Below are 65,854 nucleotides of genomic sequence, written 5' to 3'. Positions count from 1 at the left end.
TGTTTGTGCAGAGTCACTTTCTTGCCAGTCCCCAGCACTTTCCCTGAGGTCTGTCAGTTACCTGGAGACTCTGGCTCAGAATTTAGTATTAACAGGGCCCAGGGCTGCCTTAGGGGGCTAGGACCAGCAGGAGAAAGTCATCCCCTGGGCCGGGCAGAGAAGCAGCTTTAATTAAGGTCACTTCCCAGCACAGAACCCCGCTGGGGGAGCAGCAGCTGCTAAGCCTGGTCTCCCAGATCACAATGGAGGCTGCAGCGTCTGACCCAGGAAGCTGAACCCCAGTATCCTGAGCAGAGAGGGACAGAGCGTTTGAGCAGCTTCCCTCCTTTAGCTCTCTGGGGAGAGCAGCTAATGAGAGCCCCTCCTCAGAGGGAGAATTGCTAATCTCATTTGCCCCACTGTCCATCCGGAGTCACTCCTTGTCTTTCCATACAGTGACTCTGGATTAACAATGGTCTCAATGAAACCAGAGTTCAGAAAAAATGAGTCCAGAACGCTGTGGAAGAGACCATTGTGCGGCAGTGCTGACCCCCTTCCCACCTCCCTCACCCCCAGATCCAGGACAAGGACTGGACAATCTAGGAGAATGGAACTGGAAGTTCCTGCAGTTTTCAAGAGGGGAGAAAAGCAAAAATCTGTGATTTCACCTCACAGTGTTTGATAAGTGGCTAGAAAGTTATCACAGTGACTGGGCCTGGCCGGGGAATGTCGGGCAGTGCTGGGAGCCAGGATTCTGGCATAAGCTAATTAGGGAGAAGAAGCGAGGTCAGGAGCAGCCCCCAGAGCCCCAGCCAGCCCCCCACCCAGATACTCCCTGGGACCCAGCCCCCAGAGTCCCTGGCCAGGGAGCTCAGATACCCCTCAGAGCCCCACCGGCCAGAGAACCCCCACCAGACCGTCACTGCCAGGTTGGGAATCCCAAAGGGTTCCACCCACCAAGACACCGCAACAGCCAGAGACCCCCCAAAAGGGACCCCCACTGGGAACTCAGTCCCTCACTGCCTGCCTAGGATCCCCCCCCCGCCCTCCAGCAGGATCTGCCCTGCCCTTTGCCTGGCACCCCCTCCTCCCCCCTGCGGGATCCCCTGATGCTTTACAGGGGCACCCCCTGGCCTAGCACCGGGGATTCTCCCACACACACTCTGTGCACTGGGCAGGGCAGCGATCCCAGGAGTCTGCGGGGGAAGCCCAGACAGAGCCCCTGGCACAGCACCAGGCTCCCTCTAACCCCCTGTCCCGCCTCCCCAAGAGACGCCCACCCCGGCTGTTCTGCAGCCACCAGGCCCCCAGCGATACCCACCTCCAGGACCCACAGCCTCAGGGCTGGGCACATCACAACCACCCCCTGAAACCCCAAATCTCTAGAACCCACCAACCTCACTAGGGTACCCCCTGCCCAGCCACCCAGAGGCCTCCCCCACCACAATCCCCCTTCAGCTGCTATCTCCCCACAGCCCCACCCCACCCAGCAACACTGTTACCTCACAGAGCCTGAGAAGTGGATAGAAAGTGACCACCGCCCCTGCTGGCCAGTCACACAGGCAGAGGAGCCCTGGGGATGTCTCTGGAACTGGAGTATGGAAGGCCTGTAGGGACAAAATAGGTAAGAAATGTCCATGCCTGTCACTAGCAAATAATGGCCACCATGGATCCACCCCAGAGGTGGCTACATCTTAGCACTGTGGGAAGCAACCCCTCACAGAGGCCATTTGTCATGGGGTTTGGGATACTTCTGGACCCACACTGCACTCAGAGTGACCTCCTCATCCCCTGCCAGCTGAAGAAAAGAAAAGGGTCCAGCCAACTCTCCCATTAATAGCTGGGAAGCACTGATCCCTCAAACAGGGGGAGGCCTCTGGCTTTGATGGGTATTAAATATGTGGCTGGTCTCTTTCTTCGGCAAACATTTTAACAGAGGTAAAGGAGGGAACAAATGATTCATAAAGGAGACGGGAAAGATGATCTCTGGCAATTTAACCCCCTACAACATCCAGGATGGAGAAGAACTCAAGGCAACAGGTTCCCTCGAAGGAAGAAGTTGCTGGGATTTAGAAACATAGGGAACAGCCTCAAACCCCAGAGGATTTTTAACTGACATTTGATAATGACATAGAAAGAGGCAAAACCTGAGCTTTGAGAGCAATGTTCAGAAATGAAAGAGTTCCCAATCTGAGAGATTTTGGATCCACTTTGCAAATTATAGAGAGGAAAGTGGAAAATCAGAGGATTTTATATCAGTTGTTGATAGGAGGTAACATCTGAGTGTTTCACATGAATATCTGATAAATGAATAAAGAGGAAATGGGCACCATTTGCAAACATTTTATATCCAGGTTCAAGAATCTGAGCAAAGGTGTAAACCTGAGATTTTCTTGGTATTTTATAATTAGAGAGACAGGGGAAAATCTCAGGGCATATTCAATTAGAAATAGACAACTAGAGAGCAGTGGGACAAATGTTTAGGGTATTTTATATGAACCTTTGAGATTTGCACAGAAAATGTGTCACAAACTGCGTATTTGATAACATGAGAGAAAAACACCAAGATCTGAGGGGATTTTATATTGCTGTTAACGAACTAGTGGTAGAAGATGACAGAACAAGGAGTAATGGTCTCAAGTTGCAGAGGGGGAGGTTTAGGTTGGACATTAGGAAAAACTTTTTCACTAGTAGGGTGGTGAAGCACTGGAATGGGTTACCTAGGGAGGTGGTGGAATCTCCTTCCTTAGAGATTTTTAAGGTCAGGCTTGACAAAGCCCTGGCTGGGATGATTTAGTTGGGTTTGGTCCTGCTTTAGGCAGGGGGTTGGACTAGATGACATCCTGAGGTCCCTTCCAACCCTGAGATTCTATGATTCTATGATTTTATGAAAATGGGGACTGTTGGACTGGATTTTATACGACTGTCCAATACATAAACACAAAGTGATGGTTCCCCCACCCCCACCATTGCCATGGGCAGCAGGGAGCCCTTTGAGGAGCTGATTAAAAGGGCAAGGGAGGGGGAGCTGGAAGGTCCCTGGATAAAGGAAGGGGGCAGCAGTGGGGGACGGGTGGGTGACTGGCAACTGATGGTTGGGGGTTACTGTGTTGGTAGTTAGGGGGAAGCAACTGGGAGTGGGAAATGGGGGTCTGGGCAGTCCCCATGGGGGACACGTGCGCCTCCCTTCCCTGCCCTGGCAGAGACCCGGCATCTCCTAGAATATCAGGGTTGGAAGGGACCTCAGGAGGTGTCTAGTCCAACCCCCTGCTCAAAGCAGGACCAACCCCAACTAAATCCCCAAATGGCCCCCGCAAGGAGTCAGCTCCCAGCCCTGGGTTTAGCAGGCCAGTGCTCCAACCACTGAGCCATCCGACCCCCACTCCAGGGGCAGCCATGTGCTGGGGAATGACTCAGGGCAACAATTTCCCACCTAAACAAGGACAAATTGCTGCAGATCAAATGGGTGGGAAAATGCCCCTCACTAGAGAAGATTTTAAACTGATGTTTGAGACTCATGGGGAGAACGGGGGTAATCAGGGGGGATGGGAGAGCTGATCATTGGAGGGGAAAGGGGGAATCGCCCCAGATTTTATAGCCCCGTGTGAGACACTGAGCGAGAAAAGGGGCAGAACTGGAGAGAATTTGTATCGGGGATGAGAGGCAAGTGGCACAAACAGGGACAGGATCCAATTAACCCCCCTCCCCCCTTCGCCCACCCGCCACTCCCCGCCCCCGGGAATTTCCTGGCTGCCCAGAGACAGTTCAACCCCCTCCCGCGTCCACTGACCTTCCCCTACAACTCCAGCTTCTCCCCTCCTGCCAGACACCCCCATCTCCCCCACATCACAGGATCCCCGCCAGGCCCCAGTCTCTGCCCCCAAATCCCACTGGGGCTGAGGCAGCTCTGAGGCTTCTCCCAGGTTCCTGGGGCAGAGTCACTTTCCTGCCCAGCCCCAGTGCCCCCGGGGTCTCTCACTCCCGCGGGGCTCCGTGGGAGGCTGGACACCAGGGATGCAGGACGGCAGGAATGGGGGTGACAGGCCTCCTGTTCCTCAGTCTCACAGCGGGACCCAGGGGGCTCGTCGCTCTCCGGCTCGGGAGCACTGGGAAGACCCGACCGTGGACGGGCCGTCGCTGGGGGGGGGGCGGCCCCGCGCAGGCGCTGAGCACGTCCTTATATCACTTCTGTGGCGGGAAAAGTGCTGAGGAGATGGAACGCTGAGGGCTGGTTTTGGCGGGAAAAACCAGTTTGGACTGGTTTGAGCCTGTCCCCTGATGGTAAACAAGTCCCCTCTCAGAGATGGAGTCTAGGGGTCAATAGTTCATATGCTCCAGATTGGATCTTATTTTAAAGCCAGTGATTTACTTCATAAACATCTTATTAACCAACTAATGGAACATATTGAAGAGTTTATACTTCTCACACTTAACAATGAGATAAAAAAAACAACACAGACAAACCTTATCGGTAACAGCTAATGTCCTAACTGGGAAATCAGCAGCGGTTTGTAGCGGGGGGAGCGCACAGTCTGAATGTGTATGACCCGACCCCAGCCCCCAGCCCCACATAGCAATGGGGCTTGGCACTCTCTGTGCATTGGTGTGGTGGCTGAGTGGTTCACCAAGCAGTGACAATCCAAGGAGGTTCCCTGAGTCAGTCTCACTCCTGAGGAGATTCTGCACCAAAAAAATTCTGTGCACAATAATTTAAAATTCTGCAAATTTTATTTGTCAATAAATAAGTGTGGAGGCTCCAGCATTGCAGGGGGGAGCACAGGCTGCTGGATGCACAGAGGTGGGAGCAGCAAAGAATCCTGTGGCACCTTATAGACTAACTGACGTTTTGCAGCATGAGCTTTCGTGGGTGAATACCCACTTCGTCGGATGCAAGAGGTGGGAGATCACCCTGCAGCCCCCTCTCCCATCCAGTGAAACAGACTTGGTGGTGAGGCTGCACCTCTCTGCTGCCTACTTTAGGAGCCCCAAAAAGACTCCCCAGAACTGATCATGAGGGCACATGTGACTTCCCTTGCTTCCCCATCAGGAAGTCAGAAAGCCTGAGCAGCTGGCCCCGGGCGATTTGAAAGGGCCCGGGGGCTCCTGCCACCACTACCGGCAGCACAGCGGGATTAAAGTGGATTCCTGCCCACCCTGGCTCCGCATGGCGCACCACTCCCAGAAGCATCTGGCACATCCCTGCAGCCCCCGTGGGGTGTGTCTCTCGCACGCTGTCCCCACCCCAAGTGCCAACTCTGCCATTGGAACTGCGGCAATGGGAGCTGCAGGGGTGGTGCCAGCAGGCAGTGGTGCCAGGATACCCACGCCCCCCGGGCCTCCTCCATGTAGGAGTTGCTGCCAGATGGGGGTGTGGGTCACTTTCGGGAGCTGCCCAAGATAGGTGCCACACCCCAACCCTCTGCCACAGCCCAGATCCCACACCCCGCCCACACCCAAACTCCCTCCCAGAGCCCACCACTGCCCCCCAACTCCCTGCCCCAGCCCAGAGCCCACATCCAAACTCCCTCCCAGGGTCCACCCCCCGCCTCCCCTGCACCCCAACCCCCTCCCCTCCCAGAGCCTGCACCTCATGTACCCACACTCCCTCCCACAGCGCTTTGGGGGCAGAGGACAGGCAGGACTTGGACCAATTCTGGGCATCACCAAAGTTATATAAACCTGGTGACGCTGAGCTGGAGCCCTAGTCACTGCACATCTCTCTTACAGGGGGGACTCTGTGGGGCAGGGCGCTGCTGGGGGTTTATTCCTTCCTTTAATGGCTGTGGAAGGGGGAACAGGGAAAGAATTTGCTCCTCTGTTCTCTGCGGAACACGTGCAGGCAGCGGGATTATTTCCAGGGCTGTAACAAAACACAAGCTAGCAGAGGGGGGGGGGGAGGGATTTCCTGCAGGATCTATTCCCAGTGCAGCTCCCAAGCTGTGCCCTGGCAAGCTGTGCCCAGGGGATTTAGATGCTTTATGTAAGGGGACTGTTGCCCCCTTACTAACATTCAGTGGGGGTGTTTGGTTGCTAGCTCCCAGCACTAAAAAGGGAGGGGTCAATGGGAAATCAGGAGCCTGAGACTGACAGTCCCCAGGAACAATGTGGAGAGGCCAATGCTCCAGAGCAGCCTGATTGACAGGGCGGGCAGGCTATTCAAGGGGTCAGGAGGCCAGGGGGGTCCCGTCCTCCCTGTGAGCTGGAATTGTCTGAGTCACATGGAGTGGGGCCGAGCTAAGGAGAGAGCAGGGGACCCAAGCTGAGCTGATGGTAGCAGAGCTGCAGCCCCAAAGCCAGAGCACAGCCCAGAGAGAGCACCCCTGCCCTGGGAGCAGAGCTGTAACAACTGGAGCCAGAGAGGCCAGACAAGCAGCCCAGGGAGCTGAAGGCAGAGCAGTAGCAGCAGCCGTGCTGAGGCAGAGCGGAGCTGGAGCAGGCCGGAGCTGGGTGCGGTGAGCAGCTGGGGAGAGCGAGGGGGACCCTGGGCAGTGGGTCCAGCACAGGGAGATGCCTCAGCCAAGAGGCCCTGCAGGCCAGACTTGGAGGGGGATCGTAACCCTGACAGGGTGGGGGTGATGCTAGGCAGAAGGGTCCTGCCACCCAGAGCCTGAGAGTGTGTGGCCACCGCCAGAGCAAGTGTCCAACCTGCAGCCTCCCTGCAGCACAGCCAGGGCCTGAGGAGGCGGCCTGGGACCTACAAGGAACAGACTGTGAAGTGCCCTGATGTCCAGAGACACTTTTGTGATGGTCCCTGCCACAGAGCGGGGTGATGTGTTTTCCTTTAACCTTTCCCATTTTTCTTATTTTTAAATTTTATTGTTAATTAAATAATTTGTATTTGCTTTAAATTGAATGATTTGATCAGTGGGTCAGGGAGGTGCGCAGTGCAAAGAGAGGGACACCCTAGCCCCTGTCCTGGGTGATCACAGCAGGGTTGGGGGTCGAGTCCCCCAGGAATCCTGGGCCCAGCCTTGTTGGGGTTACGAGGACTCTGCCAGACAGGAGAGTGGAAGGGGAGTCCTCAAGGGCAGGGAGACCTCTGGGTAAAGGAAGTGGGAGCGAGGACTCAGATCCTTTGGCCAGCCCACTTCACCGGGGTAGTGCAGAAGCCAGGAAAGTTCCCCACAATAGCAGGACCATTCCCCCACTTACATCTAGATACAGTACCAGGCACGTAGGAGGATTTCCCCTTCTGAGTCATGGAAGCAGAAATTGACTTTTCCTTTCCAGATTTAGCTAATGTTCAGAAAGAGAATCTAGCACCTGCCTTCCAGATCTGAACACCTCAAAATTCAGGAATGCTCCAGCTCAATTTGGGCAGCTGTTACTTCATTTCTCCCAAATGAAATATACTGATCCACTGTCATTTGCTGTACAAAAAGTAGGATAAAATTGAGCAAGAAATGCTTCCCAGGAGTTATTAGGACTGGAATTGCTATTTTCAACAGCCATTGCCATTTTTTTCTAGTTTTGTTTGTTTGAAAGGAAGACAGTGATATTGCAGTGGCAAATTCCCCATAGAAACAAAGAATAATAAAGGCACCTCAACTTTTCCTCATTTATGGAGGACAATCGTATAATATGCATCCATGTATCCTCCAATCACACAAGCTGAAAATTGTTCCATTTTACTGCAGTTCTGTAACCATATGGGAACCAGTCCTGTCTGTGTTCTGTGCACATCCAAAATTCCTGCTGAATGATCCGTCCTGGGAGCGAGTTACCAGTGACCCAGGGCTGGGGTGGAAGGAGGGTGCAGGTGGGGGGGAGCACCCAGGCCTGGGGCGGCAGGGGCTGTGTGGGTTGGGGAGCATTGGTGGGGGGGAAGGGGAGAGCCCAGATCTGGGGCAGCATAGGATGTAGTGGGGGAGCCCAGGGCTGGAATGGCAGGGGGTGTGGGTTGCGGGGAAGAGCCCAGGGGTGGGGTGGCAGGGGATGCAGGTGGGGAGGCCCAGCGCTGCGGCGTCAGCGGGTGCAGGTTGGGGGGAGCCCAGGGCTCGGGCAGCAGGAGGGTGTGAGGGGGAGCCCAGGGCTGGGATAGGGGCAGCGAAAATATTTTTTGCTTGGAACGGCAAAAAACCTAGAGCCGGCCCTGCCTCCACGCACCGTGAGGTAGGTATGAGCGGATCATTATTATCCCTACTTGAAAGAGGGAGAAGCTGAGGCTGAGAAAGGAGAATTGACTTGTCTTAGGTCACACACCCAGCCAGTGGCAGAGTTGGGAATAGGACCCAAGAGCCCTGATTTTCAAACTAACCATCGGATCTTGAATTTCAGACACTGACTGACCTGAATAAAGTGCTCTCAGATGAGCTCCAGACCAACAACAGTGCACAGTAATTATTCAGCAAGTATTTGAGGAGAACTGCAATGTTAGAGAGAATCATGAACTGCTCAGAGACCATTAATGCAGAGAAGCAGCAAAATTCATCAAACATAGAACCGGTTCTGACTTATTTCCTTGGTCTTAAAAGAGAACAACAAGGACCTGAGTCTCCTCCCTGTCAATAACCCCCTGCTCAGCCAATCAGGGTAGAGACTGAGAACGGGAGGCTGAGGGTTCTCACCAGAGAGCCCAAAGGATGGCCCAGGTCATTGGTGGGGATCACTGCCTGAGCACTATTTCAGCCCCACATTTTTGGGTGGACCTCCCACAGTGAGAGCTGAAGAGCACTCCCCCGCAACACACACAAACACACACACACACACACACACCCCTCTCCTGCTGTTGGGAGGGGAGCAGGAGAAAGGACAAAAGAAGCAAAAGACAAAGAGAAAAGAGGGAGGGATGGAGGAAAAGATGAAACAAAAACGATAAACCCCAATGTCCCCAGTGATTCTAAGGGACAAAATCCCAGGTGCGCAATAAAATTCTGCCTCCTTAAGCTCGAGTTTTCCATGCTCAGAATTCAACTGTCACCAGATGGATCAGACTGAACAGGTTTCAAACCTCGAGGAGGCTCTTACCTTCTAAACAGGGACGGCTGTTTTCTAGTGAAATTACTACAAGGGAAGGAGAAAACTTGAAAGAGGTTCCTCCTGGCGCTCACGTCCGTGAACCCGAATACTCTCTCAGTCCTCAGAGAGAGACCTGGAGAAGGAGACTTGCTGGAGCAAAGCCACAGGGGTCTCTGAGGTTCCCCTGGCCCCTCGCTCCTGTCCTGCCTGGCTGATGTCAGCATCTCTCTGTGAGGTCACCACCTCCCCACCACCTCTGACCAATAGGCTGAGGTCCTGCCAAAGGCCTTTGTGATGTCACTGCCACACCCCTCCCTTGCTGTGCCAATGTCCTGCCCCTGGCCAGGCACTTTGGAGGTTTGAGTTACTCCCTGTGGATCACCCCACTCAAGGAGCGTTCGTTCTAGGCAGCAAGCCGGCTAGACAGGAAAACATCAGACGCTGCTCCCAATGCTACACTCGGTTTTTCAGAAATTAGTCGACTTTATGGCCAGAAGAGACCATTAGAGCATCTAATCTGACCCTCTGCATATCACAGGCCTCCTGTAGGACACAATAGCTACTTTTGAGGCAAACACATTCCAGAAAGGCATCTAGTCTTCATTAAATGACATCAGGAGATGGAGAATCCACCGCTTTCCTTGGTAGCTTGTTCTTGTGGTGAATCATCCTCGCTGTTTGAATTTTTGTGCCTTAGTTGTAATATGAATTTGTCTTTCTTCACCTTCCAGACATTGGGTCTTCTTATGCCTTTCTTTGCTAGATTAAAGAGCCCTTAAATACCCAATCTTTTCTCTCCATTAAGGCATTTCAATTAAGTCACCTTTCAATCTTCTTTTGATAAGCTAATCAGGTTGAGCTCTTTCAATAGCTCACTAGAAGGCATTTTTTCCAGTCCTCAGAACATTAGGTGGCTCTTTGCTGCCCCAGCTCCAATTTCACAACATCTTTTTCAAATGAGGACACCAAAACTGGAGGCAGTATTCCAGTATCAGTCTCACTGATGCCGTGTCACCTCCTGTGACGTTATTGACATAATCTGTAACTGTATAGATCACCGTTGTGACCACTGTTCTATATTTGCAGCCAATATTACAGAGAAATGGTAATGTAAGGGGTCTATGGAGAGGTTCTGACTGGCTGATTATAATGATGCTACCTCTAGATGTGTATCGTTTTTTTGTAGTTGACATTATGAATATTGGCTTTATGCTGCCTGTATTTCAAACTTGTGCTCTGCTTCAGGGAATGATACCTTTGTTTAATTGATGAAAACATAAACTAGACACTTAGAGGATTGGAACTGATTTCAGCTGATGGACAGGTTTGCTAGGTTTTTATGCATTTGGACAGCAGAATGTTGAGTGTTCACATTCATTTCAAACATCCTCGTATGGTGGAGCTCCTGAACATAATGGAGAATGGAAATGAATTTTTTTTCTTTTTTTTTAAGAGGGCACCTGGGTTTGAACAAAGGACCACTTGATCTGCAATCAAACACTCTATCACTGAGCTATACCCCCATGTTAACAAGAGCAGGGAATTGTGACCTCCAGGACTTTGAAGGACAGACCCTGCTTCATTGAGCTCCTTTGCCATTCCCAGACCACAGGTGGTTTTAAAAATGGGGTTTGATTAAACTTCTTAAATGTGGTAAACACCACAGCTTGCACACCCACCGATATAGCTTCTCCCCATGACAGAGCTGCCACCTCCTGGGGAAGTGGATTGACTACACCAACAGGAAAACTCTCCCCCCTCAGCATGGAGCAGTGGTTCTCAAGCTGTGGGTCAGGACCAAAAGTGGGTCGTGACCCTGTTTTAATGGGGTCACCAGGGCTGGTATTAGACTTGTTGGGTCCTGGGGCTGAAGCCAAAAGTCTGAGCCCCCCCACCCAGGGCTGAATCCCTCAGGCTTTGGTTTTGCCCTCCCCGCACTGGGGCTCAGTCTTTGGCACTCTCCCCTGCCCAAGTGGGGGGGCTTGGTGCTTGGTCCCTCTTTCCAGGGCTATGTATTAAGTTATTTTGGCAGAAGGAGGTTGCAGTGAAAGGACATTTGAGAAACCCTGGCATAGAGCATCTCCATTACTGAGCTGCAGCAGCATAGACTCACTGTTTTGTCAAAGAAAAACTAAGTTCTCGCTTTTTGTTTGGGTACAGCAAAATCAAATACTTTATTACTTTCTCTAGTGATCACAAGAGGGAGTGTCATAGGAAGCTGGGTTGCCCCTTGTCCCGGACGAATCTCTCTCAATTAGTAAACAATCATAACAATCATTTATACCTTTGTTACAGACAATGGCTAACAATCCTGGAGACATTGAAGGAAAACATTTGCATTTGTTTATACATAAGCCTATTCGCTATCTTATTTGTCTTCAATACTAGAACAGAAAACAAGACTGCATTTTACAAGGTCGTAATGACTTTTCACACAATTCACTCTGTACCACATTATCTTACAGCATATCACAGCCTAACTCCTGCTAAATTAGCTAACATACATTAAGATCCCTTCAAACCTTTATTAATTAATTCTTGGCCTCCACACTCCCCCCTTTTGTACTTATAGTACAACAAATACTTCAAATCTCAATTTGCATTAAACCATGGATTTCAGAGTCTACAGCAGACATGTCAACCTTAGGTGTGGTTATGGGATGTAATGACAATGCATGATTAGCATGAACATGAAAAGTATTATTACCATCATTACGTCTTTTACAACAACAACAACAACAGAATCCCACACCAACTAACAACACTACAAACAATAACATCCCCATAGGAATAAAATAATGGGGTTGTCGTACAGTTTTGGTAACAAAGCACAATACATCATACTTAGTACATAAAGTAGACACTCTATAAGCTGTATGAAAGGCATTCTTTTCAGCATGATATATATTCTGAAGCATGTGAATTTGTCCTTGCAAGTCAGAGATTCTGTGAACCTCTGGTAACAATGAAAGCAAATTCTGAAACCGATCAGGCACTACTTTAGTCCAATTAAAATATACCTGAAATCTAAGAGCTACATGCAACATTCTATCTGCAGGCCAGTAAATGATATGATTGCCTGCAGCAGTGGTAAGATTAATATGTATATCTTGTAATGTGGTGGTATTAACGTACACACAGCTATCATTAGCCTGAAAAAGTGGGTGTCCTGTAAGGGTAGTTCCTTGACCTCTACCCTCCCAGCAAATATTGTCATAAACAGTGACAACTTCCCCTGGCTTCAGCTTCCGTATACACTGAAGCTGTGGTGGTTCTAACAGCTAAAATGTCCATAGATTTCCCAACCCCATCCAAATATCAGCTGTAATCCCAGGAGCACTAACTAAAAATCGATTAGGAGAATCAGGCGGTCTCACTTCCCAGATATCTCGGTGAATCACCCAATCCCACATGCATCCTCCCCACAGACCCGGCAGGATTCGGTATGTGGGAGCCCACACCCCCTTAACCGGTCCATATGCTTGGAAGGAGCACTGTGAACGTCCACACTTCCATCCAGAAAGTCTCCAAGTATGTCTCCATGGCCACAGATCAGATGGTACTCCTGACGTGTCTGTAAGGGCAGTGGGCCAAGCTTGGTGCACTAGATCATTCCGAATGGCCATCAGCTGGTCATTCAGGAAATCCTGAATTTCCGAACATGCTAGATCCCACTGCAATGCCTTCCCAGCCTCAGTGATATGCAGTACCATCTCTCTCAATAAATTCTGGGTCATAGAACTAAGGGCGGAAATGACATGTAACTCACCCACTCCGGTTTGCACTTGGGTTAGCTGTGCCCCAGAAATTAGGCCAGTGGCCTTCTCTAATTGGCCCAATTTCTCATCATGTTCCTGGGTCTTAAAAATATTCCAAACAGCAGCTGCAGAATTGGCCCCATCCCACAAGGATCCAGCCAGATCCCTCTTCTTTCTAGAGGAAATAACCCAGGCCCTCTGTTGTGCTAATCTAATGGCAGCCCCTTGTGAACAATTTGGATATGTAGAGGTGATCTGAAAACTAGATAAAGGCAATGTAAACTTCACAGTCCCTAGTGTAGTGTTAAGTACAGTCCACCGATATTCTGCCACATTTCCCCTCAGCGTAGGTCTATACCACATCTGTTGGTTGTAGACCTCCATATATTTCCGAGAGGCATTAATATTAACAGCATAAGAGGGAGTGTATTGCAACAAAGTACAGGTCACATTATCAGTCACTGGAATGGTCTCAATACAGGTAAAATTTCCAGTAGCAGAACAAACTCTTTGGGTAGTCGTATGATTATTCACTAATTGGGTAACCAAATAACAACAAGGGCCTCTGTTAGGTAACATAGCACAAATTCCAGGAAGAACCATCATATCTACATCACTATGGAACCCATCAATTTCATTTACAAATTCTCGGGGCTGATTTGCAGTAATATTATGGATCTCTATTTTCACTGATCCATTTGTTTTCCACTCAATGGTTCTCTCATATGAATTCTGTTGAACTTTAAAAAATAGTTTTTCTTCGACAATTTGGAAGTTTGAAAACAGTTTGAAACATTGACCTGGCCTTAGCCTCTGAATATGTCTAGGCTTGGCTCCCTGTGGCACTGTTGTGATCAGACCCTGGAAGTGCAGCCATGGAGACACCACACACCAGCCTTGCCTAGCTGGCAAGGATCAAACCTTCACAGAAAGACCCCCATGGTTTTCTAGCCCAGCTACCTAAGGCCTCAGCCACAACCAGCTTAACAGAGGAGCCTTTCTGCACTCTGGTTCTGTTCTCACTGAAAGGTCATTACAAATTGTTTGTTCAGACCAGCTTCCCCAGCACACTCACTGATGTGCAGCTCTGTACGTGTGGCCATGGCTGAACAGCAAGAATTCCTGCCCATTTCCCCAGTGGCTGGAGCATGGCTAGAGTGTGTTTGTGGTTAATGATGTTGCTGTAGATTGTTCATTCCCTGCCTTGGCAATTCAGACAGTCCCTTTTCCCGTTGTATTGCCAGCACCTCTGGGAGTCCAATAACAGAGGCAGGTTTTCTCTGGGCACTGAGATTTTTGAGGGCGTTGGTGGCTCCTTCCTTTCCTCACCCTGGAGTAAACTCAGCTTTTTATTCCATCCCTGATGACTCATGGAATAACAACAGCAGCATGAAGAGGAGAGTGAATATCTCACTCCCGGGGGGAAGGTGGACGCATTCCCTCTGTCTGACCATTGCCATTGCAGGAGAGAAGGTTTCATTGGAATCGAATGCCCTGGCTCAGACAATAGACACAGGGAGGTTTTTCTGTTCATGGATCTGTGCAAAGGAAATTGTGTGTCTGTGTGAAAATGAGGAGGGATATGAAATGCCCACTTGGTGGTGCCTAAGGCAAAAGGGAACCCTAGAGGATTAGGACAGGATAAGTTCTCAAGCAACACGTTTCTTACTTTGCCCATGTGTTAGTTTTGATGATTATCGATGGAAAGATTTTGCCATTGGGTCGTGTGTTTACACAGAAATTGACATTTACCAACAAATACATAATTCTTCCAAGCCTGCCTAGTCTGCTGGTGGTGAGTTTAGAGGGATACACTCACTCTTCCCACCCCACATGCCAGGCCTGTTATCCAGAATGTCAACTTCCCACAGATTTGGGATCCTTCCCTCATCTCTCCCCAGACCACTGCCCCACCCCCACTTCTGGGGTCCCCTTCCAACACTGTCCAACTCCCCTGCTGGCAGGATCCCTTCCCATTCCTTTCATTTCCTGCCTCCCCTCTGAGCAAAAGCTCTACATTGTTTCCACAATGGGAATTGAACCCAGGCCACCTGGGTGAAAACCACGAATCCAAATCATGAGACCATATGGGACTTATATAGTCAATAACACATTTACACATTCACACCCAAGAATTCAAAGTAGCCATTCAAAAAAACTTCAAAAACAGACTTCAAAGAGAAATTGCAGAGTTGCAATTGATTTGCAAACTTAACACCATTAATTTGAGCTTGAATAAGGACTGGGAGTAGCTGGCTCACGACAAAAGCAATTTTCCCTCTCTTGGTATTGACACCTCCCCATCAATTATGGGGAGAGGACCACATCCACCCTGACTGAATTAGCCTTCAACACTGGTTCTCCTCTTGTATGGTAACTCCCGTCACTTCATGTTCCAATCTATATTTATGCCTCTCTCTGCAATTTTCACTCCATGCATCTGAAGAAGTGGGCTTTTTACCCACGAAGGCTTATGCCCAAATAAATCTGTTAGTCCTTAAGATGCCACCGGACTCCTTATTGCTTTTAATTCTAAGCTGATCTTAACCCTTTCAGTACCCTTACAAACGTAGATGCTTCTCACCACAGGCTGGCTGGTGGCTTTTCAGCCAGGCTCTCCCCTTTCATCAGCGCTTCAGTTGCTTGGTGTGGGGGTGTCTGTAGATGTAGTTGACAGAGAGAGATAAAGCATGGCAAATGTCTCTCCTTTTATCATGTCCTTTCCTCCCTCATGGCTTTGCTCCCCCCCCCCTTCAGAGTCAGGTGAGCATCACTGCATCTCTCCAAGCAAGTCTGAGCAATTCCTCATGCAGTGTCCTCATGCAGGTGAGTTGTTGCATTGTAGCTCCCTTGCTGGACAATGGCTGTCGATGGGTTGTTTGACACCCTGTCCGGGTGTTGGTTACTTTCCTTGCTGTTGCCACTGGGGAGCTAATATTTGGCTGACTCCCCCACCTTACAGCACAGTGACAACCACACTGCACAATTCTCATAACTTCATATGCATGAATGGTATACATCTATGGGTAGAGAAATGACTTTCAGCAGATCATATCCTTTCCCTGATATCTTACAAGTCATGCTCTATATGTAAGATCACAATGATATGAAAATGAGGATTATGGGGGTTACAGCCGCTCCCCCAAAGGTATAGAATGTCACACTGTGATTCTATGTTCATTTGTTCTGTAACAGCATTACAGAGATCCAATGACTGACCAATGGCATTTCCAAGTGCTAAAATAGCAAGCAATGTCGGTCTCTCATTGGCCATCAGCGACTGAAGATGTGGTTTAATGAGCTGGAGCTTCAAGGCAAGGGTGGCTCTGTCCACTGCCTTCCGTTGCGCTGCTGGGTCCCGAGTCCCTGGTGGCCAATATGTGATGCTGGGAGAAGACAGTGTGGTGGCAAGTGGCGGCAGGACTTTTGCCACCAGGGTCTAGCTGCCCAACTTCCTCCTGGTACTGCTGGCCCCTCGTCGCCTTCAGGTAATCCAGGAACTGAGGCAGGAATAGGGCGAGGAAGCGAGTAAAGACGAGGAAGGAAGGCAAAAGTGAATCTTGTCTTCATGGGCCGCTCGCAATGACGTCCTTTTTCTGTGCCACAGGTGACAACAACATCCCAGACAGAAAAGCAGGAAGCCAAAAAGAAACCGAGCAGCTGCTGAAGTAGTTCAGTTGGGAGCGTGCTAGACTAACAGGCTCTTCTATCCCCCTTTGTGCCGGGTGGGATGTTTTCTGAAAGTGCAGCAGTTCCTTCAACTGCCACGAGTCCCTCATTTCAGGCTATGCAGCAGGAAAAGGCAGCATGGGCTTCTGCACCGAGCTGGCCCACCTGACCTTTCATTCTTCTCTTGCTCTTTGTCAGCAAGGGGAAGAAAAAGAAGCTCTCCCTCAAGCTGGGGTCACAAGGGCGACGTAAGGACAACTTCCTGAGTGCCCGCTCCACTCCTCTGCTCTGCCAGCTGACCCATCGAAGGGCTGTCACCACTTTCTCCAGGTTTGTCCATCGGTCTGTGCCAGGGTGAGCAACAGCCAAGCAGATGGAGTTTCTGTAGTGTAGTGGTTATCGCATTTGCCTAACACGCAAAAGGTCCCTGGTGCAGAAACATGCTGGCTTCCTTTTCCCACATCCCCTTGCTGTTCAGGAAGGCCTCCTCCTTCTCCTATTGGCCTGTCCCTGGGATAACTCCAACCCCTGCCTGACAGAGGGTGCTGACAGCAGTGGAGAAAGCACCTTGGTGTCAGGCTGGAGAACCTAGAGGAGTGCGGCGTGTTACCTTTTGGAGGCTTGTGGCTTGGCCGCCTCTGCCCTGGGAGGTTGGCCGGTGGAGGCCGGCTCTTCCTGCTGGCCTCCTCTGCGTGACTTGCCAAAGGAGGAAGTGAGGCAGGAATGGGGCAAAAGAGGAAAGTCGAGCTGAGGAAGGCAGGACAGAAGCTAAGTGCCTTAGTGCGGCTAAGTGGGGTTAGTAGAGCGTCACCATTCGTTCTGCAAACCCATGGAGGTGCGGTTGGCTGCTGGGAGGCAGAATCCTGTGCCTGCCTGTTGGCATCCCAGGGATGGCTCCTTGCAGCCCAGGAGAAGCGGGGTTCTGGGGGGAAGGAAAAGCAGCAATGGCGAGGCTGAGTGGGCTCCTTTCTGGCCGAGATGGTGGGTCTGGGAGTTGCCTGTAAGCCATAAGTGGACTTGGTGGAGTGAAAACCGCTGCTCCATTCTGCCTGACCTGGGGGCGCCATTGATGACATGGGAGTTGGGGCAGGGCGCTGGCTGTGAGCAAATGGGATCCAGGGAGCCCCAGCCTGCCCCTCCAGGGGCCCAGTCTTCTTCTTCTCTCCTGCCATAGGGAGCCTGGCCTAGAGCCTGCCCAGCATGTGCTGCAGCTCGAGCATTAAGCCTTCCTGTGTGGCCTGTGCTGGAGCTGACCCTGGACCCCTGTGGGGCACTGTTGGGGGAAATCTCGACTGCAAATAATTCTGGCCACAAGATCAACCCATTGGGTCGAATGGGGCAAGCTGGAGACCTGGTGCCTTAGTCTGTGGGGCCAGCAGGTCAAGCCATTTTCCTGCATGTGGGGGAGGCAGCCGCTGTGGTTCGCCCTTCCTGCTCCCTGCACTGCTGCACCCTAAAATCCCTGTCGTCCGGCAAGATGGGCTGGGAGCCTGGAGAGAGGAGGCAAAGGGGTGACCCGAGCCCCCTCGGCCACTGCTCCTGCCCCAGGCAGCCCACAGAGACCTGATACCTCCCCAAGTGACACACGGAGATGTGCCAGCAGCGCTAAGGCGGCTCCCTGCCCACTCTGCCCCCTCCCTCCCTGCCACACTGCTCCTGGAAGTGGCCGGCATATCCCTGCAGCCCTGAGTGCAAACGCCACAGCTGACCCGCCCCCGTATCCCACTGCCTAGGAGCCACTGCCGGAGGGGAGTGTGTGCCAGTCACTTTGGGAGCTGTGCTGCCCGAGGTAAGCACCTCCACCCCCGACCACCTCCTGCACCCCTACCCCTGCCCCAGCACAGAGGCTCTCTGTGTCTTGAACAAGCACTTTCAAGGATTGGCCAAGAACTTCTGCTCTGTTTCTGTGAAAGAGACACAAAAAAGGGAGCCCAACGGACAAGTTTAGTTTGCAAGCACAAACTGGCAGGGCCAAGCCTGGATCTCTCAGTTACTCAGAAGGCTCTTCAGCCAGCTCTTCCCAAAGGCCAGTCTCTAGCAGCTTTTGTGACATGATGTACTTCAAAATAGCTCCCTGTAGCTCACGTAGTCATCATTCATATATGGCTGTGATATGTCCTACCAACCATTCCATGCAAGTTATCATATGAAAAGTCATGATCCGCTGAAATCGGTTATTCTGTCCAAATATGTATAGCATGAGGGTGTGTGAAGTTATGCATTTTGCTGTCTGGTTGTTACTGAAATAGGCTAAAATTTTGCTAGTGACCCCTGCCGAGGAGGGTGTTCAACAGCCATGAATCAGCAGAGGAATTGTAATTAAGGGATTTCCAATTCAGTGACAGATGCCCAAACACAACACTGTGGGGACCGCTCAAGTCTATAACTCAGTTGCACAAGACCACACCAGGAGGATTCCCCAACCTAGTGACTCAGCAGAGCCCACCCGGACACGTCTGGGCAAGTGTCTTCTAGACACTTGAACGAAGGATATAAAATAGGAGACTGTGGCATCATGTTTTTGCCTTTCTCCTCCCCCACCTATGCTGGAAGCAGCAGGAATCCTGAGAAAATGAAGCTCATCTGAGGACAGTAATCCAGGTTTTAGGGGGAATTCTATGTATTAAGGAGGGTAACATCCAGTAGGATGAGAAAATTGCTTGACCTAACTACTGCCTAGTGTAATAAGGTGTAAAGTTTAGATTTTGCTGTGGTCGTACAGTGCTTAGTGCTCTGCGTTCTGGCCTCAAGAGCCATGGATGCAAGTGGAGTTACGATGACCTTTTCCTTGTCTCCACATTTCTTATGTGCCTCCTTCTGACACTTGTCAGAAAAAACAACTGGTTTCTTTTGCAAGCATTTGCATTGCAAGGCAGAGGCAGTCTTCTCTGTTTCCGCAAAAGATTCACCAAAAGGTGGGAAGAGCAGACACATTTGTTAAGGCACCACTGGGAGCTGCATCCCTAACTCCACTTTCCCTGGCAGGTGAGTCACCCAGCTTAGCCACGGTGCGACTCTCTGGGACTTTTCTCCCAACCGCTCCATTTTTCATCAATGACAATCAAAAGGAAGGTGACATGACATCTGTGTGTGAACATCTCCAGGGAATCACAAGGATGTGTGGCGCAGGCTCTCGTGTTGCAGCAATTGCAGTTGAAGCAACCGCCATGCCAATGCCAGTCATAGCAGCGTTTTCATCAACTCCAGGTTTATGATTTGATTGTTTCCAATGCTTTTCTCCAAATAAGCCTTTTCCTTAGCAAGCAATGACTTGGATACCAAGGGAGGCCTCTTCTGTTTCCTAGGAAGACACAGGAAAATGTGAGCAGAGGAGACAAAAGCCATACACCAAGACACCACTGGGAGTTGAACCCAGGATCTCCTCTTTACTAGACAGGTGCTTTAGCCAGCTAAGCCATGGTGCCTGCCTGAAGAAAGTATTTGCAACTGTTTCATTTGATGGTTCAAGTCAACACCCGCAAATTCTAAAGTACAGACGTTCCCCATTTCCCTCAAGACTTGCAGACCTTGAGGTGTCTGGCTCTCTGTGCACAGAAAGCCACAGCTGAGTAGACAGAGGGTTTCTAACATGTGCCTCTTCCACCAGTCACTGTGATCATATAATGGTTAGTGATCTGTGTTTCAGTCGCAGCAACCTCGGCTCAGTTCTGAGTCATGGTAACCTTTTCTTCAGCTCCAGACTTCTCATTTGCCACTTTCCATGTGTGGTGGGCTGTCTGCCCCAAACAAGCAGGAGAAAGATTAAGGCAGCCTTGAAGAGGCTGTGCAGAACCCAGCCTATCAAGAAAGGGCTTATTGGGAGAGCCAATCAGGAGAAGGCTTGCTGGAGCAGCCCATATATAAAGAGCTGCTCAGCACAGCAAGAGTTAGTCACTCCTTGGAGTTTGAGGAGGGAGGATTGGCTGCCGTGAAGGAAGGAAGGAAGGAAGGAGCAGGGAGGGCACCATGATCAGAGTAGTGCTGGGGTAAGGGGTGCATGAGTGACCTCCTGGCTGACTACTGCCAGACTAAGGCCCTGATACAAAGGTGGAGGAAGGTTCTAGGTCTGTTGGGAAATGGTCCAGGGAAACAGATGGCAGGGTTGGAGGTTCACACCTTTTGCCTCAGTAGCCACTGGCACAGGTGGCTACACCCTGGACTGCAGCCGGCCACTGAGGCAAGTGTCTGGGTAGAGGACACCCCCCCCCAGCAGGGGGGAGAGAACTGAGTGGGGCACAGCCAGAGGGCTGTGTCCATAAGAGGACACTGAAGTCCTGAGAGCAACATGGATCCTAATGATAGAATAGATGGTGGCCAGACGCTACTAGATGAAGGCGCACCGGTGAACCAGAGCTAATTGCTAGGATGGTCAGCAGGAGGTGCTGCAGTGAGGCATGCACCAAGACTTAGCCGCAAGGAAGGCTCTCTCTGTCTTGAACAAGCACTTAGAAGGATTCTGCTGACAGATCTTTTCTTTTTCTGAAAAGAGATAAAAAAAAGGAGCCAACAGACACACTAGGTTCGGCAAGGAAGAACTGTCGGGCCAAGCCAGGCTCTCCTGGTTAGTAGGAAGGTTCTTCAGCCAGCTCTTCACAAAGATCACTGTCTAGAGACCTTTTAATAGCCACTGCAGATGTTCACCACAAAAGAGATGCCAAAATGGAGTTCTCCACTGCCTGCAGCCATCACGCTACCAGGAGTTCTGTGCACAGAGAGGCCCCTGCTGGTGGCAAAAGGCTTTGGTAGAGACTCTTCTGACACCAGCCATTCTCATATAGTGTTTAGTGCTCTGTGGTGTGGCTTCAGCATCCACAGATGCCAGTTCAATTGGGGGGCATTTTTCCTGTCTCCACATTTGTCTAATGGCTCCTTTCAACACTTGTCACCAAAAAGTCCTGTTTCTTTTGCAAGCGATGTACAGCTAGGCAAAGGCAGTCTTCTCCATTTCCTCAAAAGATCACCAAGCTGTGGGGAGAGGAGACACATTCAGTCAAGCTGGATGCTGAATCTCCTCTTTATTCAGCAGGTGTCTGTGAAGGACACAAATCTACACCGTGTAGAGGTCAAGAATAGGACTTTATTACACACAGTGCTGGCGGAGTGGGCTTATTAGGCTCAGAGACTCTTTAATTAATTAATTATAATAGAATATGTAGATTTTCCATGGGCGGGGGAAAGTGACGGGGTAGGCAGTTCCACACCCCAGGACAGGTTTTGCAGCAAGACAAGATAGCACATTAGCCAATGATTAACAGATTAGATAATGTCTCCACCCATGGTCTCAAGTTAGCAAGTTAACATTTCATTAATAGAATCATAGAATCATAGAATTCAAGATCAGAAGGGACCATTATGATCATCTAGTCTGACCTCCTGCAAGATGCAGGCCACATAAGCCGATCCACCCACTCCTTAGCAAGCGACCCCTGCCCCATGCTTCAGAGAAAGGCGAAAAACCTCCAGGGCCATTGCCAATCTTCCCTGGAGGAAAATTCCTTCCCGACCCCAAATATGGCGGTCAGCTGAACCCCGAGCATGCGGGCAAGACTCTCCAGCCAAACCCTCTGGAAAAGGTTATATCATACCATTGACCCATTGTACTATTTACCAGTGTGGCACTTAATTGACCTATTGACTAAGCCTGTTATCCTATCATACCATCTCCTCCATAAACTTATCTAGCTTAATCTTAAAGTCATGGAGGTCCTTCGCCCCCACTGTTTCCTCGGTAGGCTGTTCCAGTATTGCACTCCCTGATGGTTAGAAACCTTCGTCTAATTTCAAGCCTGAATTTCCTGACTGACAATTTATATCCATTTGTCCTCGTGTCCACATTAGCACTGAGCTGAAATAATTCCTCTCCTTCCCTGGTATTTATCCCTCTGATATATTTAAAGAGTGTAATCATATCTCCTCTTATCCTTCTTTTGGTTAAGGAAAACAAACCGAGCTCCTCAAGTTTCCTTTCATACGAAAGGCCTTCCATTCCTCGGATCATTCTAGTGGCCCTTCTTTGTACCCGTTCTAGTTTGAATTCATCCTTCTTAAACATGGGAGACCAAAACTGCACACAATACTCCAAATGAGGTCTCACCAACGCCTTATATAACGGGACTAGCACCTCCTTATCCCTACTAGAAATACCTCGCCTAATGCAACCCAAGACCGCATTAGCTTTTAACGCCACATCACATTGCCTACTCATAGTCATCCTACGATCAACCAGGACTCCTAGGTCCTTCTCCTCCTCCGTTACTTCCAACTGGTGCGTCCCCAGCTTATAACTAAAGTTCTTGTTAGACATCCCTAAATGCATAACCTTACACTTCTCACTATTGAATTTCATCCTGTTACTAATACTCCAGTTTACAAGGTCATCTAAATCTCCCTGGAGAATATCCCGATCCTCTTCCGAATTGGCAATACCCCCCAACTTGGTGTCATCCATGAAACTTTATCAGCCCACTCCTACTCTTGGTTCCCAGGTCAGCAATAAATAGATTGAATAAAATCGGACCCAAAACCGAGCCTTGAGGAACTCCACTGGTAACCCCCCTCCAACCGGACAGTTCCCCCTTCAATACTACCCTCTGCAGTCTCCCCTTTAACCAGCTCCTTATCCACCTCTGGATTTTCATTTCGATCCCCATCTTTTCCAATTTAACCAGTAATTCTTCATGCGGTACCGTATCAAACGCCTTACTGAAATCAAGATATATTAGATCCACCGCATTTCCCTTGTCTAAAAAATCTGTTACTTTCTCAAAGAAGGAGATCAGGTTGGTTTGGCACGATCTACCTTTCGTAAATCCATGCTGTAATCTATCCCAGTTGCCATCGGCCTCATGCTCCGGAACCACTCTCTCTTTTAAGATTTTTTCCATGACTTTGCATACTACAGATGTTAGACTAACAGGCCTATAGTTCCCCGGGTCACTTTTTTTCCCCTTCTTGAATATAGGAACTACATTAGCTAATCTCCAGTCAGTCGGTACAATCCCCGAATTTAGGGATTTATTAAAGATTATCGCTAACAGGCTAGCAATATCCCTCACCAATTCCCTTAATATTCTAGGATGAAGATTATCCGGGCCCCCCGATTTACTTCCGTTAAGCTGTTCAAGTTTGGCTTCTACCTCAGATACCGTAATGTCTACCCCCATATCTTCATTCCCATCGGTCCCTCTATCACTATTCCTTAGCCCTTCATTAGCCTCATTAAAGACTGAGGCAAAGTATTCGTTCAGATATTGTGCCATTCCAAGATTATCCCTAATCTCCACTCCGTTTAAAGTTTTAAGTGGTCCCACTTCTTCTTTCTTGGTTTTCTTCCTATTTATATGGCTAAAAAACCGTTTGCTATTGGTTTTAATCCCTGTCGCTAGGTCCATCTCCACTCGTCGCTTTGCCTTTCTCACAGCTTCCCTGCACCCTCTGACCTCAATAAGGTAGGTTTCCTTGCTGATCCCTCCCATTTTCCACTCCTGGTACGCTTTCTGTTTTTTCTTAATGACCCCTCTAAGACGCTTGCTCATCCAGCTCGGTCTAAAACTGCTACCTATGAGCCGTTTCCCCCTTCTCGGGATACATGCCTCTGACAACTCCTGCAACTTCAACCTGAAGTAACCCCAGGCGTCATCTGCCCTTAGATCCCTAAATATGTTAGTCCAGTCCACTTCCCTAACTAGTCGCCTTAATTTAGTAAAGTTAGCCCTTTTGAAATCGTACACCCTAGTCTCAGATGCACTATTGATTATCCTCCCATTTATTTGGAAACGAATTAGCTCATGATCACTCGAGCCAAGGTTGTCCCCTACAACAATTTCCTCAACAAGGTCCTCGTTACTCACCAAAATCAAATCTAAAATGGCATCCCCCCTCGTCGGTTCAGCAACCACTTGATGAAGGAATTCATTAGCTATCACGTCTAGGAAAAGCTGAGCCCTATTATTATTACTAGCATTTGTTTCCCAATCTATATCCGGGATAATACTTTGATAAAATGTTATTAGTATAAAATATATATGTTGAATTCTGATTTGGGATCCATAGGAATGGAGCAACTCCTTTGATTGTCCAACAGGTACATTCCTAGGGGTTAAAGCAAAGAAAGAGTGAAAGTATATGGCAATAAAGATTGTTTTCTGTGTGTCTTAAGGCAGGCATTGGTCCCGTGGAAGGGAGGTGGAAGGATGCCATATCTTATACTGACGTGCCAACTTTTCATAAACTCAAGGTTGGATCTGTGGGGAGAAGGTCTCCCTAGAGAAGAAACAAACACAATAGGAATAGGGATTCTTTGTTCAGTCTGCAATTCTGAATAAGACACAATCATTTAGTTCTTAGCTCCAACACCTGGCAATTTGCTGACCGGGCCTATCTTAGCAAGCAAGGCTTTCTGTTTACCCCAGCTTTCTCTTAGCTGATCACGATTTCCTAGGCCTCTGGTCCTTGACCATACTCTGGACTTTGGGTCTGGAAAAGAGCTGGCACAATCCATAGACCAGGTTGTTATATAAAATGCACGTGGATTTGAACCCTTCACATACAGTAATGGCAAAGTTCTTGGTTCAGGCTTGTAACAGTGATGGAATAAACTGCAGGTTCAAATCAAGTCTCTGGAGTCTATTCAAAGCTGGGATGGGTCATTCAGTCCTTTGTACAGAGCTTCAGTTGGAGCAAAGTCCCTCCAGAGGTATGAAGCAGGATTGAAGACAAGATGGAGACGAGGCATCAGCCTTTTATAGTCTCTTGCCATATGGTCTTTGCTTTCTTTGTCCCAAGGACACTCTATCCAGCACGTGGCACAGAAAAACCTTAGAGTTCTCTCCATAGGCAGGTCCCTGCTACCTTGCTGAGTCACAAGGCGTATCTGCCTTCTCTCAATGGGGCGATTGTATAGCTGATGGTCCTTAATGGGCCATCAAGCAGGCTAGACAGAACTGACACCGGAAGCAGAGCACAAGATTGAAATACGGGCAGCATAGAGCTAATATTCATAACGTCAACTACAATAATGATACACATCTAGAGATAGCATCATTATAATCAACCAATCAGAACCTCTCCATAGACCCCTTGCACGACACCTTTCTACAATATTGGCTGCAAATATAGAACAGCGGTCACAACAGTGATCTATACAGTTACAGATTATGTCAATAATGTCACAGGAGGTGACATGGCATCAGTGAGACTGATACTGGAATACTGCCTTCAGCTTTGGTGTCCTCATTTGAAAAAGATGTTGTGAAATTGGAGCTGGGGCAGAAAGAGCCAACAAATGTTGTGAGGTCTGGAGGAAAATGCCTTCTAGTGAGCTATTGAAAGAGCTCAACCTGTTTAGCTGATCAAAAGAAGATTGAAAGGTGACTTCACTGAAGTGTTGAACTGCCTTAATGGAGAGAAAAGATTGGATATTAAAGGACTCTTTAAAATAGCAGAGAAAGGCATAAGAAGACCCAGTGGCTGGAAGGTGAAAAGAGACAAATTCATATTACAACTAAGGCACAAATATTCAGCACCGAGGATGATTCACCACAGGAACAAGTTACCAAGGAAAGTGATGGATTCTCCATCTCTTGATGTCATTTCATGAAGACTAGATGCCTTTCTGGAATGTGTTTGCCCCAAAAATAGCTATGGTGTCCTACAGGAGGCCTGTGATATGCAGGGGGTCAGATTAGATGCTCTAATGGTCTCTTCTGGCCATAAAGTCGACTCATTTCTGAAAAACTGAGTGTAGCTTTGGGAGCAGCATCTGTTTCCCTGTCTAGCCGGCTTGCTGCCTAGAACGAACGCTCCTTGAGTGGGGTGATCCACAGGGAGTAGCTCAAACCTCCAAAGTGCCTGGCCGGGGCAGGACATTAGCACAGCAAGGGAGGGGTGTGGCAGTGACATCACAAAGGCCTTTTGCAGGACCTCAGCCTATTGGTCCAAGGTGGTGGGGAGGTGGTGACCTCACAGAGAGATGCTGACATCAGCCAGGCAGGACAGGGGCGAGGGGCCAGGGAAACCTCAGAGACCCCTGTGGCTTTGCTCCAGCAAGTCTCCTTCTCCAGGTCTCTCTTTGAGGATTGAGGGAGTATTCAGGTTCACGGACGTGAGCGCCAGGAGGAACCTCTTTCGAGTTTTCTCCTTCCCTTTCAGTGATTTTACTGGAAAACAGCCGTCCCTGTTTAGAAGGTAAGAGCCTCCTGGAGGTTTGAAACCTGTTCAGTCTGATCCATCTGGTGAGAGTTGAAGTCTAGGCATGGAAAACATGAGCTTAAGGAGGCAGAATTTTATTGCACACCTGGATTTTGTCCCTTAGAATCACTGGGGACATTGGGGGTTGTCCTTTTTGTTTCACCTCTTGCTCCATCCACTGTCTGATCCGTCTTTTCTCTTCGTCTCTTGCTTCCTTTGTCCTTTCTCCTGTTCCCCTCCCAACACCAGGTTTTTTTCTCCTGCTGATAACCGCTCACGTTAACTGATCACTCTTGTTATAGTGTGTATGGCAACACCCATTTTTTTCATGTTCTCTGTGTGTATATATATTTCCTACTGTATTTTTAACTGCATGCATCCGATGAAGTGGGTTTTAGCCCACAAAAGCTTATGCTCAAATACATTTGTTAGTCTTTATGGTGCCACATGTTCTCCTTGTTCTTTTTGCAGATAAATTAATGGAGGTTAAGTGCATTAATGGCTATTAGCCAGGATGGGTAAGGAATGGTGTCCCTAGCCTCTGTTTGTCAGAGGGTAGAGATGGATGGCAGGGGAGAGATCACTTGATCATTACCTGTTAGGTTCAGTCCCTCTGGGGTACCTGGCATTGGCCACTATTGGCAGATAGGATATGGGGATGGATGGACCTTTGGTCTCACCCAATATGGCCGTTCTTATGTTCTTATGAAGGGAGGGGCAGAGCCTTGCAACAGAGTTTCTGTAGTGTAGTGGTTATCACGTTTGCCTAACACGCAAAAGGTCCCTGGTTCAAAACCAGGCAGAAACATGAGGGCTTAATTTTTCCCAGCTCCTAGTGGCCTGTCCCTGCTGTTGTAGGAGCAGCAGTGATTTCTATGCTCAATAGGTCTGTTATACTTCCCCCATTCCCATTTTTGTCTCCTCTCCCTCTCTGAATGCCTGTGAAGTGGCTTTCCCCCTCCCCCTCCCGCTCCCTCCTGCAATGCTTGTGGGATGAAGGGGCTGGTTGAACAGTTGAAAGAGCAGAAGAGCTCCTAGATAGAGAAGGTGTCTGGGACTTTCATTAGGCAGCACTCACACACCCAGAGCAGGGACACTGCATGGACACTGCCCAAGGTGGAGTGTGACCCACCAGATGCAGCCAAGTCATCTCCAGTCGCAGGCCATGAGGAGCAGGTCCTTAAAAGGGGAAGGGGCCCTGTGCTCAGGAGTCACTCACAAGCTTGTACCTCCAGTGAATGCCCTTCGCCCTGACCGCCTGGCCAGTGGTTCGCTGCATTGCAGTTCATTCTGCCTCGGGAAGACTTACCTTCATCGCACTGTCCATTGCGGTGCTGTGGGACACTTACTTGGCAGAATCCTGTGCCTGCCTCTTGGCTTCCCAGGGATGGCTACTTGCAGCCCAGGAGAAGAAGGATGGTTCTGGTGAAAGAAAGACAAGCAAAGCACTGGGAGGAAATTTGGGTGTGGGCTCTGCGCTGGGGGTGGGTGCAGGAGGGGTGGTGCAGCTCCCAAAGTGACCGGTACACACAACCCTCCGGCAGCAGCTCCTAGATGAGTTGGGCCAGGGGATCTCCATGTGCTGCTGTCTGCAGGCGCTGCCCCCAGAGCTGCCATTGGCTACAGTTCCTGGCCAATGGGAGCTGCAGAGTTGGTGCTCGGGGCAGGGGCAGCACGTGGAGACACTCCCCCCACCTCGGGATGCTGGGACATGCCAGCCACTTCTGGGAGCGGCACGGAGGGACGGATGTAGAGTGGGCAGGGAGCCACCTTAGTGCTGCTGGCACATCTCTGCACACCCGTTGGGGGAGGGGAGCAGAGGGCCTCCATGTGCTGCCTGGGGTAGGGGCAGTGCACAGAGCTGCCTCCCCTCCCGGGTCTATTACAGGAGTGGGTGGGTGGGGTCTTTTGGCCTGCAGGGTGCAGCAGGTCAGACTAGATGATCACACTGGTCCCTTCTGATCTTAAAGGCTCTGAGTCTAAAAGGGAGAGGGAAGTAAAGGAAATTAAAAAAATAAAATAAACCAAGCACTGTAATACCAGGATGACTCCAACTGCTCATTATATAGTCCCACCACTTTCTTCCTCCACTGGGTGTTTTATGACCTGTTGGGATTTGGGACACTGATTCTCTCATTCCATTGATAAACTGATACAACATGACTGAAATTAAACCAATTCCTAGTGTAGGAATCATCACATCAGCTGGGAATCAAACCCAGGTCAACTGCATGGAAGGCAGCTATGCTCACCACTATACCACCAATGCATCTGGTGAAAGTCTTTGATTTTTCACACTTGGTGATTGGTCACCTTACTTCTCAGCATGAGGCAAATGTCTCTGTGGTCTCTGCCATTCATCGTGGGGAGTTTCCCCACTGATAACAGTTCTTGCTGGGTTGGGGAGGGGAGAGAGAAGAGGCGTTTATTTTGTTTCATTCCTCTCCATTTTCTGTTCCTCCCCGTCCCTTCCAGGGTCCTCCCTTCCATTTCAGACTGTGCAGTGACACCCTCCCCGCACCCAGGACTCTCGAGCCTCTGGAGCAGCACGATCCCATGAGATCCTCAGTGACCAAGGGTCTTTTCCAACTTCCAGGAGACCCAGCTTGAGTCTAAAGGAAGCTCTGTTCCTTCCTGGGGATCCTCTCTCCCTTCCTGGAGATCAGGATCATGAAGCCTCTGCCTTGCCTCCTGGGTCTGAATTAATGTCCCATTTCCCACTATCTGCTCTAAAGAAACAAATGTTTCTAACCCAGGTGAGTGGAGTTAATTCAGCTGGAATCCTTCACCCACATTCCTTAGGAGATACAGACTCTCTGTGACACAGACTGACTGGGGTTCATCTCTGCATGTCCCCAATGGGGAAGGAAAGACACTGAGGGCGAAGGAAGAAGATGGACAGAAGGAGTCAAATGGGGCTAGACCAGAATAGGACATTTTCTGCCTGTTAAAATGTACTAGACTCTAATTGCTTAAAACAAAACAAAAACCCACCAGCTTCTGTTTGAACCATAAGCTTTTCACAGAGCAGCCAAAGTGGCAAAGCACAGACACACATAACCACCTACAGCCCAAGTTTGTCTAAGAAGCACCTATAGTGGCTCATGCAGGGGGAAATACAGCTGTGGGTGTGAGTTCAGGCCTCACCCAGAGCGTTGGTTTTCATTAGCCACAGAGCTTCCCCCACTTGCTTTGCCCAATTCACATGGAAAGTGCCATAGGAGGGTGATGAGAGTAAATTCTAAACTCTGAAATGCGGAGGTTGGCCCAGAGATTGGGATAAGGGGTTTGAAGAGAAAAAGCTCTAAGAGTATAAAACCAGACAGTCTCCAGGGGCAGGTCCGGTACAACGCCTCAACAGGGAGCCATTCGGGGGAGGGGGTTTCACTCCCTCTGTTAAATGTCCTGAGAGGTATTTGAAGATGAAGATAACGCCATGGCTAACAGGTGACTGGCATGTCCTGGGTTAAAGAAAGGGACCTGGGTTAATAGTCTGAAGATTTGCGTTACCGTCACTGTCTGACCGCCCTTCAGTGCGGAGCAGGTGTGTACGTTGCTGGGTGGAACGCACAGACTCCTGGAGAGCAGGGGCAGCTGTTTCCATGGCAGAGAGCCTGGCACTTAGGAGAGTTTCTACACTTGCTGTTTTGAAGCAATTCAGTAAAATAACAGAGGGGCTACAATGTCTGGTCCAAAATTTCAGCTGCCCCTGGTGCAAAAACGCTATTTTAGGAGCTACATCGGAGGCTCCTGGCACTAGGACACCTGACCAGAGATCTCAGTGGGGGCGTAACAGCTGCTGACTCTGAGGGTGCCGGGCTAAATCCACTTGCAGGGGGAAGTGTTTTGATTTATTTGATGGATAATGAGCACCAGCTACCAGGGGAGAAGCCCTGAGAGTCGCTGCCACTCCAGCTGCTGCTAGGGCAGGGGGGAGCCCCAGGGGGCCAGCTGCTGCTCTGGCCACCCCAGAAGTGCTGCCAGAGGCCACCAAGCTGTGGCTGCTCCTGCTGCCCCCGGGACCACTGGTCAAGTGGTCCCCAGGGCCAGCCGCATTGGCCGCTGCTTGGGCGGTCCCTGGAGCCAGTTGATTGAGTGGCCCTGGAGTCAGCCACTGTGGCCACTGCAGAAGTCACGGAGGTTGCAGGAAATCACAGAATCCGTCACTTCCACCACCTCCGTGATAGACACGGAGACAAACCCCTCCCTGCTGTGACTGCAGTTCCTGGAAGGAAAGAGAAGAACAGAAAGTGACGAGAGAAGAAAAAAGAGAGATTCCCTGTCACCTCTCTCCCTGCTGCCTCCCCCCTTGTATTCTGTAACCCCATCTCACTGGGTTCCCTGTGCTGGTGCCATGGGGGTGACACTAGAGTTCTGGGGATTTGGGGGGAGGGGAAGGGGGCTCTTCACTTCTCAGCATTTCACACAAATTTGTCTTTGGGCTGAAATTTCTCCTGTTAGGCCTCTGTCAGAGCTGTACCCCACCCTGTTTGCGGGGGGGGGGGGAGAGGGGAGATGTAAATTGCAGAGCAGGCAGAGAAGTCGCCCATAAAGGGTCATATTGATCTGGTGACTGGTTCTGACCGGGGTCACACGTCCTCTGACACAGGCTCATGTGCAGAACATGGGAGCTCTGGCTTGTCCTAAATGCTGTAGAGTGTGAGTTCCTGGGAAAGGGCAGGGGAGAGGGAGCAAGAGGAGAAAGGCAGAGACATTGGAGACGAGGAATTGGGGGGAGAAGAAGGAGAGAACAGAGAGACAATAAATGATTGAAGCAGAACAGGTGTCCCAACTCCATCTTGCTCATCATAGGTGTTCAGCGAGACAGGTAGTTGCGGGTTTTCCAGTGTCAAGTATGAACTTTGATTCTAACAACGTGCATTGAAATATCAAGGGGATCGCCCCATACCTGATCTCTTCCCTCTCCCCTTTTTTAGTATTAATTTTTATTTTGATGTGTTTGGCTTAACCGTGATCGTCTCTTTCCCCACCTGTATTGCAATTTGGGGTTTATGTTTATTTTGCCTCCCTGTTGTTCATGTCATAATTATAACAGCAAAGGAATCTGCAGGAGCAAAAACTGACTCAAAACTTCATTTCCCCATCATGCCGGAACATCCTACAAACAGCTCACACAGCTGGAATCATAACACGCAAAGCCAGGGGATGGGAGATGCAGGTTTCCAAGGGTTCTGTCTTTCTCAGATTACATATTCCAGCCCCTTGTGTGCCTCCATCCTGTATGACCTGCTGGACTTTGACACATTTATTGTCTCATTCTATAGATAATGTGATTGTAACACAATGTGACTGAAATTAAACCACTTCCAGATGAGGAAACAACAGAAGAGAAAAGCCATTATTGCATTGGCTGGGAATCAAACCCAGATCAACTGCTTGGAAAGCACCTATGCACACCACTATACCACCAATGCATCTGGCAGGAGTAGCTTTCCTGCAGGCTCTGTGTGCTGGCAATGGGGTGACACATGACCATGGAAGTAGTGAGCAGGGTGGATGGGCTGGAAGCTGCCTGACAGCTGGGAGCAGAGTTAGGATCCCAGAGTGACTGAAAGGGGACAAAGGTGAAAACAGATCTCACTGGAGCTGGCCCCACACCTGCCCCGCCCCTAGGAGAGGGGAACTGAAGCTCAACTTCAATCACAGAAAAATCTTCCCTGAGAAGGAAGGGGACAGCTTGTTTTAAAGTCCAGGTTTGTGTTTGTTCCTGCTATGTACGGAGGGGCTGGGTAGTGCTGATTCCAGCCCCCAGACTCTGGGAGGATAAGGAACAAATTCAGGCTGCCAGTGACTTGCAGGGGGGAGATGATCTTTTGACAGTGACGGACGCCTCATCCTAAAGGCCTTTGTCTGCCCCCTTCCAGTGACTGTTTGGTACTGGAATGCAGCCCCCCACTCCTGGGTCTCTCCTGGGGAAATAATGTTTCTGTGCAAAACACCAAAGCTTTTAACAGAAAGGAAGAAAAGGAAATGGCCACACGATGGGACTAGCACATAAGGAATGAAACACAAGATGCTTCTCCCATGTGCATTGACTTTTAACCTTGTTTGTGGTGGTGGTGTATCCATGCTGGTCCCAGGGGTCCTCTGGGGCGCTGGGCATTGGCCACTTTTGGGAGAGTGGGCTAGATGAACTGGTCTGACTCAGTGTGGCTGTTCTTATGTTCTAACTGCTGGTTATGGAAGAGACGAACTTCCAGGCTACACAGAACTGAAGAAGTGTGTGGGGTTAGCTCCACAGCTTGTCTCTTTCACCAACAGAGGTTGGTCCTCTGCAAGCTCTTACCCTCACCCGCCTTGTCTCTCTTGGACTGTGAAAAGTGCTTTCTCCCCACTCCCCTTGAGAGACGTTAAGTTTCTCTTTGGGCAACTATCAGGCTGAAGAAATTGTATTGACTGTGACACTAGAACTGAAAATTTAATATTATAAATAAATGAGTCTAAACCTGAGGTTCTGGTTTTCACATTGGTTTTTCTAACTCAGTTCCCAATTCTCTTCTAGAAAGGCCTCCAGGACGCCTGCCCAGCCCAGCAAAAGTGGCCAGGAGAAAGCCCACACTGCTGCTCTTTCAGCTACTTGAAGGCTGCTATCAAATCCCCCCTCACTCCCTCAGTCCCCAGTCTGTGGCAGTGTCTGGGATTCTTCCGTCCTAAGTGCAGGACTCTGCACTTCTCCTTGTTGAACCTCCTCAGATTCCTTTTGGCCCAATCCTCCAATTTGTCTAGGGCACTCTGGACCCAAACCCTGTCTTCCAGCGCTTGGATTCTTTACATGCTTTCACAGAGCAAAGAGCACATGTTCCATGATTTCATAGGGCAGAGTTTTGTGCTATCGGGAGCTTTCCCTGTGTGAATTTGACAGGTGGATCAACATAGAGACACACTGTGACCCTTCTCAGGGTGCTGAGGACTGTGAGTCTCCTTGTTGCCACCTGCCACAAGGAAGAGGGAGTTTTGCATTTGGCAGCTGGATGTTAGTGACCAAACTCACCAGCCTGCTGGAACTCAAGGACCCGCCTCTGAGCTACAGCAGCCACCTTAACCCTTGAGTTCCTTCAATGTGTCCCGCTCTGGGGTCCAGCCCGGATCACCAGATACCCGGTGAAATCCCAGATCCTCTCTTCCCCAAGTATCCCAGGTTACTAGTTTTACTGTGGACCATTGCTACTGTATCTCACACACCACCTGAGTACAGTTATCAAACAAGCAAAAAATTTATTTAACAATGGATAGAGATTTAAACAAACAAACGTGAGTGATGGAAACCAACTGTTACCAACTAAACAAAGGCAGAAAATGATAGAATAGAAGGCCAGCACAAAAAACAGAGAGAGGAACAATACGATACTAAAAGGACAATGGTTGGAACTCTCCATTTCTCTCAGTCTTTGGATTGATGGGTACTAGAGCTGTAGCAACAGTTGAGGAACCAAGGTAAATTAAATCTAAGGTTTGAGCTGCTAGTGAAGCATTTCCCACACTCACTGCATTCATAGGGCCTCTCTCCTCGTGGATTGTTTGATGCCTAATAAGGTGCGAACTGCGATTGAAGGTTTTCCCGCACTCAGTGCATTCAAAGGGCCTCTCCCCCGTGTGGATTCTCTGATGTTGAGAAAGGTTTGAGCTGCTAGTGAAGCATTTCCCACACTCACGGCATTCAAAGGTCCTCTCCCCTGTGTGGATTCTCTGATGTTGAGAAAGGTCTGAGCTGCTAGTGAAGCTTTTCCCACACTCACTGCAGTCAAAGGGCCTCTCCCCTGTGTGGATTCTCTGATGCTGAGAAAGGTTTGAGCTGCTAGTGAAGCGTTTCCCGCACTCACGGCATTCAAAGGGCCTCTCCCCTGTGTGGATTCTCTGATGAACAGAAAGGGCCGAGCTGCTAGTGAAGCATTTCCGACACTCACGGCATTCATAGGGCCTCTCTCCTCTGTGGATTGTTTGATGCCTAATAAGGTGTGAAATGCGATTGAAGGTTTTCCTACACTCACGGCATTCATAGGGCCTTACCCCTGTGTGGATTCTCTGATGTTTAGAAAGGTCTGAGCTGCTAGTGAAGCTTTTCCCACACTCACTGCATTCAAAGGGCCTCTCCCCTGTGTGGATTCTCTGATGTTGAGAAAGGTTTGAGCTGCTAGTGAAGCATTTCCCACACTCACGGCATTCAAAGGGCCTCTCCCCTGTGTGGATTCTCTGATGTTGAGAAAGGTTTGAGCTGCTAGTGAAGCATTTCCCACACTCATGGCATTCATAGGGCCTCTCTCCTCTGTGGATTGTTTGATGACTAATAAGGTGCGAACTGCGATTGAAGGTTTTCCCACACTCAGTGCATTCATAGGGCCTGTCCCCTGTGTGGATTCTCTGATGTACAGAAAGGGCTGAGCTGTGAGAGAAGGTTTTTCCACACTCCCTGCATGTATTTTTTCTCTTTCGCCTGAGGATATCCTGCTGTGTTGTGATTTCCATGAGGACCTTCTGAGTTCCCCAACAGGAAATAAATTTATCCACTTTCTTCCCTGGCTGGTTTCCTTCATCTGTTTTTGGTCTGTGCTGAATCTCCCAGGATTTTCCCTGCTCATGACTCCTGGACACATTCCTTTTCGATCTTTGAGATAATGCTCTGTTTTTACCCACTGGCTCAACATTATCAGGCTGAAAATTCTGCTCCTCTTTCTCACATGCCATTGCATCACCTGCTGTGACAGAGACAGAAACCTCAAACAGGGATGGAAAGGAGAAGACCAAACAAAAACAAGTGCTGAGGACAGGTCAAATAAAAATCAGGAGCTGAACTCCCCCAAACTCTTCCCCCAAATAGGTGAGAGGAGGGAGATGAATTCAGCCTTCACATCCCATCCAAATACGCAGGGGGAAGGGAGGAAGCTACTGCCTGGTGTCTGCTAGGATCTATAGGAAGCCATGAACTATATTTACCCTGAGGATACGACTCCTGCTACGGACAATAATGAACTGAGAGACCTCCCGAAGGGCTTTGTTGGGCATTCCAGATGTTTCCTTCAGGCACTTACAGATTCTGAGGTTGTTTAATGTTTCCTCACCTGTGCAGGAAGATCTCAGGATCTCTCTTTCCTCTGAACCCTGGAGGTCTGGGACCCATGGCTCTTCCCCTTGTTCCAGCTGGGAGATCACATCAAGTTGGAAAACTAGAAACCCTGCTCAGATGAAAGAAAACAAAGGAGTTCAGTTGATTTCATAAAACTTGGTCATAAAATAACATTCTATTAATTTAACTTCAGTGCTTAGTGTGACCTGGTGGGCCAGGGGCAGTTCTCACTGAAAATGCCAAGATCAGGGCAGGCTGAAAAAGGGAGAGCAGATGCTCCCAAAACTGCTGGTTAACACTGAAGTTAAACTCACCGACCAGTCACCAACTGTGCTTCTGATCCCCCACACGGGTTATCGAGAAGCTGAAAAAAGAAATCACACGGCCCCCTTTATTGCATCCCAGTTCTCTGACTCCCAATCAGCAACTAGGTCCAGTACAGTGAGAGGTTATTTAAAAACTCTGCTCACATAAACAAAGTGTTCCTCTGACCCCAAAGGCTCAGCCACATCACCAGGTCAGTATAGGTTTGGATATTACCCAAAATTCCATCCTTCCAGCCAATCCTTTAGCATCTAAACTAAAGGTTTAAATGAAAGAAAGACAGAAAGAAGTTAAATGGGAACGCAGTCAGATACATTCCAAAATGGATATATCAGGTTCTTAGCAGTATTGGTGAGTTGCTGGCTTGAAAGTACGTCTGGAACACATCCATAGCTTGGATGGGTCATTCAGTCCTTTGTTCCAGGGTTCAGTTTGTAGAGAAGTTGCTCCAGAGGTAGGAAGGGGGATTGAAGACAAAATGGAGATGATGCAGCTGCCCTTTACATTCCTTTTGCCATGTGGTCTGTACTTCCTGTGTCCCAAACACAAGCTTCACAGCACATGGCATGGAAAAGCCTTGGAGTTCTCATTACACAGGCATACCCCGGCATGTCTTGCTGACTCAATAGGTGTATCCCCTTGGTCCTTTCCATGGGCTCATTGTACAGATGATGACCCTGAATGGGCCATCAAACAGGCTAGGTGGTGTTGATGCCAATATGTCTGGGGGTGTCACCCAGAAACACTGCACAAGTCTGGAAATACAGATATACCCTACATATCTATAACTCACAATACAAAGGTGATACAAACATAGAAACAAAATTATCATACTTGGCAAATCATAACATTTTCACTGACACCTTACATGGCATATCTAGCACGATTCATTGCAATTTTATCAGATTATATTATTATTTTATTATTAATACCAAAGTGTCTCACAATTCCATACAGCGGCACACTTGGTAAACCAGTGAATTCCCAGGACCAGTTCCCCAGGTCCTTGAAGATGCCGAACACTGTGCTTATGAGGGACTGAAATACCCACATATCTTCTGGGAACACACACACAGACACTGTGTCAGTCTGTAGAGCAGTTTTTAAACTAGGAGATGGGGGAAAGCCGACTGCTGCAGAGGAGCGTGTGGATCGGACACAGACTTCTCTTAGGGGAGAGTCTGATGATAGAGAATCTCCAGGTTATAGTCAGGAGCAGAGGAATGAGAAGTATAATGTAAGGGCCTGATCAGATGATAAACAGTCACATAAAAATGAATCTGGCACATCAGAAAAAGGCAGGCTAATAAACAGGGACAAATTTTTAAAGTGCTTGTACACAAATGCCAGAAGTCTAAATAATAAGATGGGTGAACTAGAGTGCCTTGTGATAAAGGAGGATATAGATATAATAGGCATCACAGAAACCTGGTGGACTGAGAGCAATCAATGGGACACAATCATTCCGGGGTACAAAATATATCGGAAGGACAGAACAGGCCGTGCAGGGGGAGGAGTGGCACTATATGTTAAAGAAAGTGTAGATTCAAATGAAGTAAAAATCTTAAGCGAATCCACAGGTTCCATAGAGTCTCTATGGATAGAAATTTCATGCTCTAGTAAAAATATAACAGTAGGGATCTATTATCGACCACCTGACCAGGACAGTAATAGTGATGATGAAATGCTAAGGGAAATTAGAGAGGCTATCAAAATTAAGAACCCAATAATAGTGGGGGATTTCAATTATCCCCATATTGACTGGGAACATTTCACTTCAGGACGAAATGCAGAGATAAAATTTCTCGATACTTTAAATGACTGCTTCATGGAGCAGCTGGTACGGGAACCCACAAGGGGAGAGGCGACTCTAGATTTAATCCTGAGTGGAGCGCAGGAGCTGGTCCAAGAGGTAACTATAGCAGGACCGCTTGGAAATAGTGACCATAATACAATAGCATTCAACATCCCTGTGGTGGGAAGAACATCTCAACTGCCCAACACTGTGGCCTTTAATTTCAAAAGGGGGAACTATACAAAAATGAGGGGGTTAGTTAGACAAAAGTTAAAAGGTACAGTGACTAAAGTGAAATCCCTGCAAGTTGCGTGGGCCCTTTTTAAAGACACCATAATAGAGGCCCAACTTCAATGTATACCCCAAATTAAGAAAAACAGTAAAAGAACTAAAAAAGAGCCACCGTGGCTTAACAACCATGTAAAAGAAGCAGTGAGAGATAAAAAGACTTCCTTTAAAAAGTGGAAGTCAAATCCTAGTGAGGCAAATAGAAAGGAGCACAAACACTGCCAACTTAAGTGCAAGAGTGTAATAAGAAAAGCCAAAGAGGAGTTTGAAGAACGGCTAGCCAAAAACTCCAAAGGTAATAACAAAAAGTTTTTTAAGTACATCAGAAGCAGGAAGCCTGCTAAACAACCAGTGGGGCCCCTGGACGATGAAAATACAAAAGGAGCGCTTAAAGATGATAAAGTCATTGCGGAGAAACTAAATGGATTCTTTGCTTCAGTCTTCACGGCTGAGGATGTTAGGGAGATTCCCAAACCTGAGCTGGTTTTTGTAGGTGACAAATCTGAGGAACTGTCACAGATTGAAGTATCACTAGAGGAGGTTTTGGAATTAATTGATAAACTCAACATTAACAAGTCACCGGGACCAGATGGCATTCACCCAAGAGTTCTGAAAGAACTCAAATGTGAAGTTGGAACTATTAACTAAGGTTTGTAACCTGTCCTTTAAATCGGCTTCGGTACCCAATGACTGGAAGTTAGCTAATGTAACGCCAATATTTTAAAAGGGCTCTAGGGGTGATCCCGGCAATTACAGACTGGTAAGTCTAACGTCGGTACCGGGCAAATTAGTTGAAACAATAGTAAAGAATAAAATTGTCAGACACATAGAAAAACAAACTCTTGAGCAATAGTCAACATGGTTTCTGTAAAGGGAAATTGTGTCTTACTAATCTATTAGAGTTCTTTGAAGGGGTCAACAAACATGTGGACAAGGGGATCCGGTGGACATAGTGTACTTAGATTTCCAGAAAGCCTTTGACAAGGTCCCTCACCAAAGGCTCTTACGTAAATTAAGCTGTCATGGGATTAAAAGGAAAGGTCCTTTCATGGACTGAGAACTGGTTAAAAGGACAGGGAACAACGGGTAGGAATTAATGGTAAATTCTCAGAATGGAGAGGGGTAACTAGTGGTGTTCCCCAAGGGTCAGTCCTGGGGCCAATCCTATTCAATTTATTCATAAATGATCTGGAGAAAGGGGTAAACAGTGAGGAGGCAAAGTTTGCAGATGATACTAAACTACTCAAGATAGTTAAGACCAAAGCAGATTGTGAAGAACTTCAAAAAGATCTCACAAAACTAAGTGATTGGGCAACAAAATGGCAAATGAAATTTAATGTGGATAAATGTAAAGTAATGCACATTGGAAAAAATAACCCCAACTATACATACAACATGATGGGGGCTAATTTAGCTACAACTAGTCAGGAAAAAGATCTTGGAGTTATCGTGGATAGTTCTCTGAAGATGTCCACGCAGTGTGCAGAGGCGGTCAAAAAAGCAAACAGGATGTTGGATAGAGAATAAGACAGAGAATATATTATTGCCCTTATATAAATCCATGGTACACCCACATCTCGAATACTGTGTACAGATGTGGTCTCCTCACCTCAAAAAAGATATTCTAGCACTAGAAAAGGTTCAGAAAAGGGCAACTAAAATGATTAGGGGTTTAGAGAGGGTCCCATATGAGGAAAGATTAAAGAGGCTAGGACTCTTCAGTTTGGAAAGAGAAGACTAAGGGGGACATGATAGAGGTCTATAAAATCATGAGTGATGTTGAGAAAGTGGATAAGGAAAAGTTATTTACTTATTCCCATAATACAAGAACTAGGGGTCACCAAATGAAATTAATAGGCAGCAGGTTTAAAACAAATAAAAGGAAGTTCTTCTTCACGCAGCGCACAGTCAACTTGTGGAACTCCTTACCTGAGGAGGTTGTGAAGGCTAGGACTATAACAATGTTTAAAAGGGGACTGGATAAATTCATGGTGGCTAAGTCCATAAATGGCTATTAGCCAGGATGGGTAAGAATGGTGTCCCTAGCCTCTGTTTGTCAGAGGATGGAGATGGATGGCAGGAGAGAGATCACTTGATCATTGCCTGTTAGGTTCACTCCCTCAGGGGCACCTGGCATTGGCCACTGTCGGTAGACAGATACTGGGCTAGATGGACCTTTGGTCTGACCCGGTACGGCCGTTCTTATGTTCTTATACCCCTGTGTTCACTCATCTAGAAAATTATGATCAATTTTGTACGCAGTATGGATTGTGAGGTATCATTTGAAAACGCATAAGCTACTGAATATTATCCTCCTGTTAAAACGTGTAGTAACACTGTATGTAAAGTTATGAGATTTTACTATATGATATTACTGAAAAAGTTACAATTCTGGGGAACACCCACAGACCAGTTCCTCAGAGACAGCAAGGCAAACAGCTGGTCAAACAGTCATTCTCCTGCAGGGGGAAGGTGTGAAGAAGACATTTACATTCCATCACAGGGACCACTTGAACTTGTTGTGGAAAACAACCACACGACTGATTTTGAATCAGCTCAGCCTGAGGCTCTTTTCTTGGTTAAAAGTGCACAGGGGGCGACAGCTATTGGAATACTGTCCCCCTGAGCTAAAAATCACACACGCCTTTTAAAGCTTAAAACCCCAAACAATGACACATATGTTGCACGTTAATTTCCTTATTTGGAATATATTGCAAAATATGATGCAGGTCAAAAGCAAGCTGAACAATCAGTTTTCCATATTCAGCCTTTCCTGTTATTGTTATTACACCTGGTGACATGAGAGCAAGACTCTGCATGTCTCAAGAAATGTCACTACCAACCTAGGCCATTTTCACATGCTGGGGTGCAATCCCGAGCAGTGAAGAGTTGTGTCATCTGTAATCCTGGGTGAGATTCAGTGTTCTGCTGCTGGAGCTCCCCTGTCTGGATACCCCCAGCCAGCATTCAAGGACGCACCGAGTGTCTGTGTGATAAATAACCCTGGACCGGCAGCTCTGACTCCAGTCGCCTGCTTGTTACACCCCAAGCACATTCTGGTTTGGGTAGAGAAGGCTCAGGGTTTGAGAGAAGGCCGGGGGTAGGAAGCTTCTGTTCGTTATGCTGGACCTAACCCCCAGTTTTACTTGAGTAAAGAGGAGCTATTTGACACTGCGATACGGCTCCTGTGCTCTGTTCCCAAACTGTTCTGCAGCAGGGGAGGGTCTCTGGTAGTGTGTGTGTTACTGGCATATTGGGGTGATGCTGCCAGGGCCGGCTCTAACAGTTTTGCCGCCCCAAGCCAAAAAAAAGACTCCAGAGAGAGGGCAAGTCTCCCTGGCACTGCTTCTTGCTGACAGAGAGGTTCAGAGACAGTGAGAGAGTCCTGGGGAAGCTGGGAACAGAAAGCATGGGCTGGTGGGGTTCAGTGGAGAAAGGGAACAGGAAGGGCAGGGATATCACTGAATGCAGGATCTCAGCAGTACTGGATGACAGGATAGCACATAGTGCAGCCCATTGGAAAACATAATCCCAACTATACATACAGAATGATGGGGTCTAAATTAGCTGTTTCCACTCAAGAGATGGATCTTGGAGTCAATGTGGATTGTTCTCTGAAAACATCCACTCAGTGTGCAGCAGCAGTGAAAAAAAGCGAGCAATGTTGGAAATAATTAAGAAAGGGATAGATACGACAGAATATATCATATATCATATTTGTAAAAACAGCAAATGAATCCATGATAGACCCACATCTTGAATACTGCATGCAGATGTTGTTGCCCCATCTCAAAAAAAGATATATTGGAATTGGAAAAGGTTGAGAAAAGGGCAACAAAAATGATTAGGGGTATGGAACAGTTATGCCAGACCTAACCCCCAGTTTCACTTGAGCAAACAGGAGCTATTTGACACTGTGCGATACGGCTCCTGTGCTCTGTTCCCAAAGTGTTCTGCAGCAGGGGAGGGTCTCTGGTAGTGTGTGTGTGTCACTGGCATATTGGGGAGATGCTGAAACAGGACAGAGTAGAGGTGGCATTGTGGGGCTGGCGTGAACTTTATCTCTTCATTTCCCCTTCCAAGAACCAAGGGGACAGGAACCCTTACCCAGCGAGGTCACAGTCTCATAGTTCTCCTGCATGACATCCCAGTAGAGGGCTCTCTGAGCGGGGTCCAGCAAAGCCCACTCTTCCCTGGTGAAATGCACAGCCACCTCCTCGAAGGTCACCGGCCCCTGAAAGAGCAAGAATCCAACACTCAGGACCTCTTTCCCCACTCACAGCCCCACTATTTGTGGCAGAGAGGAGCCAATCAAATGGAAGCTCTGGGTGGATCCCACTCAACAGAGTCCCACCCTGACCCTGCTCAGAGTATCCAGCAAATACCAGGGTGAGGGGACGAAGAGAGAGCCCCTTGTCTCTCCCAGCAGATCCATCACACCCCTACTGGCCACCGACCGATACAGGAGATGGAGCCCCTAGCAGGGTCCAGGGAGAGCTCCCTGGTAGGAAGCCCAATAACCTCCTCCTTGTGAGGAGCGGGATATGAAGGGAGAGGCAGCTCCAATAAGCCTGACTCATGGGTGCCCCCTTCATATCTCACAGCAGCCGCTGGTCAGTGAGCTCAGGCTCCAGCACTGGGAGTCTGGTCAGTTTGACTAGCTCCATGTAGGTGGGCTATTTTCTTTCTTCACAAATTAGGGCATTTCCGCCTCCCAACCTCCTGGGTCTGTTCCTAGAATCTAGGCCACTTATTAAATAACTCCCAGCAGGTTTGCCACACCCTGGCCTCCTCCTTTCCCCACGCTGTGAATTTTCTGCCCCGCTCCAACCTCCAGACCAGACTGTGCAAACCTTCCCATCTCCGGTGTATTTGCTGTCCCTCTCCTCCAGCAGGAACCCACCAGCAACCCCCCGATAATCTCTACCTGAACTGACTCCACTGCAGCCATTTCTCTTCCCTTTCCCACGCCAGGCTGGGATGACCTGGAGCAAAACATGGACGTCATTCTGCAGCCTGTCTGGGGGAGAAGGGCAGTTGTGGGCATTTCAAAACCGGTTTTAGTTAATTTCACATCAGAATTCCCCCAGGCCCTTTCCCTGCAGACAGACACCCTAGATCCTGCCATGCTGGGAAATGCTAAATCTGTTTATTACAATGTAGACCTGGCCCCTCCTGCCAGCTAAGCCCAGACACATTTTTAACCTCCCTTCTCCCTCTCCTCACCCCCTAACAAAGTCTCTGAACACAAAGCTAGAAAAGAGCAGAACCAAAGGAGTCACTGTGGGGGATTCCTTCGGACACTGACTCCACGGCAGCTACACCCCAGCAGGGGGAATATGGAGTCAGGAACTGGCTTTTCCTCTCTCTGATCCTTTGCTTGTTCACTGGAAAGTGGTTCTGCCCAGGGATGCAGCAATACATGTGTCTGGGTGGACTAGAGAGCTAGAAATCTCTCCCCGCTCATTTCTACTACTGCCCCTTTCAGTCTCTCCTTCCCCTGTCCTCTCTCCCTGCCCCTCTGGCTGGGAAAGTCCCATTCCTGGGGGCTTTGCTCTCCCAAGGCTGGATTTTCTCCTGGCAATTGCTACTGGGAGGAGAAAGGAGGAGGGGCTGTTTGTGCAGAGTCACTTTCTTGCCAGTCCCCAGGACTTTCCCTGAGGTCTTTCAGTTACCTGGAGACTCTGGCTCAGAATTTAGTATTAACAGGGCCCAGGGCTGCCCTAGGGGGCTAGGACCAGCTGGAGAAAGTCATCCCCTGGGCCGGGCAGAGAAGCAGCTTTAATTCAGGTCACTTCCCAGCACAGAACCCCACTGGGGGAGCAGCAGCTGCTAAGCCTGATTTCCCAGATCACAATGGAGGCTGCAGCATCTGACCCAGGAAGCTGGACCCCAGTATCCTGAGCAGAGAGGGACAGAGCGTTTGAGCAGCTTCCCTCCTTTAGCTCTCTGGGGAGAGCAGCTAATGAGAGCCCCTCCTCACAGGGAGAATTGCTGATCTCATTTGCCCCACTGTCGATCCGGAGTCACTCCTTGTCTTTCCATACAGTGACTCTGGATTAACAATGGTCTCAATGAAACCAGAGTTCAGAAAGAATGAGTCCAGAACGCTGTGGAAGAGACCATTGTGTGGCAGTGCTGACCCCCTTCCCACCTCCCTCACCCCCAGATCCAGGACAAGGACTGGACAATCTAGGAGAATGGAACTGGAACTCCCACCTCTTGCATCCGATGAAGTGGGTATTCACCCACGAAAGCTCATGCTACAAAATGTCTGTTAGTCTATAAGGTGCCACAGGATTCTTTGCTGCTTTTACAGAACCAGACTAACACGGCGACCCCTCTGATGAGTGTTTGATAAGTGGCTAGAAAGTTATCACAGTGACTGGACCTGGCCGGGGAATGTCGGGCAGTGCTTGGAGCCAGGATTCTGGCATAAGCTAATCACGGAGAAGAAGATGGGTCAGGAGCAGCCCCCAGAGCCCCAGCCAACCCCCCCCCCAGATATTCCCTGGGACCCAGCCCCCAGAGTCCCTGGCCAGGGACCTCAGATACCCCTCAGACCCCCACCGGCCAGAGAACCCCCACCACACCATCACTGCCAGGTTGGGAATCCCAAAGGGTTCCCCCCACCAAAAGACCCCAACAGCCAGAGACCCCCCAAAAGGGATCCCCCCCACTGGGAACTCAGTCCCTCACTGCCTGCCTAGGATCCCCCCGCCCTCCAGCAGGATCTGCCCTGCCCTTTGCCTGGCACCCCCTCCTCCCCCCTGCGGGATCCCCTGATGCTTTACAGGGGCACCCGCTGGCCTAGCACCGGGGATTCTCCCACACACACTCTGTGCACTGGGCAGGGCAGCGACCCCAGGAGTCTGCAGGGGAAGCCCAGACAGAGCCCCTGGCACAGCACCAGGCTCCCTCTAACCCCCTGTCCCGCCTCCCCAAGAGACGCCCACCCCGGCTGTTCTGCAGCCACCAGGCCCTCAGCGATACCCACCTCCAGGACCCACAGCCTCAGGGCTGGGCACATCACAACCACCCCCTGAAACCCCAAATCTCCAGAACCCACCAACCTCACTAGGGTACCCCCTGCCCAGCCACCCACAGGCCTCCCCCACCACAATCCCCCTTCAGCTGCTACCTCCCCACACAGCCCCACCCCCACCCAGCAGCACTGTTACCTCACAGTGCCTGAGAAGTGGATAGAAAGTGACCACCGCCCCCTGCTGGCCAGTCACACAGGCAGAGGGAGCCCTGGGGGATGTCTCTTGAACAGGAGAATGGAAGGCCTGGAGGGACAAAATAGATAAGAAATTTCCATGCCCTGTCACTAGCAAATAATGGCCACCATGGATCCACCCCAGAGGTGGCTGCATCTTAGCACTGCGGGAAGCAACCCCTCACAGAGGCCATTTGTCATGGGGTTTGGGATACTTCTGGACCCACACTGCACTCAGAGTGACCTCCTCATCCCGTGCCAGCTGGAGAAAAGAAAAGGGTCCAGCCAACTCTCCCATTACCAGCTGGGGACCACTGATCCCCAAACAGGGGGAGGCCTCTGGCTTTGATGTGTATTAAATATCTGGCTAGTCTCTTTCTTCAGCAAACATTTTAACAGAGATAAAGGAGGGAACAAATGATTCGCAAAGGAAATGGGAAAGATGATCTCTGGGCAATTTAAGCCCCTGCGACCTCCAGGATGGAGAAGAACTCAGGGTAACAGGTTCCCTCGAAGGAAGAAGTTGCTGGGATTTAGAAACACGGGGAACAGCCCCAAACCTGAGAGGATTTTTAACTGACATTTGATAATGACATAGAAAAGGCAAAACCTGAGCTTTGAGAGCAATGTTCAGAAATGAAAGAGAAAGGGGGAAATCTGAGAGATTTTGGATCCATTTTGCAAATTAGAGAGAGGAAAGTGGAAAATCAGAGGATTTTATATCAGTTGTTGATAGGAGGTAAAATATGAGTGTTTCACATCAATATTTGATAAATGAATAAAGAGGAAATGGGCAACATTTGCAAACATTTTATATCCAGGTTCAAGAATCTGAGAAAAGGTGTAAATCTGAGATTTTCTTGGTATTTTATAATTAGAGAGACGGGAAAATCTCAGGGCATATTCAATTAGAAATAGACAACTAGAGAGCAGTGGGGCAAACATTTAGGTTATTTTATATGAACCTTTGAGATTTGCAAGGAAAATGTGTCACAAACTGCGTATTTGATAACATGAGAGAAAAACACCAAAATCTGAGGGGATTTTATATTGCTGTTAACGAACTAGTGGAAAAGGGGGACTGTTGGACTGGATTTTATACGACTGTCCAATACATAAACACAAAGTAATGGATCCCCCACCCCCACCATTCCCATGGGCAGCAGGGAGCCCTTTGAGGTGCTGATTAGAAGGGCAAGGGAGGGGGAGCTGGAAGGTCCCTGGATGAGGGAAAGGGGCAGCAGTGGGGGACGGGCAGGTGACTGGCAACTGATGGTTGGGGGCAACTGTGTTGGTAGTTAGGGGGCAGCAACTGGGATTGGGAAACGGGGGTCTGGGCAGTCCCCATGGGGGACACGTGCGCCTCCCTTCCCTGCCCTGGCAGAGACCCAGCATCTCATAGAAGATCAGGGCTGGAAGGGACCTCAGGAGGTGTCTAGTCCAACCCCCTGCTCAAAGCAGGACCAATCCCCAACTAAATCCCCAAATGGCCCCCGCAAGGAGTCAGCTCCCAGCCCTGGGTTTAGCAGGCCAGTGCTCCAACCACTGAGCCATCCCACCCCCACTCCAGGGGCAGCCATGTGCTGGGGAATGACTCAGGGCAACAATTTCCCACCTAAACAAGGACAAATCGCTGCAGATGAAACGGGTGGGAAAATGCCCCTCACTAGAGAAGATTTTAAACTGATGTTTGAGACTCATGGGGAGAACGGGGGATATCGGGGGGGACGGAAGAGCTGATCATTGGAGGGGATGGGGGGGAATCGCCCCAGATTTTATAGCCCGTGTGACACACTGAGAGAGAAAAGGGGCAGAACTCGAGAGAATTGGTATCGGGGGCGAGAGGCAAGTGGCACAACCAGGGACAGGATCCAATTAACTCACCTCCCCCCTTCGCCCGCCCGCCACTCCCCCCCCCAGGAATTTTCTGGCTGCCCAGAGACAGTTCAACACCTCCCCGCGTCCCACCGACCTTCCCCTCCCTACAACTCCAGCTTCTCCCCTCCCTGCCTGACACCCCCCATCTCCACCCAAACCACAGGGGATCCCCCCTTCCAGGCCCCAGTCTCTGCCCCCCAAATCCCACTGGGGCTGAGGCAGCTCTGAGGCTTCTCCCAGGTTCCCCGGGGCAGAGTCACTTTCCTGCCCAGCCCCAGTGCCCCCCCCGGGGTCTCTCACTCCCCGGGGGGCTCCGTGGGAGGCTGGACACCAGGGATGCAGGACGGCAGGAATGGGGGTGACAGGCCTCCTGTTCCTCAGTCTCACGGCGGGACCCAGGGGGCTCGTCGCTCTCCGGCTCGGGAGCGCTGGGAAGACCCGACCGTGGAGGGGCCGTCGCTGGGGGGGGGGCGGCCCCGCGCAGGCGCTGAGCACGTCCTTATATCACTTCTGTGGCGGGAAAAGTGCTGAGGAGATGGAATCCTGAGGGCTGGTTTTGGTGGGAAAAACCGGTTTGGACTGGTTTGAGCCTGTCCCCTGATGGTAAACAAGTCCCCTCTCAGAGATGGAGTCCAGGGGTCAATAGTTCATATGCTCCAGATTGGATCTTATTTTAAAGCCAGTGATTTACTTCATAAACATCTTATTAACCAACTAATGGAACCTATTGAACAGTTCATACTTCTCACACCTAACAATGAGATAAAAAAAAGAACACAGACAAACCTTGTCAGTAACGGCTAATGTCCCAGCTGGGAAGCACGTGAGCTTGCTGCAGAGCTGCTGCTCAGGGACGGGAGCCTCCTGGCACCCCAGCCTCCAAAATCACTCAGGCTGCACTTTCTGCACGACTAGGTGCTGGCTGAGGGGGGGCGTGGGAATTGGTGGCCTCTGCTGCAGGTGATGGGAATCGCAGGTATTTAAAGCCATGGCCTAGAGGAGGGAAGTGCCTAAGTCCAGAGTCTGCAGCTGCCTAGGGCCAGCGCTGAGGATTTAGAGTCCCTAGTGCTGCCGTTGCAAAGTTCAAGCAGGCTCAGCCCTGGCATTGCCACCCCTCCTGCGGCTAGTAGCTGCAGCTGGCTAAGGCTGGCCTCTGGAAATTGGCCCCATGGCTGTAGCCAGAGAAGCTACAAGTGGCTCTGTGACTACTGGGGCCATTAAGCTAGAGCAGCTAAAGACACTGGAGTTCACCTCAAGGAACAGAGGTCACCAGTAGGACAGGAATGTCAGTGGGAGCAGGGAAAGAGGGAGCAGGTCAGGCTGGCAGAGGGAGCTTCCAGCTGGGTGGGAGCATGTCCAAAGTAGAAAGGAAACAAGCATGGGGAGAGGTGGTGGTGACCAGGTAGAAGACTAGCATGTAGATGGGAGCAGAGGGAGAGAGGCTGGTGGCTTCAGATTCCCCAGGGCTAAGTCCTGACCTTGGGGAGATGATGTTTGCAGGTGGCTGGCTCACATGGCAGGATGGGGGCTGAGGGGGGGATCTGTCAGTAGTGATCAGGTGTCTGCTGGCTTTAGAACTCTGAGCTGAGACTAGGACCACATGCCGTGACTGGTGACACGGGGGGTACTGGAGACATGGCTAGAGAAGGTCTGAATGAGGAAGGAGATAAATCTGTGGGGAGTTTCCTTGATCACTATGAAAGTTCTGCTCACTGTGGACACTGGTAAACCCACATGGGTGTACAGCTCAATAAGAAAACCCGGGGGCTGAGGGAGCTGTGTATGGCAATGCGTACAGTCATGGAGAGGTGTGTGATCAAAATGAAAAATGTCTCTGAGGTTCAGTACCAGGTATGCTATGGCACCAATGGCACTGCCCCACCGGGCCCATACTCGGAGCCCACAGTGACTACATAGGGGCCTGTCACCAGATGGATCAGACTGAACAGGTTTCAAACCTCCAGGAGGCTCTTACCTTCTAAACAGGGATGGCTGTTTTCTAGTAAAATCACTAAAAGGGAAGGAGAAAACTCGAAAGAGGTTCCTCCTGGCGCTCACGTCCGTGAACCCGAATACTCTCTCAGTCCTCAAAGAGAGACCTGGAGAAGGAGACTTGCTGGAGCAAAGCCACAGGGGTCTCTGAGGTTTCCCTGGCCCCTCGCCCCTGTCCTGCCTGGCTGATGTCAGCATCTCTCTGTGAGGTCACCACCTCCCCACCACCTTGGACCAATAGTCTGAGGTCCTGCAAAAGGCCTTTGTGATGTCACTGCCACACCCCTCCCTTGCTGTGCCAATGTCCTGCCCCTGGCCAGGCACTTTGCAGGTTTGAGCTACTCCCTGGGGATCACCCCACTCAAGGAGCGTTCGTTCTAGGCAGCAAGCCGGCTAGACAGGGAAACATCAGACGCTGCTCCCAATGCTACACTCAGTTTTTCCGAAATTAGTCGACTTTAGGGCCAGAAGAGACCATTAGAGCATCTAATCTGACCCCCTGCATATCACAGGCCTCCTGTATGACACAATAGCAGGTGAGGGTGGGGGCTGAGGAAGCGAGTGGGCAGGCAGTGGCAGGGGGGCAGGTGAGCCGGTGGCTGGCCCCAGCTCACCTCCACTCTGCCTCCTCCCCTGAATGCCCCGCCTCGCTTTCCCCCCTCCCCCTGCTAATCAGCTGTTCGCGCAGGAAGCCTTGGAGGGAAGAGAAGCCGTGTGGCGGCTTCGCGCTCAGACCCAGCAAGGTGGAGATGGAGACGAGGTGAGCTGGGGCAGGGGGGCCGCCCACACCGCAACAGGTAACCCGGGGGGGGCACTGGGGAACCGCTCCCCACCCCAGCTCACCTACCTCCCCTCTGCCTCCCTGGACCTGAGCACGAAGCCGCCATTTGCTTCTCAGCCCTCCCAGGCTTCCCGCGTGAACCGTCAGGGGCAGGGGTTCCAGGGGCCGTCAGGGGACAGGGAGAAGGGGTTGTTGGATGGGGCAAGGGTCCCAGGGGGCCCATCAGGAATGAAAGGAGGGGTTGGATGGGGTGGCAGGGGACAGTAAGGGGACAGGGAAGCAGGGGCGATGGGGTCGGGGTCCCGGGGGTGTCAAGGAACGTGGGGGTTGGATGGGGCAGGAGTCCTGGGGGCCGGGGGGGGCCACAACCCCCATGTGGGGTGAGGAGAGAACTAGTTGTTAAGATTTTGGCAGCTCATCACTCGCCACGGGGTGGGAGGCTGAGGAGGCGAGCGGGCGGGCAGTGGTGGGGGGTGAGTATGCGAGCCAGGGAGGGGAACGGAGGTGAGCGGGGGCAGGTGAGCCGGGGAGTGGGGGTCTGAGGAGGCGAGTGGGCAGGCAGGCAGGTGAGCCGTGGGGCTGAGGCGAGTGGCCGGGTGAGCCGGCGGCAGGGGAGGGTTGAGGAAGTGAGCGGGGTGGGGGCTGAGGAGGTGAGTGGTGAGTCAGTGGCTGACCTGTTCTACTGATCTGGTCTGGCTCCCAGCCCCTCTCCAAGGGTTGCAGCTGTCTGGAGATGCTGCCTTCCTCAGTCCCACCTCATTCACTCCACAGGGCAACTGATTACCAAGGGAGATCTTATTCTACTTCTAGCAAAAGACATTTTTCTTTTACCTTAATTATACTACCTTAGGGGCCCCTATAACATATTAACAAGGTTAATTACCGCTGTTTTGGCAGGGCGGTGCTGGGGAAGGAAGGTTTGTTTCACGGGGCGGGCGGCATTGGGGGGTGTTTCGGGGGGCTGGGAGGCACTGGGGGGTTGTTTTTGCAGGGTAAGCAGTGCTGGGGGGCTGTGTTTCAGGGGGGCTGGGTGGCACAGGGGGGGTGTTTCAGCGGTGCTGGGGGGGTTCGTTAGGGCCGGGGGGGTTTCAGCCCTCAGCTGTTTTCTTTGGAGTAATATTGTCCTCGCCACTTTACGAGCTGTGCAGGCCTGGACTAAACCACAGCCTCGGGACTCACATTCAAGTATCCTGCAGTCTGAACTTCGCATCTGATACATTCCCTCATTGGCTACCACTGTTTGCCCAGCAGGGAAGTGCTCCTTGTCCAACAAGGCAGCCAGATTGGGACCCGTAGGCATGGAATGGCTCTGAAGGAATCAGCTGTTTCTCTCTGTACTTCATGAAACTTTGGATCCAAATGATAAAAGACAGTTGTGCCCAATTTAATCATGGCGTCCTTTACGAGTGTGACCAATGCCACTTAACTAGGGAGCAGGTTCTAAAAATAGTTTACCTGGGCCATAGCTTCCATCTCTGGGGTGAAAATCAACCACTAGTACCTGCAATTTCTACCTGAGCTCTTGTCAAATCTTTGACCTTCCTTGGAGTAATTTTACACTTCTCTGGCGTAGAATTCCTCACCAACCGCACAACAGATCAGTAGCGACAGTGAGGTACAACTGCCCCAACTATGCCCTTTTATTTCTTTAATCTGGTGGCACAAATTTAAACTAGGGACTAAATTCAGGTGCGGCTTAGAATCCCTGTAAGACAACAAATGTCAGGTCTCTATTACAAATAGGTATCTTTCTGCAGCTATAGCACATTCAACATGGATTTCATTTGCAGCATCTCCCAGAGGTGAGTTGAAGAGAAAAGTCATTTCCATGTTTCCCATCTCTACCTCGATAGGGATTGTATTTCCCAAATAATAGGCAACATGCAGCTAATGAGGAAGGAGATCTCTTCAGGAGCGACCTGCAGGGCCTAGCCCACAACTGCTTTGGGAGCCCAATGCATGGGCACTTTGCGGGAAGCAACCCCTCACAGAGGCCATTTGTCATGGGGTTTGGGATACTTCTGGACCCACACTGCACTCAGAGTGACCTCCTCATCCCGTGCCAGCTGGAGAAAAGAAAAGGGTCCAGCCAACTCTCCCATTACCAGCTGGGGACCACTGATCCCCAAACAGGGGGAGGCCTCTGGCTTTGATGTGTATTAAATATCTGGCTAGTCTCTTTCTTCAGCAAACATTTTAACAGAGATAAAGGAGGGAACAAATGATTCGCAAAGGAAATGGGAAAGATGATCTCTGGGCAATTTAAGCTCCTGTGACCTCCAGGATGGAGAAGAACTCAGGGTAACAGGTTCCCTCGAAGGAAGAAGTTGCTGGGATTTAGAAACACGGGGAACAGCCCCAAACCTGAGAGGATTTTTAACTGACATTTGATAATGACATAGAAAAGGGGAACCCCCACCCAATATCCCCACTTCACCTCAGTCTTGGCTACTGCCCAGTCTCCATCCAGCCCCCGTTCATTGGGGCAGACTGCAGTATGAGCCACTCATCACAGGCAAAGGGGTTTGGACCTGCTGCCTCTGCTTCCCCCTGGGCTGCCCCATTGCAGCCCTGCACCTATTCAGCCTATAGTCAGGCCTGCAGCCTGGGGTTTTCCAGGCCAGAGCTCCCAGCTCCTCTGGCCCTTCCCCAGCCCTGCTCCCACTCTAGGTGTCTTGCTTGGGTCCCTGCAGCCAGGCCCTTCTCTCACTACAAGCAGAGGGAGACTGACTGGGCTCCTGGCTCACAGCCTCTTCTAGGGGCCAGCTGGGCCTGACTGGGGCATGGCCACAGCTGAGCCTGCTTCCCCCAATCAGCCCAGGCTCCTTGCCCCAGCCCCAGCCCTCTCCTGGGCTGCTTCAAGCCCCGCAGGGCAGGAGCAGGTAACCACCCGCTACACCCAGCAAATTCCGTTCACCGAGGTTTCTAATCATTGGGATCTACAATTTCACCCAATGTGCCTGGTACTGACGTTAGCCTTAGTGGCCTGTAATTGCCAGCTGCGTCTCTGGAGCCTTTTTCACACACTGCTCCAGCCAGGGACTAAAGGCCGCCCCAGACTTTCCCTTTCTCCCTTCTGGGAAATCAAGTTCACATTCTACAAGGAGCTAAAGAAGCTTCAACCCTGCATCTGAATTAATGTCACATTTCTCACTACCCGACGCAAACAAATGTCATTTCAATCCCAGGTGAGTCCACTTCAGTCATTCCTCAGCCCCATTCCTTCACCCTCCTGCCTTAGCTTAGGGCATTGCGCCACCCTGTGGGCGTTTCATGTCCCTCCTCAGTTTCACTTACAGACACAATTTCCTTTGCTGTTCAATGAACAGCAAACCCTTTCTGTCTGAGCCAGGGCATTCAATTCCATTGAAACCTTCTCTCCTGCAATGGCTATGGTCACACAGAGGGGACGTGGCCACCTTCAGCCCTGAGAGTGAGATATTCACTCTCCTCTTTCTTCAAGCTGCTGTTGTTATTCCATAAAACATGTACTATGGAATAAAAAGCTGAGTTTACTCCAGGGTGAGGAAAGAAAGGAGCTACCAACTCCCCGAAAAATCTCTATGCCCCAGAGAGAACCTGCCCCTGCTATTAGAATCATTGATGTGCTTCAGCTACAATGGGGAAAGTATCTGCTCTCATGGGGGTATAGCTCAGTGGTAGAGTGTTTGACTGCAGATCAAGTGGTCCTTGCTCCAAATCCAAGTGCCCTCTAATAAGCCTCTTATTTTTTTATTTTTACTTTTGAAAAAAGGGAAAACATTTTGATTTCCATTCTCCATTATAGCAAAGAATCCTGTGGCACCTTATAGACTAACAGACGTTTTGGAGCATGAGCTTTCGTGGGTGAATACCCACTTCATCAGAGGCAAGTAGTGGAAATGTCCAGGATTACTACTTGCATCCGACGAAGTGGGGATTCACCCACGAAAGCTCATGCTCCAAAACGTCTCTTAGTCTATAAGGTGCCACAGGATTCTTTGCTGCTTTTACAGATCCAGACTAACACGGCTACCCCTCTGATACTATTCTCCATTATGTTCAGGAGCTCCACTATACGGGGATGCTTGCAATGAATGTAAACACTCAACATTTCACTGTCCAAATGCATAAAAACCTAGCACACCTGTCCATCAGCTGAAATCAGTTCCAATCCTCTAAGTGTCTAGTTTATGTTTTCATCAATTAAACAAAGGGTTCATATGAATGTACATTTGCAGATCCCTCTTCTCCAGGGCTGTGCTGTGCAGAACAAGAACCACATCCAGTTGGGGTTCAGGAGTCTGACGAGCAAAGGCCACTTGGTGCGGGCTAAAGTCACCAGCACTTTGGCTCCTTCCCATTCAACCAGCAGCTGGGCCCCCAGGACAAGGCATGAGAAGAAGACAGTGGCTCTGAGCAGGAAAATAGCCACCAAGAAGCTGGCTAAAGCTGTCAAGATCCCCAGGAAGGTCACCATGCCCATGTCTAGAATGTACTGACTGCAGCGGGGACCAAAAAGGCAGAGAAAAGCCCTCAAAAGTTCTAAGCTGCCAAGCCCCAGGTTGTAGCCTGATTTGGGGTGGGTTAGTAGGGTCGGTGGAATTTATCCACGTAATTTAATTTGATAATTATTTTTAAATTAATTAGTAATATTAATAATAATTAATGGATATTAATAATATGGGTATGGCTTGCCCATGTGTATGATTAGAAGATAAAGTTTGTTCTAAATTAGGCTTTACAGAGTTTATAAAAGGAGCTTTGGGGTATATGACAGGAACTTATACTGAGACAGAAATAGTCATCAAGACCTTTTATTAAAATCAATGAAACAATAAGTAAATGTAAAAATGTTCAAACAGTTTGAATTACAAAGTTACAAAATATTACAGTTTTTAAGAGATATATTTATGATAATACACTGTTATAAACTCACTTTGTGCAGTAGCACTTTGGGTGTTGTTCAGACTTTTGATAAAGGAAGTGAACTTTAACCCTATATAAACTAGGTGCTTTTTAAAAGGTAAAGCAGAAACTAGATTCCTTTATACTTACAGCTTTGAAAAGAAATAATACCACGGCCTATCAATAGTTAACAGCCTTCGTAGATGGGTAGCATCGATGCGTAGATGGGGTTGAGGCGATGGGTAAACAGGAACAGATAGATGGGTGTATTGCCTGCCTAATGGTAATTTGTTTTACCTTTTATAGAGCATTATTTGGAAATCCTTCCTCCTATGCTCAAATTTTGTTTTCCCCCCACGGAAATGTTAGGGTACACCTGCCTTATAGGCTAATGTGTGCGTATGAGTGACAGATATGTACGCATTTGTGGTGTACTTGTTAGATTTGTGGGAAAAAATCCCTATTTCCACCCTTTACTCTTATTGGTTCAGTTAAAGGTCTTCAGACATCTACGTAGGTAATTTGTCTTACTATTACTTTTCTGAGTAAGGGTCTTAAAGGTTGCCTTCAATGTCACAGGATGTCTGACCTGGATGTCTGGAGGTATCTTGCATTTCAGCTATTGCAAATCTATAAATCTATAAGCCTATTACATACTTAAATTTATCAAAAAGACATTTTATACAGACCAACAAATTAATCCTCAAGGCTACAAGGTGATCAAAATCCTACCTAAAATCAAGACAGGATAAGGCTAATGTCATCTCCAAAGCCAGGGCTAAGAAGGTAACACTGAGAAAGAAGTGGAGAGAATTCCATTGGGATGACTCCTCCTCCCCTAATGGCTGTTATGAATCACCATGGACCACCCGGAGAGATCAAAGTCCTGCAGGACAAACAGCCCCATGGACAGTATAATGAAGTGGTGGCAGTGGGGGGACGTGCTGTGTTTTGTGTAACACCTGCCAGGTGAGTGATGCACTGACAGGGCAGCTGCCCATAGCTCCCACATGAGCTCATTCTCTTTGATCTGCTTCTGCTGTTACTTCAGAGCCAGCACTACTGGGAATGTGTCCCTGTCACTTCACCAGCTGTAGAACAGGCTCTGTTTGCAGCCCAGCTCTGATTAACCCCACTTTTTAATATATTCCTACTGCGATACTTTCCCAGTTCTCTGTCTCATCCTAACATTCCGGTCAGAGACTGACTAGGGGGAGGGATGGACTAATTGTGTGACATTCGGTAAGTTGCCATCGTATGTGATTGAAACCTCTGCTGGAGGTGGGCAGGAGCCTATTACACACATAAAATAGTTAAGTTTTACTAAACTACCTGCTACACATTCAAACCTTCTGTACACACACAATAGAAATTGGTGCTGTGAGAAATGGCAACTTTCCTTTAACACAGATCATTGTTTTCTGTACTTTCAGAGGCATTGAAATAGAAGCACATTGCCTTTAAACAGCTGTGTAGTGAGGTGGTGTGGCTCCCCTCCACCCCAGAGGAAGAGCCCAGCCGGAGGCCAGAGTGGGCGGAGCTAGGGAGTTCTGAACCCGCCCCCAAAGCATCAGGCGGCGACCCGGAACTATAAAGGCCGGCCCTCAGCACTCAGTCAGGCCCCAGCGGCCAGAGAGCAGACGTCCCCAGGGAGCTCGAGACTGGGAGGCTCCAGCTGCCCCAGGCAGCCGCCCAGACTGGCCAGAGCTCCCAGCCCGCTACCCAGAGGAGTTGCCGGACCTACCACCCAGCCCCGGCCGCGATGAGCCCATGCTCCTGGGCCCTGCAGAGGCCGACGTCTGGATCCAGGTAGCTCCCGAGAGGGCGTACAGAAGTAGCCCGGGGGCAGCTGACCCCAATCTGGCTGCAGCAGTACCGGAGCCTATGTCGGTGTGTTGCGGCCAGGATCCCCACTGATTAAGCAACGGATCGTCAGCCGCTGCTAGGGCCCCGGGCTGGGACGCAGTGGAGTGGGAGGGCCTGCGTCCCCCCTGCCACCCCATTCCTGGGGGGCAGACTCCCCCTCTCCCTGGCCTGAGGAGGCCGAAGCCTGTGACTGTTGCTCAGCCCTGCCGAAGGGCCTGAGCCTCCTGACTCACTGTTTGCTGCCCTGTCCTAACCTACGGCCAGGCCTTAACTGTTGTTACAGCTCAGCCCTGCCAAAGGGCCTGAGCCTCTTGCCCCACAGGGCAGGCGACTGCTGCAAGGGCTGCCGAGGGAGACCCCGGCTGGACTATTTCCCTGGATCCACCAGTGTGCAATGAGCCGGTATGGCTCCCCTCCACCCCAGAGAGGGTCGAGCTCCGGTGAACTTGTGTACAAGCTGCTATTTCATGATCAGCAGCAAAGCCTCTGTAAATTTACCACCCATAGAGCTGATTGTTTCTAACTGCAGGGTTAGCCAGACCATTCAGTAACATTATCGCTCTGTTCACAAAGGCTTTGGTTAGTGACAAATCATGAGATTTATCCCTTCCTGCTCTAATACCACTGACTCCAGTGTTCTCTTTCCCCAGTTCTGGTTCCAAGAAAATAAACAAAATAAAACAACCTTCAGAACTAACATGCTGTGGGAAAGTGGAAATGTTGATAGCTCAAATAATTCAGTTTCTTCTGTGTCTTGTGTGTGTGTCTATCTGCTTTGTGTGTGTGACTGATGGGGCTTTTTGTTTGCTCCTGGCAGGTTCAACCCTGTCAGATTTGTCTGTGGGGATGGGGCCAGAGAAAACAGACACCCTGGCCTTCCAGGTTGGGGTTAGGCAAAGGAATAACAACCCTGTCCCATAAAAAACAAAAAAGGTTACAGAAACAGTGGTAGGAACAGTGCTAGAGAAACTGGTAAATAATCACAGTGCCCAGGCTTGAAGTAATCGGAAACACAGAATTCAAAAAGCAAAGCTCAGGGGCTGTTTGGGGTTTATTCTCTGAGCTTAGCCATGTGCTATAGCACAGGGAGCACTTTTGGAAGTCTCCCATCCCACAACTGGGGAAAGGAAAAAGGATTCTTAGGCTCTAGCATGGATTGAAGGAGGATGGTGATGGGGAATAAGGGAATTCCTCTGACTTACCCTAACTACATCTGTCGTTGCAATGGGTGAAATGACATTTTCCCCTATCCCTGCCCTGTTCCTGCTCTTTCTTATAGTTCAATATATTTTAAGTGCGGAAAATGATAATAAAAATATCTGCTCCCCAGCACAACCTGCAGCAACATCAGAGCAACTGGGAATGAAACAATTTGTTCCCCAAGGGAGAACTCGATGACTAACAATTGCTGTGAAATGGGGGAACAGTATAACCGTGATGCTCAGGGTTTGTTTAGACTAGGGAAAGTGATGGAGTTTAGGTCAGGTCAAGGGGAAAGCTAATGCCAACCCCTGCACCTGGGCGGCATCTGCACTACAATTTTTCACATTAAGATCACTAACAGGCAGCCAACGCCATGTACAGCCCTAGTGGATGTCAGGCACAGGTAGTTTTGCCTCAGTGTAGCTAACCTCTCCCCCACCTGGAGGTGATGAACATTCCTGGCTGGAGGAACACACACTCCTACGAGTCAACAGGAAAGGAGTTGATAGAAAAGATCACAGGACTGACCCCGAAGAAGGATGAGCTGCAAAAGACAGAAGCAGGCAACTGATCTGGTGGAGCTGAGAGACCACGGTGAATATGGTACAAAAATCACTATGTGGGAATGAGCAAATGTGATTTAAAAAAAAAAATTTTTTTGGCCAACCCTAGTCAAGGGATTTATTACAGTTCTCTCTCATGGGGATTTTCTGATGTCTAATGAGGCTTGAGCGCTGATTGTAGCTTTTCCCGCACTCAGTGTGATTCTCCTATGTGAGACAACGTTTAAGCTGTGCTTGAAGCTTTTCCCGCACTCAGAGCATGTGTAGGACTTCTCTCCTGTGTGGATTCTCTGATGTAAGATGAGGCCTGAATGATTAAAGAAACATTTCCCACACAGAGCATCCATAAGATTTCTCACCCATGTGGATTTTCCTACGTTTGATAAGGTTTGAGCTCTGATTGAAGCTTTTCCTGCTCTCAGAGCATGTGTAGGGCTTCTCCCCTGTGTGGATTCTCTGATGTGTGATAAGGTTTGAGCGCTGATTGAAGCTTTTCCCGCACTCAGTGCACGTGTAGGGCGTCTCCCCGGTGTGGATTCTCTGATGTGTGATAAGGTGTGAGCACTGATTGAAGCTTTTCCCGCACTCAGTGCACGTGTAGGGCGTCTCTCCTGTGTGGATTCTCTGATGTGTGATAAGGTTTGAGCGGTGACTGAAGCTTTTCCCGCACTCAGAGCATGTGTAGGGCTTCTCTCCTGTGTGGATTCTACGATGTGCGTTCAGAGAAGAGCTCTGACTAAAGCTTTCCCCACACTCAGCGCATGTGTAGGGCTTCTCTCCTGCGTGGATTCTTCGATGTGTGATAAGGTCTGAGCTCTGACTAAAGCTTTTCCCACACTCAGTGCATTCATAAGGTTTCTCACCCATGTGCATTTTCCTATGTCTGATAAGGTCTGAACTCTGACTAAAGCTTTTCCCACACGCAGCGCATGTGTAGGGTGTCTCTCCTGTGTGGATTCTACAATGTCTGATAAGGTCTGAGCTCCGACTGAAGCTTTTCCCACACTCAGAGCACGTGTAGGGCGTCTCCCCTGTGTGGATTCTCTGATGTGTGATAAGGTGTGAGCTCCGACTGAAGCTTTTCCCGCACTCCGCGCATGTGTAGGGCTTCTCTCCTGTGTGGATTCTCTGATGTATGATAAGGTGTGAGCTCCGACTGAAGCTTTTCCCGCACTCCGCGCATGTGTAGGGCGTCTCTCCTGTGTGGATTCTACAATGTCTGATAAGGTCTGAGCTCCGACTGAAGCTTTTCCCACACTCAGAGCACGTGTAGGGCGTCTCCCCTGTGTGGATTCTCTGATGTCTGATAAGGTTTGAGCGCAGACTGAAGCTTTTCCCGCACTCCACGCATGTGTAGGGCTTCTCTCCTGTGTGGATTCTCTGATGTGTGATAAGGTCTGAGCTCTGACTGAAGCTTTTCCCGCACTCCGCGCATGTGTAGGGCGTCTCCCTTGTGTGGATTCTCTGATGTCTGATAAGGTCTGAGCTCCGACTGAAGCTTTTCCCACACTCAGAGCACGTGTAGGGCGTCTCCCCTGTGTGGATTCTCTGATGTCTGATAAGGTTTGAGCGCAGACTGAAGCTTTTCCCGCACTCCGCGCATGTGTAGGGTGTCTCTCCTGTGTGGATTCTCTGATGTCTGATAAGGGCAGAGCTCCGATTGAAGCTTTTCCCACATTCATGGCATGTGTAGCGTGTCTCTTCCAAGTTGATTCTGTTGCTTGTTATAAGGTCTGAGAGGCTACTAAAGTTTCCCTCTGGCCTCCCCTGAGTCTCACAGGCTTTTGTTTTTTCTGGGAGTGCATAACTCCCGGAAACATTCCCTTTGGATCTTCCTGATAAAGTTCCATGTGGTTCTCTTTGCTCAGCATCTTCCTGATGGGGTTTCTCCTCCTCATTCTGACTCACCATCCCATCACCTGATGGGAGACAGAGAGAATCCGGACATAGATCACTATCTGCACCGGAAAGAAAGAAAATCTCAGAGAGGAAGGGAAAAAGGGATGAACAATCCAAAATATGTGGGGGAGTGATCAAACCTATCAGGAGCTGATTTTCCCGAAACCCTTCCCCAGAGGAGAGAGGAAGGGATCAGTTTTGGTCTGAATCTCATGAGAATACACAGGGGAAAGAGAGATCAGGGAGCGACCTGCTGCCAGTTGTCAGTCAGAATAGGAGGAAGCCATGAGTGACATCTGCCATAATGATTCCACATCTGCAGGAACAATCCTGAACTTGGAGAGCTCACAGGGTCTTTGTAGGGCATCCCAAATGTTTCCTGCATTCCCACACAGTTTTTGAGTTGGTTTAACCAATTCCTCACCTGTGCAGACAGCCCTTGGAAGCACTTCTTTCTCAGAGCCCTGGAGGTCTGGGACCCACGGCTCTTCCCCTCGTTCCAGCTGTGAGATCACATCAGGTTTGGAAACTGGAAACCCTATTGCAGGCAAAGAAAACAAGGGAGGTCAGTGGAATTTGTGGGATACTTGTCACAAAGAATAGTCCATGGTTTTAACCCCCAGCTCATTTTTAAGCAGTAACATCCCAAGGCCAGCTTCCTTGGCTCAAAGTGGCAGGAGAGTTATGATTATAAATCATATTCATTACCTTAGTGCTAAGGAGCAACTAACAGTGGGTCCCCATTGTGCTAGGCAGAGTACAAACACAGAATAGTAGCTGGCCCATGCCCTGAAGAATTTATAATCTAAATACACAAGACAGACATAGAATGGGGGAAAGGATAGACCCACTATCTCTTTCACACACACACTGCTCACAGCCCCTGGAGAGAAAGCAAAGCACAGGAACTGGACGTTAGTCCAGCAAACACAGTGGAGGACATGCTGCAATCCTCTCACAATGGTCAAAAGGAGAGGAAGGTGGGTCCCTGCCCATAGAGAGGGCTGGCTACAGGCCTGACACCTGAGGGCCATTCCTTGAGCAGACCATGGAGGCAGGTCAAGGCTTCGCTACCCCAGAACTGTGACATCGCAAAAGCACATTTTGGGAATTAGGAAATCTAGTGACTCAGGTGTAATGGGAGGAGAATTAAACTCCCCAGTGGGAGGAGAAGGCTGGGAAATTACACACTAACATTCAGGAGCAACAGCCTCTAATTCTTCGGAAAAGGAGAAGGTCAGAAACAAGAACTGGGCCACGCAGCCTCAGGAGGACAGGCTCAGAGATCCAAGGAGCCGGGAGGAAGACAGCTTGTGGCTGCTGCAGATGTGGAGAGGGGACAAGACTCTCTCCAAACTCTCACTCTTCTTGACCCGAGCTGATTTTACGATCTATGACCTAGTCTCACGTCTTGTGGGCAATTTCATACTCGCTAGAGGTAAGATGTCATGATCAGAGAATTGCTTATTAGCTTGGACCATGCGTGGAGGGGCAAGGAGGTGAACATAGATAAATGGGTTATTAAGGGCAGGTCAACACTACAGCCGGATGGACGCTCTGAGATCGATCTAGCCATGGTCGATTTAGTGATACGATTTAGTAAACGTGGCCTAAGCTTGCTACAGTTCAGGGCCTTATATTAAGTTGAGGCTTTGTGAGAGTGTTTATGCTGAAGTATGCGATTTACCTGAGGTTTGGGTAGGGATTCAGGGTTAAAAGTCTGGGATCCCCCACAGCTCTAGATCCCCAAACCTCTCCTCCCTCCCACTGACCCACCCAGCCCACTTCCTGGGTGCCCTTCCTCCACACTCCCCTCCCCTTCTTCCCAATACTGGCAGCTGGCACCACCTCCCGGCACCTTGGGAGCTTCTTGTGTTACCTCCTCGTCTCTCACAACCTCCTCCTCCCTGCTGCCTACTAGTGTATTGGAGATAAGGAAAAAAACGGGGGACAAAGAAACTTGTCAAAACTTGGATGATGAATAAAGGTATACAGTTAATACTGCTCAGGTTATTTAGAGACCCCACAGCTTCTAATAACCCAGGGGACAGGACTTCTTACCCAGCAGGACCACCGTCTCATAGTTCTCCTGCATGACATCCCTGTAGGGCTCTCTGAGTGGGGTCCAGCAGAGCCCATTCCTCCTGGTGAAATACACAGCCACCTCCTCGAAGGTCACGGCCCCTGAAAGAGCAAGAGTCCAACACTCAGTACCTGTTGCCCCACTCACAGCCCCACTACTCACAGAACAGTAGCCCCAGGTAAATGGAAGCTCAGGAGGCACATGTTAACAGAGTCCCACCTCACCTTGCCTAGAACAGCCAGGTGGCATCAGAGGGTAGAAAGAGAGAACCTTTGTGTCTCCCAGCTGACAGGCGGAGGCAGGGTCATCACATTTATCATATACCTACTAGCCAGAGATAGATATAGGAGATGGGGCTGTCTCTGGACCCTGCTGGTGGCTCCCTGTTAGGAATCCCAACACTCTCCAAATAAAATATATGGAAGAAAAAGGAAGTCAATAGTAAAGAATCTAAGTTCGAAGTTCAGAATTGTAGAAAGTTGGCAAGGGAAGCTAACAGAAATCAATGATCAACCAATGAAAATAAGAAGGAAGTTTTAAAAGTACAAAATTAATCCTAACAATGGTAGTGGTACATTACTAGATGGAAATGGCAGAATAATCAACAAACATGCAGAAGAGGTAAAAGTGTTCAATAAATATTTCTCTCCTGGATTTGGAGACAAACAGATGATGTAACTCATATCATAAGATGTTGCGCTGACAGTCTTTCCATTCCAGAAGTAACTCATGAGGATGTTAAACAGCAGCTACTAAAGTTAGATGTGTTTAAATCAGTGGGTCCAGATAACTAGAGTTCTGAAAGACCTGCTGGAGGAGCGTGGTGGACTGTTAATGTTGACTTTAATTAGGACTTGGAACACTTGGGAAATTCCAGAAGACTGGAATAAAGCTAATGCTGTGCCAATATTTAAAAAGTATAAAAGAGATGCCCAGTATCGATTTCAGACTGACACACTTGTCATTAGCTGCGTCAAGAGAATGGAGCAGCCGATACTGGATTTCATTAATAAAGAAAGGAGGGTAATATAATTAGTATCCATTAAAAGGTGTAGACACAATAGATCCTATCAAACTAACTGTATATCCTTATTGGATGAGATCAAAAGTTTGGTTGCAGCTAATAGTATTGATGTAATTATACGTAGGCATATGAGTTGCTTCAGAACAATATTTTGACTAGAAAGGTACAAAATACACACAGCATACATTAAATAGATTAAAAACTGGGATTTAAAATAGGGAACCATGGTTGAGTGGATTTCTTTCTAGGGGGTTCCCGTAAGGATTGGATCTTGGCCCTGTGCTATTTAACATTCTTATCAATGCCCTGGAAGAGAAAATAAAATCATCACTGATAACGTTTGCAGTTGCCACAAAGACTGGGGTGGGGTAACTAATGAAGTGTCAGTAGGTTCAGGCTCCAGCACTGGGAGTCTGGGAAGTTTTCCCAGCCCTGGCTAGGGTTATTTCCTGTTCGACAAAGAGGAAGTTCCATTCTCTACACTTGTGCTTTGACATTAGGACCTATCTCACACTACAGCCCATATTCAGCATAGTGGCAGGATTATATGATTAGGACATGAGGCATTTTGTACAAGATGAGTCATGTGCGGTGTCATTAGAAAAGTTATGATTTGCTGAATATGCTTATCCTACCTGTGTGCATGGATCATGTTTGTATCTGAAGTTATGGATATTGACTCTGTATCTGTCTTTCAAATGTGCTTACTCTGGGTAACAACCACAACGAGCCTTTCAGGTACAACAATGAAGAAGCCAGACAGTGCTGATGGCTCATCAACAAAGACAATGGACCGCAGAAGAGCTTAGCCTTCCAGTGATTGTTTCAGCCAGCCTATGAGTCATGGCTACTATGACTCAGCAGGACATGCTAGGACATGTGACCAGACCACATGACAATGAACTTCATTTTGGTACCTGTATTTTCCACAAACTGGACTGGGAACTGAGTTTGGAACAAATGGTTCCTGCCATATGGAAAAGCTACATAAGATGGGGTGTGACATCATCTCTTGGCCTCATTCCCTGCACAAGAGAACTGCTGGAAGCACCTGAGGAACAAAGACTGAAGTGGGAGAAGTGCTGGTCCCAGTGTAAAGGGATTTCTACCTTGTGTATGGAAACTTGGGGGACTGCTTGTAGCATCAGTCAGGGTGAGAAATTGCTAATTCAAATTCAATCCATCTAGTATGTTAGCCTTGGTTTGAGTTTTGGTTATTTGCTAAGTAATCTGCTTTGATCTGTTTGCTACACTTATCGCTGGGAAATTGGCTGTTGTCTCTATCTGTCCTTGAGTGGCTCAGGTAAAGCACTCAGGTAGCTTAGTTGGCTGCATGGCGCCACCTGCTGTCGTGTTGGGTGATAACAGGGCCTGGAGAGGCTGGCTGAATCTCCAGCAAAGCAGTGAGAAGGGCCAGCCCAGCTTGAGGTTAGAGGACACAGCGGTTCCCAGAAGCCCCCAGACTGCACCCGGGGTGACAACCCATCACACCCTACATTACACAAGTCTCAGCAGGTTTGTCACATCCTGTCCCCTCCCTTTCTCCACCCAGGATATTTCCTGCCTCCCACCACCTCTAGCAGCTCCCACCAGTGGTGAGCTCCAGCCGGGTGGCATGAACCGGTTGTTAAATTTAGAAGCCTTTTTAGAACCGGTTGTTCCAGGACAACCGGTTCTAAAAAAGCTTTTAAATTTAACAAAGGCTCGGGCAGCTGTCCACCCGGCCCCCGGCCCCAGCTCACCTCCCCCACTCCTCTGAACGCTCCGCCCTCCTTTTCCTCCCCCTCCCCTGCTTCCCACGAATCAAATGTTTGCGCGAAGCCTGAAACAAGCAGCAGGCAGGTAAGCCAGGGCGGGGGGGTCGACCGTGTGCACAGCCCAGTCCGGCTCCACCTGAGCGGCTCCCCATGGCCCCGGCTGAGTGCCCCAGCCGGGTCCCAGCCAAGCACCCCTGGCTCTGGCTGGTCCCGGCTGAGCGGCTCCAATCCGGCCCAGCATGGGCCCTGCAGCACTGGTCCCGGCTGAGCGGCTCCAGCCCGGATCGGGGAGTCGGGTCCTGTGGTGCCAGTCGCGGTCCCGGCAGAGCTGGCTGCGGTCTCGGACGAGTGGCTCCATCCCGGATCGGGGAGTCGGATCCTGTGGCACCAGTCGCGGTCCTGGCCCCAGGCAGTGTGGTAAGGGGGCAGGGAGGGGGTGTTCGGTGGGTTCGGGGGGCTGAATAGGGGTCGGGGCGCTCAGAGGGCAGGGTACAAGGGGGTTGAATGGGGGTCCCGGGGGGCAGTCAGGAAGGAGCAGGGGTTGGATGAGGTGCTGGGGGCAGTCAGGGACAGAGAAGGGGTGGTTGGATGGGGCAGGGGTTCCAGGGGGGCATCAAGAATGAGAGGAAGGGTTTGATGGGGCGGCAGGGGGCAGTCAGGG

The 65,854-nt window shown here is 49.5% G+C and overlaps 1 protein-coding gene and 3 non-coding genes across 4 annotated transcripts in view; 1 reads left to right on the top strand and 3 right to left on the bottom strand.

Moving 5' to 3' along the window:
* Window positions 1-19,715: 19,715 nt before the first annotated feature.
* TRNAT-AGU lies at window positions 19,716-19,789 on the bottom strand. The gene has a single exon. It is a non-coding gene; the product is annotated as a tRNA-Thr (tRNA).
* Window positions 19,790-27,287: 7,498 nt separating this feature from the next.
* Window positions 27,288-27,360, top strand: TRNAV-AAC. Its single transcript has one exon. It is a non-coding gene; the product is annotated as a tRNA-Val (tRNA).
* A 1,389-nt stretch (window positions 27,361-28,749) lies between these two features.
* Window positions 28,750-28,821, bottom strand: TRNAG-UCC. Its single transcript has one exon. It is a non-coding gene; the product is annotated as a tRNA-Gly (tRNA).
* A 29,969-nt stretch (window positions 28,822-58,790) lies between these two features.
* LOC120381845 (zinc finger protein 271-like) overlaps window positions 58,791-65,854 on the bottom strand; it is a gene marked incomplete at both ends in the record, with an annotated part of 41,800 nt that continues 34,736 nt past the window's right edge. The window contains one exon of the mRNA XM_039499997.1: window positions 58,791-60,117. Within this exon, the coding sequence (XP_039355931.1) occupies window positions 58,791-60,117 (1,327 nt within the window). The remainder of the gene's footprint in view (window positions 60,118-65,854) is intronic.

This window comes from Mauremys reevesii, linkage group 14, assembly GCF_016161935.1.
Source record: "Mauremys reevesii isolate NIE-2019 linkage group 14, ASM1616193v1, whole genome shotgun sequence".
NCBI lineage: Eukaryota > Metazoa > Chordata > Testudines > Geoemydidae > Mauremys > Mauremys reevesii.
The sequence above is the reverse complement of the archived record's forward strand: the minus strand, read 5'-3'. Positions and strand labels throughout refer to the sequence as shown.